At 41.0% G+C, this 72,089-nt stretch overlaps 1 protein-coding gene across 1 annotated transcript; it reads right to left on the reverse strand.

Annotated features, from left to right (window-relative positions):
* Positions 1-213: 213 nt before the first annotated feature.
* LOC100055179 (solute carrier family 28 member 3) lies at positions 214-30,718 on the reverse strand. Its single transcript, XM_014735398.3, has 17 exons — positions 30,415-30,718; positions 24,775-24,941; positions 23,487-23,578; positions 21,919-22,108; positions 20,692-20,836; positions 19,331-19,444; positions 18,634-18,711; positions 16,480-16,560; positions 15,034-15,114; positions 13,097-13,222; positions 11,347-11,477; positions 8,234-8,402; positions 7,636-7,833; positions 3,024-3,105; positions 2,194-2,292; positions 1,847-1,967; positions 214-962 (listed from the first exon to the last, which is right to left on the reverse strand). The coding sequence occupies exons 2-17, from the start codon at positions 24,882-24,884 to the stop codon at positions 836-838; spliced, it is 1,944 nt and encodes a 647-aa protein (XP_014590884.2). The 5' UTR covers positions 24,885-24,941; positions 30,415-30,718; the 3' UTR covers positions 214-835.
* Positions 30,719-72,089: the final 41,371 nt, after the last annotated feature.

Below are 72,089 nucleotides of genomic sequence, written 5' to 3' on the forward strand. Positions count from 1 at the left end.
GTCGAAGTGAAGGCTGTCACTTCCTAACAGAAGGTTTAAGAGCCATCACGTGGTCCCCACCTTTCTTTTCCCTCTCCTGTAAGACCAACATGCCCCACGTAGGTGCGGATCCTTTAGCCTGGGTCCTTGAAATGAAGACAACATGGAGTATGGCCAAAATTGACCCTCAAGAAACAGAAAATATGAGCAAAAAATAAACTTGTAAGCCTCCAAGGTTTTTTAGTTATTTTTTACTGCAGCGTAGTTCAGCCTGAGCTGACTGGTATAACGCTAAGCACACAGTATTTAAAACCTAGCTTTGGAATGGTCTAGGCACTCTCCTGAAGGACTCCTGATTTCTGCGGGACTTCCTCATGGCAGGTGATGAGTGGGTGATATGTGACTGGTCCTGCTCCACCTGAGATACACATTTAGGCTATTTCAGCTCAGCCAGGGTGAATGCAGAGAGACCTCACCTGAGATGTTTTAAAAGTGGGTCATTCTGGATTACTTAGAGACTCACACTGAGTATGGCTGAATCACAGCCCAGTTGTTGTTAGCTGTCATTTATACCTGCATTCTGGTTAAATGTCCTGAAATTCTAAGGTCAGAAGACACTTGCGGGACTGGAGACAACACCTCACTTTGGGACACTATAGTAGTTCTCAGCAGGAAGGGGCTGAGGAGGGGAGGAAGATGCTCTAGATCTGAAGGGTGCACTCCTGTGTTTCTTCTTTCCAGGTAAAGCTGACTCCATGATGGAAGTACCAATCTATGAAGAATAAGGATCTTTTGGCTCCCCAAAGCAGAAAGTTCAGTATCTGTGCTTAGGGTTCTGTTGGAGGAGTGGCTGAACTCAAAATGCATCAGGGATCCAAGTGCAGTTCAGTGTTGATGGCTTCAACAATTCACAGCAGTTCTTCAAAGAAGACAGGCTGTGGTTTCCTCCTGGGATGACCTCCCCGGGACCAGTGACAACAGTGCTGGTAGAAAGTGGAATGAAACTGTTAGCTGAGACTTAGAAGATGGAAACAATAAATGAGCAGAAGACGACACGTTAAAAATAGCATATGACAGGGAGCTGACTTCCCCCCTCACATTCAGGTGAGAGTGCGTTAAGGACAGAGGCACGAAAGAATTAGTTTTGAATCTGAAACCCTGTTTGACCTTAAGGATTCCCCCTATTTCCTCCAGAATAAACAAAGAAAGGATAGAATTAATCCTCATCAAACACCTGCACATTAAGAAGGGCAGATGGGGTGAGGGTATTGATTTTGCAAATAGAAACTGTACAGGGAAGGGGTGGCCAGCATGGGGCACCAGCAGCCCCTCAGCTACCATGGCCCATCAGCATCACCGTGTTGTCAGGACAGCCAGCGTTGCTTGATCCCCTTGAAAATGAGGCAGCACCTAGTAACTAGTACCAGAGTACTACAGTACTAATTAAGGGCATGGGCTCTGTGAGCAGAAAGACCCCAGTTTTCTTGGGTCCTTCTATCTTGACTGTGCTTGCGCTCATTTTGCTTGGGTCAGTGACATAGCCTCCCCAAGCCCTAATTTTATATAACGCTTAAAAAAGCAACAGTGCCTAACTTACACAGTGTCTGCAAGGTGTGAGTGAGCTGATTCACAGCAAGCACCCAACACACAGTGGGGAAACGTGAAACACTTGAGCGACACTAGATGGCTATGGGTCCTAGTCTTAGCTGAGAAACGTCAAAATGAAAGGCAGTTAGAATTGCCACAGAGGTTCTCATATTTAAATAAAGTAAGAGTTATGAAGATTAAAAATAAGTGGAAGGGGTCTTTATGTCTGATTTTTAAATTAATGATGGATATAAACAAGTTGTGATCAAGAATACAATACCTGCTCAGTAGGCTCTGGCAACACGACACCACGTCGGTTGTGTTTTGAGGTAAGCCGGAGGCGAAGGCGTTCTCTAAAATGTGATGGCAGTTGATGTCTACAGGAGTGCTGGAGAGGATGCCTAGAAGTGGAACAGAGCGTCACGAATTTTATTAATTCACGAGGTCACTGATGTCTCCTGTTCTAACTTCTCTACCACGCTCCACACATTTCACTTCACGACATGCTTAACACGGCCCTGCCTCTCAGCTCTCTGCACAGCATATGCTGCACGTGCAGGTTGCAGGCCCCACCCCCCTGAGAGCTGTGGGCACAGGGACACAGGACACAAAGAATGGAAGCAGTACCTGCGATGCAGGCGATCATGAAAGAGGAAATGATTCCTGCAATCAAAGCTCTCACTGCTACTGCTGCGATGTCACGCTTCCTGGTAGGAGCAATGGATGCTGGAAACATGGAAGCAGATATGAGGTTAATGTTGAAGCTTATTGTTTAGAATTTCAAATTCCCAACCTCCGAGAATTGTTTTGGGGCTGGAGTCTCAGATCAGCTGACTTTTCCTTTTTTTATTCAAACTTAGCTGGGAAATTAAAGATTCAAGAGCTTAGTGATGAGTTCCACATCCAGAGAAGTCCCCTGGTGTGGAAGGAAAAGAAGTCTGTCCACACTGAAAGGCCCAGAGGCTTCCATTCCCCATGGAAGAAACAAGTCCTAAGGTTCATCCAAAGGGCGCACACAGCATGCTGAGGGCACAGCAGCACAATGCATAGCAAGGAAGGATCCCAAACATCTGCAACTCATCTGTCACCATCCACGTCTGTGCCCGTAGAAGACATGACTCATGAATCACAGCATTTTCCCACTTACCTTCCATTGGACCTCAGAATCTTTCTCCAGGTGGCCATTATAAGTCTACTGGAATTGGCATGTGAAGTGAAAGCCATGTGTCATCCCTGGCTGGAAAAGCACCTGAGCATTTGGGCAAATTCTACCCGATGTTAGCTTGGGTCTACACAGGGAAACTACATTGCAGAGCAGGGATAACAAATAGACCCCAAAGGATTCACTGCTCTTGCAGGGCCTTCTTTTCCTTACTTGAATAATGTTACAGAGCAACATGGAGATCTGAAGCATGTTTACAACACATCTTTTGTTGAAGAATGTTGTTTTTACTTACTGAATGTGCCGATCACTATTCCTAGGGAAGAGATATTGCCAAAGCCATAGAGAGCATAAGTGGCAATTGTCTCAGAACGAATCTGTAAATAAGCATAAAGACACAGATGCATACATGGTGTGACCAACTTAGTAAATCTGACACCCTAACTGGGCTTCCTATTCTGATGACAGAATCAATACTGGCAAATAAGTGCGCAGTGCACGGTGTCAAACACCTGTTGCTTCCTAGACTCTAGTTTCCATTTCCCCTTGAATTTCAATGGAGACAAAGGGGCTGTGTGGATTCAGAGACTCTCTACAAAGGACTTGGAATTGGTAGTTTGGGCCCCTACAAATGTTACTTTCTGCTCAGTGACACTTTTTTTTTTTGAAGAATCCAGGATTTTTTTTTAAAGTTTGGCTCCTGAGCTAACATCTGTTGCCAATCTTGTGGTTTTCCCCCTTTTTCCCATAGCTCCCCAGTATATAGTTATATGTTCTAGTTGTAGGTCCTTTTGGTTCTGCTCTGTGGGACTCTGCCTCAGCATGGCTTGATGAGCGGCGCTAGGTCCATGTCTAGGATCCCAACCAGTGAAACTCTGGGATCCGAAGTGGAGCACACGAACTCAATCACTCAGCCACGGGGATGGCCCCTCAATAACAACTTTAAATATTCAATGTGACCTGGCCACCTGCTATAATGTGCCAGGCACAGAACCAGTTGCTGAAGATACAAAATTGGTCCCAGAAAACATTCACATTTGACAAAGGACTTATTCAGAATCCAATGATCTTTCTTTCACCATACATTACTTTGGCTTGTTCTAGAATTTCCTATGAGTGGAATCACTTAGCGTTCATGTTGTTGCATGTATTATTTATTTGCCTTTTTATTGCACAATAGTATGCTCTTTTATGGAAATCTACAATTTGTGTATCCATTTACCTGTTGAAGAACATTTGGGTCACTTCCAACTTGGGACTTTTAGGAGTAAAGCTGCTATAAATATTCATCTACAGCCTTTGTGGGCATATCTTTTTATTTCTCCTGGGAAAATTTCCGGTAGAGGGATTGCTGGGTCATGCAGGCAGTGGATGTTAACTTGATAAGAAACTGTGAAGTATGTTTGTATTTTAAAAACAGGTTATGTCACTTTACATTCTCACCAATGATGTACAAGAGTTCCAGTTGCTCCACATCTCTGCTAACACTTAGTATTGTCCACTTTTTCAGCCATTTTAGTGGATGTGTGGTGGGATCTCATTGTTTTAACTCGCATTTCCCTAGTGATAAACACTATTGAACATCTCATGTGCTTATTGGATGTTTGCATGTCCTTTGTAAAATCTCTTTATTCATTTCTTAGGCACTTGTCTTATTATTATTGTTGAGTTACAACAGTTCTTTATACATTCCTGGGACTGGGTTTGTGTGGGATTCGGGGGCTGTTGACTACACTGGCCATGAGGAAGATTTTCTAGGTGTGGTGGAAATGTTCTATATCTGATTGTGGTCATGGTTACACAGGGGACACATTTGTTAAAATTCACATGTACACCAAAAATGGGCCTTTTTTGTACGTAAATTGTATTTCAGTATAAAGGATATACTGGAAAAGGAATCATATCAGTAGAAAGGCAGCTCACAGATTTCACAGGAGTCCTTTCCATCTGGTTGTGGGGTGTGCTTGCCTTTCTTTGCTCCTCAGCTCTGACCAGCCCATAGGAACATTAGGTGCCTCTTCGAAGTGGGAGAACGGACTATCCTCTCACAGGGCCATGAGAGGATGGAAGGTGAATTCGTCCAAGTGTGAGCATGGCCCTCCATCTCTATTCTGAAGGCAAGAGGTGCTGCTCAGCCAGATGGTTCTTTCTCAGGGTGAGGGACTGACTGCAGAGGATTGGAAGAGCCAGGGCACTTCACTGTTCACTGGAGGAACACCCAATCTGGCAAAGGCACCCTGACAATTGAGGCAACAATTATTTTCCCCGAAAATCCTGAAAAATCTATGATTTAGTTCAAAAAACAAACCAGGCCAATGCTACATTCAAAACTGGTGGTGCCTTTATTTCTTTCACTAGCTGGATTTTTTAAAGCTGCCATTCAAGACTCAAATGGTTATGGTAAGTTTTAGTTGAGAAAGCGCCTCTTTTTCCCTGGTTTCTGAGAACTCCTTTGTTGATGTTTTCAATCAGCATGCATATAGCAGAAAGGGAAAAAATATTTCAAGTATTTGAGCAGTCCACTGTTTCTGGAATAGCTCATCCTCGTCCCCTGCTCTGTCTAGTGCTTTTCATTTAGTTCAATTGGCTTCAAAAACAGGCCAGCTTATTAGGAGACCATGGGGAGGGAGAGGGCATGAAGTGCTCGAGTGTCCTCTTTCTCCTTTCTGGGGATCTGCAGAGGAGGGCACACAGATGGGGCCACGTAGGGTTTTATAAAAAGAGGGAAAGGAAGCTGGGATGATTCCACTTTGTCGTTGCCCATAAATATGCAAGACTACATGGTGGAAAGAACTGCACTAGGAAATTAATAGTACATCCTACAGCTCTCCTTGACATGAGCAAAGATGCCATATGTACAGGGACAGTCATTGTAGCACTACTTCCAATAGCAAAAAATCGATAAGAGTGTTCATCAACAGGGGACTGGCTAAAATAGGTTATGGTGTGCTTGCACATAGAATACTGTGTCACAGGCACTGGTGTGGAAAGGCATTTGAGATGTGTTATTAAGAAAAAAGAGCAAGGCTAAGAACAGTGAACATAATACGGCACAGGGAGAGGAGCTAGTGCCAGTGAAATAGGGAGGATGACTCACTTTTCCCTCTATAGCTTTTTGTACCTTTTGAATTCTGTGCCATGAAATGTATTACATATAAACAAGCAAACATGCAAAGTATCATCTTTAAGAAAGAGAAAATGGAGTAATAAAGTGCAACATACACATGCTGACCTCTTACCTTAGATGGAGATCAGCATTGGGCATAATTTAATGGGTAACACAGAGTTTTTGCCTTATGGAGCCAGATCTTACACTTCAGTCACGTGGTACCTTTTCCAGGAGACTACTGGGACACCCCCTCCACTTCTTTGTTGGTAAACAGAAATTGCAGGGACTCATCCCCATTTTGTTGATTAGAAATAAGAAACTGGGAAAAACAAAATGCTTTTCCCATTGTGAGACAACAATAACAGAAGCCATTGAGCTCATATTCCTAAATACCCTCTGTGCACCTGCCCCTGGTTGGGCTCACCTCCAACCTGAATCAGCTCTACTGGCCTGTCTCTATCCTCTTACTAACCTGCTCACAAACCTGCTCAGCACTGCCAGACCTGTGAGCTTGCTTTGCTCATTAACAAAACTACTCTCTCCTGACAACTGGCAGTTGGGAATAAAAAACATTTCGCTTAACTGAGCCTACGGTTTACTTTTGGCAGGGAAGCAAGCTGCTTTGTGGTGGCATCCAGACAACAAGGACATTTGGCCAAGCCCCACTGCGTGGTCAGCTGAAGAATGAGCATATGAGAAACAGGAGACCTACAGAGTCACTATTCACATCAGAAGTGTGAGTCAAATGCCCCTGATTAGAACACACAGATCAATACTCTCCCGGGGTGTGCTGTTATTTTGTGTAACACGTGGGAGTAAATGTGCATGTTTGGTCTCTGGGAGGCTGGAGAGTGGGGGCTGTTCAGAGGTGGGCCATCTCAGTTAGGAGCTTGGGCAGCATGATTTCCCTCCCCTTTCCTTTAAAAGCCCAATATGTGCCTAGGACATTAATTCCAAATGGATTGTTTCCATGGATCATAGTGGTGGCCAGAAATACTCACCGTTTCCCTAAGAGTTTCCATGTGTGCCAATTCTGTTCTTTAGGAAAATAAAAGTTGGAGACTCAGCTGCAAATATGGCCCAAGTAAGAGCCCCACCTGAGCTCCCTTATCCCATCCAAGGCCAAGGGGACATGAGCATCTCCTTGCAGGCTATTGACCTGAAGGCCTGACATAGTTTTAGGGCACTTGTTTCAAAGGTTCAGACAATAGACCCTGAGCTTCTTCTCTTCCCTCCTCTACGTGGAGAGCAGTGATTGTGTCTCACTACTTCGTTAGGATGTCTGGGCACTAGGTTGCATTTAGGCAGTTTCTCAGAGTTCATAGAATTCCTTAAGCTGAAAGGAAGAGAGCTTCCTGATCATTAGACTCTGAGACCCAGGAGGGCAGAGGCCTTATCACTTGTTCAACGCTGTGGCCTCCTTTTCTAGGTACACTGCACACAGAAGGCATTCGATAAATGTTTGTTGATGGACTGATTCCAGTCCCAGCTCATATGACTCTGGGATTGGATCCATAGTGCTCAAGAGTACATGACTGCAGTGGTAAGGATTAGCTGTGGTTCTACACACACACACACACACACACACACACACACACACAAGATTATTAATTCAACATAACTGAGAATTATGTGGTGCTATGTTCATTACGAGCTCCATGAGCTCTGGGATTTGGGTCTGTTTTGTTCTTTGATTTATCCCAAGTGCCTTGCCTGACACACAGAGGCACTAGTAACTATTTGTTGAGTGTATGTATGTGATAAAGACGTGCACCAAAAAATCAAAATATTTACTCACCGACATATATTGCTGCACACCATTCACAAATTTGGGTCCAGCCTCTTTCCGTAAATTCACCAATTTTGAGAGGCGCCCATAAGCCACAAGCTCATTAAAGAAGGTCTTATAACCTATGAGTTTGCCAACCATAAAGCTGTCTTGCCAGTCCACTCCCATCATGAAGGAAAAGGGCATGAAGATGTAGGAGCATATCATCTACAAAAACCAAAAATGGATACTTTATTAGAGTAGCTATTTGCTCCCATTCTCCTGCCTCACCCTCATGACAAGATTGTTCCCACCCCTCTGTGTGTCCTTATAGACACAGAAATCCCCTCATGTGCCCTTGTCCATCTTCATTCATTAGAAGTCAAGGTTCAAATTAGTCATATGAAGTGACTGGATCCTTCGGATGGAGAGAATGACAGTATGTTGGTGGAATGAAGGTAATAGGAGACAGAGAAAGAGCTGTGGGAAGATAGAGGATACATCTAAGTTTTGTGTTGGTGTAAGAGTGCACTAGAGGCAGTTAGGGAAGGTGAGTCACAAACCTATTTTATTTTTAAACAAAGATGGGCAGAAACAAAATGGAGAACAAACGTGATAGAATATATACCTCGAAACTCAGCTGTGGGTAGTCAAACATGCTTCCAAACCAGGACAGGGCTGCATTCGCAAAAGACGACAGGGCCAGGAAAGCAATCAGAATCACAGTGATGTTTGCCACCAGGGAGATGGATGCGGATGCTCCCTGTGATGCTGCTTCTAGGATATTCCTTGAATCACTTTATAAAAAAATAGCAATGGCAGAATTACCACGGAGCTGTCAGCAGATGGACATCACAGGTGTAGATATGGGGAAATCAGAGCTCATTCGGATGGAGAGACAAATTCTCAGGTCCATGCCTTGGTTAAAATCCTCACCTGGATTCCATGAAATCATGATGGGATTTATAATTACTGAGTGTAGGTGATGGGCATATGGGTGTCTGTTTTACTACTCTTTTAATTGGTGGCATTTATAATTAGAAAGTTGGGAAGAGATAAAATACTATATTTTTAAAAATTTTATTTAATTAAAAGTAGCTACCAGAGAATATTTATAACATATTCATGGAATAAGCACTAATACTTTAAGGAAGGCCTGAATATCCATCACCTAAGAAATGGAAGTCACCCTCACCTTAGGTCCCCCTCCTCACACCGTGCCCTTCCTTAATCTCATCCTCTTCAATCTCATAGGTAACTGGCTCCCTAGAAGTTGCTTATCATTCCCTTTCTTTTCAATTTCCCTATATGTCTGCATCCCTAAATAACATGTTGTGTAGGTTCACACATTTGCTAACTTTATAAGTGGAATCACACGTATTCCATATATATATTCTTTGGCAACTTGACTTTTCATTCATGGTTATGACTTTACCTCCATACAAACAAGAGGTGAATCTTGGAAACATGTTGGTTGTTGGATTCTGTTATTTAATAAAGTACTTTTTTTTTCTTTTTCTTGCTGAGGGAGATTCTCCCTAAGATTGGTAACATCTGTACCAATATTACTCTATTTTGGTTGTGGGTCTCCACCACAACATGGCTGCTGATAAGTGGTGTAAGTCTTCACCAGGAACTGAACCCAGGCTGCTAAAGTGGAGCATGCTGAACTCAACCACTAGGCCACAGGGTTGGCCCCAATGAAACACTTTTGAATAACCTAAATCCCTTGGTCTTTTCCACCCTTTTCTCTTTGTTTTACACAGGGCAAAAGAAAATGAACTGAAGAAAGTTTAAGGATACCCATATCACGCCTTCTTTCTCTATCATATGAGACATTTCCAGAAATGGTCATCCAATGATTTTGCAAAAATCTTAAATCAAGGCTAAATGAACACCACACTATATTTAAAATAAAATACCTACATTGAAGTCAAGGAAATGTAATGACTTTCAGGTATTTAGAAAGGTTCTCAGCAAAGCAATCTTGAGAAAGACGAACAAAGCTGGAGGCATCACGTTCCCTGATTTCAAACTGTACTACAAATCTATAGTAATCAAAACAGTGTGATACTGGCACAAAAACAGACACAGAGATCAATAGAACAGAATAGAGAGCCCAGAAATGAATCCCTGCTTACATGGTCAATTAATATACAACAAATAAGACAAGAATATACAAAAGGGAAAAGACAATCTCTTCAACAAATGGTGTTAGGAAACCTAGACAGCTATATGCAGAAGACTGAAATGAGGCCATTTTCTTACACCATACACAAAAATAAATTCAAGATGGATTAAAGACTTGAATGTAAGACGTGAAGCCATAAAACTCCTAGAAGAAAACTTAGGCAGTCAGCTCTTAGACATTGGTCTTAGCAATATTTTTATGGATCATCCGTCTCCTCAGGCAAAGGCAGTAAAAGCAAAAATAAACAAATGGAATTATATCAAACTAAAAAGCTTTTACAATGAAGGAAGCCATCAACAAAATAAAAAGACAACCTACTGAATGGGGGAAGGCATTTGCAAATGATATATCCAATAAGGGGTTAATATCCAAAATATATAAAGAACTCATACAACTCGGCAGATGACAAACAAAAAATCCAATTAAAAGTGTGAAGAGAATGTGAATAGACATTTTTCCATAGGAGACATACAGATGGTCAACAGATGCATGAAAAGACGCTCAACATCACTATTCATCAGGGAAATGCAGATCAAAACTACAAGTTATCATCTCACCGATGAGAATGGCTATTATCGAAAAGACAAGAAATAAGTGTAAGTGAGGATGTGAAGAAAAGAGAACTCCTGTACACTGTTTTTGGCAATATAAACTGGTGCAGCCAGCCAGTATGGAAAATAGTATGGAGATTCCTCAAAATATTAGAGATAGAACAACTATACAATCCAGCAATCCTATTTCTGGATGTTTATTCAAAGAAAATGAAAACAGTAATTCAGAAAGATATATGCACCCTGTGTTCACTGCAGCACTAGTTACAATAGCCAAAATATGGAGGCAACCTAAGTGCCCATCAATAGATGAATGGATAAAGAAGACGAGTGTACATATATTACGGAATATGATTCAGCCATAAAAAAGAATGAAATCATGCCATTTGCAACAACATGGATGGACCTAGAGGGTATCATCCTAAGTGAAATAAGTCAGACAGAGAAATAGAAATACTGTATGATTTTGCTTATATGTGGAACCTGAAAAACAAATGAATAAATATAACAAAACAGAAACAAACTCAGATACAGAGAACAAAGTGCTGGCAATGGAGGGGAGGGAGGTGGGTGAAATTGCCAAAGGGGATTAAAAGGTGCAAACTTCCAGTTATAAAATAAATAAGCCATGGGGATGTAATGTACAGCATAAGGAATATAGTCGATTAGACAGTAATAACTTTGTATGGTGACAGATGGTTACTAGACTTGCTACAGTCATCATTTCATAACGAGTATAAATGTTGAATCACTATGTTGTACACCTGTAACTAATACTGTATGTCACCTATACTTCAGTGAACAAAAAATGGTTTTCAAAGGTTGAACAAGATCTTTTGGAGTGAAGTCTAATAGTCAGTGGGATATTAAATTCACTTTAATACTGTAATTCACTGTGTTCTCTCAATTTTTTGCTGTTCTTTGAATGTGGACCTGTTCCCCCTGCTCCCCCACCGTCAGCTTGTACAGTCATTAATGAGGTGAACGAATCTCACTTACCTCATTCCCATTTTCATGGCATTTTTGAGGCTTATTTTAGGTGTTTCTGTCTCAGGCCAAAAGAGTTTAGCCACAGCCAATGACGCGGGCACTGACATAACTGAAGCAGTTAATAAGTGGGCGGGTGAAATCTGTGATTTTAGGAGAAAGAAGGCCAACCTAGGTTTAGTTTTTCTGTTGTGTTCAGAAAGAATGACTCAAAACACGCACAAGGGAAGAGATGGGCAGGAATTGCGTCTATGCCAGAAAACAATGTTTCTTTGGAAGCTTGGAGGATCTCAGGGAGCCAAGTTGGCATCACCGTGAGAATCAGAGGGAGGAATTTGTGCGAATTGACCACATCTTCAGGGAGAAGCACAAAATCAAAGTCCGATCATTTCAGACGAGAATTAATCCTGTGCTGTAGGAGCTTTCAGAGATCCCTCCACCTCTCTGTGGTCCTTTGGAATGTTCAAACAGTCCCTAGAGCCCATATTTCATTACATCTCGATTTAGATGAGGGTGTCTGGGACTGCAGGCATGGATACAACACTCTCCGTCTTCCTTGTGCTCTGCTGAAAGTTTGTGCCTTTACCTAACACTCATTTACGCAGAGTCCCTGTGATCTGTAAGCATCTCTGCTCTCCTCACCGCAGGTCTACTTAAACTCTTTCCCCTCCCCTCCCCACACCCTTATTGTTTCTGGATTCTCTTCCCTATCTTTTCAGAATTCCAGAATCAGCACCCCCTCCCCGCGCCCATTCCACCCAGCACATTTCTGGAGGCAGCGTTCCCACAGTGGTGGCAGAGTGGATCATCCGGGGATCCAGTCATAGTGCTATTCCTGAGGTCTCCTTGACCCTTTTCCTCTTCCCTGTTCCCTCTTCCTGCTGATCAGCTTCAAGAAACAGATGAAGCCCTGGAGTGAAACTCGCCTATCTTGTAAGAACGCCCAGTCGCCTGGGTCACATGGCTGCTGTTGATTCCATTTCTCCCATGGGGGTTACATCTATGTGTAGCTTGCCGGCTCTGTGCTTAGGACACACGCCCCAGTTATCATAAGGCTCTCCATCCTTACGCTATTGTCCACCAGCTCTCAACGGTCTGTACATTGGAATCTGAGGAGCTTTAAAAAAATACTGATGCCTGGGTCTCACCCCAAGAGATTCCGGTTTAATTACTCTGGGGGATGGGCCTGGGTATTCGGGCTTTTAAAGGCTCCCAGGTGATTCTAATGTGCAGTAAGGTTTGAGAACCACTGCTCTAGGTCAGAGTCAGAAAACTGTTTCTGTAAAGGGCCAGAGAGTAAATATTTTTGGCTTTTTGGGCCACATGTACTCAACTCTGTAGCATGAAAGCTGCCATAGAGAAACAAATAGGAGTAGCTGGTTTCCAGTATAAATTCAGTTACAAGAGAAGAAGAGTGATCTAGAATTGGCCCATGGGTTATTCTTTGCTGACCTCTGGTTTATATTGCCTTTACTAGTGTAATTGTTTTTTATTTTACATATTTATATTTTCAGCCACAGTAGCCTCATAATATCACTGTATGCTGCCATGGTTGGATATGATTCACATTTAGATGGCAGGGATATAAAAGTGAAACCCCAAAGCTCCATTCAAATGCCAAAGGAACTTTGACCAGTCATCCAGCAAAAAGGAATCTTTGGGCCTCCTTATCCAGCAGCAACGGCAAAGAAAAAAAAGAAATGACAATAGCAAAGAAAGAAGAGGTTGTATTTTCCATAAATTGATCCCCAAACATTCTTACCCCAAGAGAAACATATGTGCCAAAGACATTTGCTGCGATGGTAGCAAACCCAGTGGTCATGATTGCATGGAACTCGGACCTGGTGAGGTGTGGTAAATATGGCCGGACCTGCAGTGGAGACTCCGTCTAGAAACAGAGAGTGAACAGATTAAGTGTTCCCTTTTAAGTCTTAGGAGGGTATGCCAATCTACCCAAAATTCCATCCTCTAAAGCAGTATTTCTAAGAGAGGACCTGAGACCAGCTCCATCAGCATCACCTGGGAACTCCTTAGACATGCAAATTCTCAGACTTATTGAATCAGAAACTCTGGGGGTGGGGCCAGCAATCCTGTTTTAACAGCCTTCCAGGTGCTTCTGATGCATGCTGGAGTTTGAAAGCCTACACCCTAGCTGTCTGGGTCATTTGAACTCTAGGTCAGTGTGCGTACAGAATCATGTGTAAAGTTTGCAGAGTGTGCAAGGCCAATTCACACAAGGCCCCCACTTAGCCTGGGACTGGACTCCGCTGGCTGGCACACTTTTCTAAGGTTGGAACACCATTGGCTAAGTAACTCTGCCCAGTGGCCTGGCCTTGAGAACTGGGGATTCCCAGGCCTCTGTGGCTTCCCATCTTCCAGCTTCATCTCGACAGACTTTAAATCTCCTTGCTGACACCACAGGGAAATAGAGATATAAGCATAAAATAAATAACAAGGACAGGTGCCCAGAGGCCTTTTCCTAATGAGAATCAAGACCCCTTCTTCCCCTTGGGTGGAAAGGAATCAGGTAGAGTGCAGTTGTAAAGGCTTGAGGCCCCTCAAGAAGGGCAGGCAGCCTGCAGCCTGGGCTTTCCATAAATAATAGCTCAACTTTTAGCATATTAGGTACCAAAGTGAGCATGTGTGCAATTTTACAATTTTATCATTTCTAATGGTTCTGTAAGAGTGAATGTGTTGAGCGTCAATTTATGGACTGAATAGAAATTCAGTACATGAGCCCTCTTACCCCACAGGTAGGAGGAATCAACTCAAGATGGTGCCCTGATTAGTCCAGAGAGATCTTATGACTGTAATTACAATAATTTGAACTCCTAGGGAAGGAAGCATGGGCCCTGCTCTGAAGACTGTGCCCCAGGTTAGCAACCTAGGCTGGCCGATAAGAAGGCTCAGCTGCCTGGAGCAGTCGTAAGCCTGGGATCCACAGCCATGTGTTTTTCTGGGTGACTATTTTTGCTTCAAATCCAATTTCCTTGGGCAGCCGTGCTAGTGAGCACTCACACTTGGTTTCCTTGGCATGTAACTCCATTCTGCCTGAAGCTCCATGTGCAGAGTGATGAGGACAATTATTCTTATTTCTCACTCCTCTGCCCCTTAGGAATGCCCTGTTTTGAGAGACACCCCTTTTGTGCCATATTTCTTTGCTTAAATGGACTTCAGGAAAAAGAGCATCTAACCATGGGATGGATCAGGGAGTGAAAATACTTTTGCTCATCAGCGTTGTTCCTCAGGCTCAGCAAAGACAGACTGTTGGCCAGTTCAGACAAGTTGAGAATGAACTCAGGTATCTATACAGCTGCACAGTTGTAGGTGGGAGCCTTTCCTGGCCTCTTTCATCGCCCCAGCCTTACACTACAGCATGTGAGGCTACCTGCTATGGGTTTGCAGGCATGAGATAGTGGTGAACTCCATGTGAGTGAATGAGCTGCTCACCTCTGAAGGGTGAGCCAGAAGCCTCAACAATTCTATAAACTTAGAAAAGATTGGTTGAGAATCTATGCATGAGAAGTCCAATGCTTTGACAAAGCGATTCAGACTTTGTCAGTCCTGAGGGTTCCTTTTTTGACACTCTTCCCTCTACACTAAAAGAAATAAAACCATCATATTTTTTTATTTCACTTTCTGGAAAAAGTGTCCATTTCAGCAGGTGTTTGGTTTTGTTTTGTTGGTATTACAACTTACGTATCCAAAGAATACATTGCAAGCAGCAACTACAGATTCAATAGGAGATGATCCCACAGTAACCAGCATGAGCCATCCAACCTAAAAGGGGACAAGGGACAAAGTCAGTGAAGAGCCATTTATATACACAAAACTTCAGAGTAGGGATAAAACCTTTGGAGGAAAATGCTGAGGCCTTCAACAACTGTAGGCAGGCCAGCAATGTGCTAACTGTGAGGATATTTTACCTAGTCCTCAGAGCAGGCCAATCACACCCTCCTATTGGAGGGGTAAGTCTGAGTCATTGCACATACTTTCAACATTATATGAATGAATTTCTCTGAAACGTTGTGGACCAGCCATAAGTTATAATAATTGCTGACAGTCATGGCAGGCTTACTGCATTCCAGGCAGTTTTGAGCCCTTGATCTGAGTAACGCTTTAATCCACACAATAACCCTTTGAGGGAGGTCCTATAATTATGCCCATTTGATAGAAGTGGAAACTGAGGCACAGAACAGTTTAGCTGTTTTGTCAAAAACCACCCAGCTAATAAGTAGTGGGGTGTAGTTTATGTTTGGCTTTTTCTTCTTAACTCTCAATCTAACACGGTTTATCGTCCCACTTTCATGGTGCCCCTTCCAGCTGGAGACTGTGGTTCCCACCCTAGGATGGGGACTTCCTGTGGCATTCTTTCTCCTTAGACATGAACACAGCAATTCTAAATGTTTAAATCAACAATCAGAAAATTGCAGGCCCTGGTTCTCTTGCTGAAATACTGAATTCTGCCGGTATTCTGGTTCTCTCTCTCTCTCCATTTTATTTATTGACAGGGATCCAAGGAGGGCTGGGTTGTGCCCAAACCCTGTGTGCACGGCCTTGCTCTCATGTGCGTTCAAACTAGCTTACACGTTTCATAGATTTCTGGTCTAACATGTGATTGTAGGACTGACAGTTGCTGGGCCAGCAGGAATGAGATTAACTTTTTCGACTTTAAAAAAAAATTTATGGGCTTATAAAACTCCCTCAGGAGTGAAAAGCAGGTTCCCCTTCCTGCTCTGATTCTCTAGTAGCTTCCAGACCAGAGTGCCCCCTTTTGGAACCTCCTGTGGAAAAGCAGTGACTCTGCATAAGGCACAGGGTGGTCGACAAGATGGAGGACAGTGCTGTTCTCCCCGGCAGGTGTGGGACCTGTGGGAGTCAATTCTGTGGCTAAAGAAGCAATTGCTAAGGTGTCATGAAGATATCAGTGGGTTGCAAGTCAAAGCCCTGTCAGAAGTCCCTGAGATAGACTTCCCTCTAGGGACACGTAGGATTTTTGGGTTTGAATCCAGTAACTTGGAGAGTGCGATGAATCTTAGTGTGAAAAGAGAGTCACTTTGTAAAACTCTGAATAAAAAGTATTTAGGACTTTGTCCCTGAAATAATCAGCTCTATGCCTGTCACCCATCCCTTCTGGTCCCGTACCTTTCTAATGATCCACTGCATCAGTCCAAGATAGTAGAGCACGGACATGACGGCACCAAAAAAAACCACCATTGGCAGGACCTGGGGGAGGAGATGAAAGTAATCATGGGCTAACGTTGCCATCAGGAGTATTAGTAGGTTTCAGATAAGTCTCCTTCTTTCTACCTCCTTTTCCTCTGAAACATTGTAAAAATACTGGAAATGCCTCTTGAACTAAACAGTACTTTTATCAGGCAGCTGCCCCATCTACAGTCTCTTATCTAATTTGCTCTAGATAATCTTGAGTATATTTCATAGGAAACTTGACATTTTATTTCCCCTCTGCTATAATGATCTTTTCTTCCTTTAGTGTCTCAGAGAAGGAATGAAGGTTTGGAGGAATTTGTAATAATTAGGCCCAACACACTGAAGGCCACTGATGGGTGTTCTTGTTCTGATATTAAAAAGACATGAGCTTCACCACTTATTAGCAGAGTAACCTGGGTCAAGATTAAGTCCCAGCAACCTCAGATCCTCATTCAAAGTGGCTGCACAGATCAGATAGAGCACGGTAGGTCCTCACACACAGTGCCTCCTATGGAGGAAGCATCCACTTTTTGAGCTTTTAGAATGATAATTATTTTACTTATAGACTTTTGATCACTAAGAAATGGTTAAACTTTGGAAACCAGCTTACATCTGTGTTCACAAAGGTTGTCCTTTCCTAGATCCTATTTTCCTGATGCTCTTTGGGTGCCTTCAGTGCAGCCTGGGTGTCTACAGGGAGCCGTGTCTCCCCTGCAGACACCACACAGAGCTGCGGTCTCAGTCCCTCCCCACCCCTACCCCTCCACACCCCTTCCCCTCTGCTCCCCAGCTAACTGGCCAGGGACAAGCTGCCGGCAGAGGCTCAGAATGACTGAGGACAATTTGTACAGGATCCAATTTAGGAAACTCTATTAATACTATATGTTAAAAGACATTCTGAACCCTCATTCAGAGCTCACGCACTTACGTGATTTTGTTGACTTTAATGGGCAGGCAGAGCCTTCCTGAAAGCATCAGGGAGTTGAAGGGGATCATCTCTTAAATGTGCCCAAAGGAATTCTGTGCTTGTAGAGAGGATGGAGGCTACTGCCCTGAGGGGAGCAGGAGGGAGGCCTGAAGACACTGGTGCAGTCTGGGCAGCAAGTCACACTTTCTTTGTGACTTTATTTTTTCCCATTCTGGATTGAGATCAGATATGAGCATATTTCCATCTTAATTTGTAAACACTTGACCTTTCAGAGATGGCTTAGTTATCTCAGCACCAAAGCATCAAATCAGCAGTTTAAGAAAATATCCAGCCTAACAGTTGGCCTAACTGAAACTGGGGTAATTTGCAGGTAAATTGAGAGTCCCTAAGTGAGAAGACAGTTTAGAAGTGTAGGAAGAATAATATACCACAAAAAGGAAAGCTGAAGAAAAAGCCAAATGCATCTTTCTGACTCATCGACAGGAATCTGTAGGGACTTCCCAGAGGACAATGACTTCCTGGGTCTTATGAGAGCCCCAGGAGGGAATCGATGAGGCCCAGGCATGGGGCCAGGTTGACTTTCCACTGTAAAATAACATCCTTCTTTGGCTGGGAGAAGGCCCAGCCCCCAGGCCTCCCTAGGCAAAGATACTGCTGAAGGAAAATGGGAACGGTTTAGCATGAGGATGGTTCTGGAAGGACAGAGGCTGATGTGGGTGACCAGCTGTCCTGTCTAGCCTGGGACTGAGGATTTCCTGTGGGTGCACCTGTTGCTGATTCTGGACATGGAAGCCATTAGTGGCCGTATGCCTGTTCATGGCCAGGTACCTAATGTTCTTTTCCCTGGAATCTCAGATACTGTTGCCCTGCATGATTTTTCATAAGTATCTCTGACAATGCTACAGGCCCTCCAAAAGTATTCCAATATTTCTGACTACTCTACATGTTTCACTTAATGCTATAGTAACAAAGTAAAACATTTGCAATCCATCAACTTCAGATAAAATTGTCATGAGAAAGGACAGTGGTGTGCTGTGCACCTATGACATGCCCAGCAGCTGTATGCCTGGTTTATGGTAGTTGAGTTCCACCCGAACATCCACAAAGACAGAGAAGTTATTGAAAAGGATGTGACTCTGTAGACAAGGATTTGGCTTTACCTTAAATGCAAAGAAGTGGTCTGTGTAGTTCTCACCAAAGACAAAGGAAGCACCAGCATCTGTGTACTCCAGGAAGGTCTGAGATAAAGAAAGGACAAGAGCAGATCATTATAACCCCTGAAGCCGTGGTTACCGTCCTCAGGACCCACCAGGCCCTGAAGAGGGTGAGGACCCAGCAAATTTGTTGGATAAACTTGGAGAGTTAATTTTCTCACTTTCCTCCCTCCAGTGGGTGGAAGGGAAGTGTATTTTTGAACTATAACTGTGCACAGTTTTCCTGGCATTTCTAACATTCAATCTGACTCTAGGGTGCTGAAGAGTAAGCTGGGTGTGGTAATTGCTCCAGAAGCAATAGATGGCACATGGGTGACACTGCTGACCACTACATGCAAAGAGAGCCTGTCTCTCTGTTTGTGGAACCATCTCAGAAGAGTGACACCCCTTTGGCAGGATGAAGGGGGCAACAGGGATAGGGGAGAGATGTAGTGGATGGTATGGGTGAGGGGCAACAATAATATCAATAAACTGGACAGATTAACATTTTCCGCACAGAATTGTTTGTCTAACTCATGGTATGAAATTAAAATTTGATTCAATACATGAAGACAAATAAATCTATTTCTTACATATCTTGAGGCTTATATTCAAATGTTAAAAGCCACTATAAAAGTAAGATGTTCTATTGAACCCAACTTACCTCAATTTTGTTGCCCAACCACTGAAAAGCCCAACGTCCAGGGCCCGTCCTTAGTATTAAGAGCCCAAGAAGAAACTGTAACCCAATTCCCCAAAAGACAGGCCTCCAGCGAACCTATGCAGAAAGATGGAGAGAGATGTGTCTTATTAGAGGATGAATGCTGACCTCAGCATAAACGCCCAGAGGATCACTGTTTCCTTGGAAGATTCTCACACGTGGCCTGTGACCCACCTTCTCTGGGAGGCCCAAGCAGTCATGAGCAGAGAGTCTCTTGATAGACTCATATGCAGAAGTCTCAGGGCTGTATTCCCTCTTTCTAAACCTGAGTTTGACACCTTCAGTCTCAGGGGAGTATGGAACCATTATGTAATGATAAAAAAACTCAGATCCAAAGAGTAGTCTTAGCAGGGCCATAAGGAGGAAGAATCTAGCCTTGATGGTCATGCTCTAAATATTCAATACATATAATTATTTCCCCTTCTGGAAATGGAGAGGCAGAACATGACTTCTCTGTGTGCCCTAGGTTTGTTGATCTGACAAACTGTAAGTGAATTAAGTGAAAGAAATTCCACCCTGTTGAAGTGCTCTCATTTCAACGTAAAAGGAAGCAATTATCTGTAACACAGACCCAGGGAGAGCAGAGTCATGGACAATCAGCTGCTTTCATTTTTGGTGCAGAGATGAATGGCCTGCAAAGAACTATGGGATTGGAGGCCTAGAACACGGCAGAGATGTTCACAGGGGAAAGAATTTTATCATATTAGGTGACCTTTGTCTCTAATGCTTTTTTTTTGAGGGGTCAACCTTTCAGCCAGTAAAGTCTCCCAGGATTTGCCATTATGAGTCACTTGTGAAGAATTGATGTCTCAGAATTCTTGCCCATGTATTGGGTTACTGACTGACAGAACAAGGATGAGAAGGGAATTCAGTGTGAACACAACTGTTGCAGGAAAAATTTTTGGAGTGAAATAGCCAAGATTGAAGAAGAAATTTGATAAACTGCAGGATCCAATGGTAGAATATTAGATTATTTACTGGTCTGGGGAAATCTGGATCAAAATGGATGAGTTTTCATTGAATGTGTGTTTAATGGGGAGAGGAGGGTACAGAAGTAGAAGTTGGACTTGACACGACAGAACATCTCACTGATTGTGTGACTGGAAAATTACTGAGAATGAACAATGAGAAAGTGACAGTTCTATGAACGTTCAGGAAGAAGGGCCCCCTAGCCACTCAAAATAACACAGTAAGGTAAGAAAAATACTGAATAACAGTTAAATCCTCTCACACTCAATATTTAGAGCAATTCACACCTGAGAAAAAAGAAGGAAAAAACAAAAAAGGATCAATTTCATACTTACTTTGGTTGGGTGCTTGGAAAATAGAAATAGCAGGATAATGTACACTATGAGCCCACCAAAGGACACCAACTGCCGTTGGCCCAGTTTGGCGGTGTCAAAGATCAGCCAGAAAACAACTCCCAGGATCAGAGAGCTCCAAATCACCCTAAGAGAACCAGAAAGGGAGCATCTTTTGTTGTATTTATGGCATTGTTTGTAGCATCCAAGTGCTAACTTGAAAATCTTAATCAGGCTTAAACTAACAAACAAAGAATATTAAGAGTAACACACTCTGGCAACAGAAGTTATACATCCAGAAATTGCAACAGACCCTCTTTTGTTGTGGCTATAATGCAAACATTAGCAATGTGTCCCCCTCATTCCACAGCCCTTGGGCCCTTCAAGGATATATAAAGGGGTCAGAGAGAAGAAAGGATGTTTGGAGAGAAGTTTTGTGATTTTTTGAGAGATCTATGGGGATTCCTCATCTCCATTTTGGACAATGGGTGAGGTGTTAACTTCTTCCCTTTTAGAGAGAATTTGAAATGCATTCTTTGCAGTTAGGGTACCTCACCCGAGCACCAGAGAGCCAACTCGGACTTTAACGTACATTCAACTCCTTGGGGAATCTGGTGGGCATGAGAAGGTTGACACATGGCTTGGATGGCAGAACTAGAAAGGGTGCTGTGTTGGGATTGCACAACACTGGTTTATTAGGCCAAGGATGTGTGAAGTTTCCTGGTAGATCCCAGGTGGGCCATGCTGGGGAGAATGGGTCCTGGGTCCTACCAAGGAGGGCCACGTGGAGGGAGAGGAGGTCTCATAGAGAGAGACTGTGAGAAACGCCCTGAGTGGTCACCTGCGAGCCACGGGCTCCTGTAGGACAGGGTTGGCTTTAGTAATTCACAGACCCTTCCTCCCAAGGAGGCCATCTTTGTGCCTAGAGCAGAGGGTCACCTCCGCAAAGGAGAACCATCCCATCGTTTGGACAACATCTTATCATTTAGTGGCAGTTGAAATTAAGGCAGTTTGTAGGGACATTTGAACACATCTCGAACGAGTCCTCACCTTATCCAGGCCTTGATTTCCTGTTTGTAAAATGAAAGGATTTTAACAGATTATTCCCTAGGTTGCCGCTAGCTTGAATATCCCATAAATGAGGAAGCAATTTCAGAACACAGTTTTGGAAGAGTTTTCGAAAAGACTAAGCTCCCCTTCAACAGCAGTAAGAGAACCAACTGCATTTACCACTTCAGCCAGAACCAATGGCTGTCCAGAAACTCTCTGCCAGGAGACAGGAGCCCGTCAATTTGATGCTCATATTTGGGAATAAAGTGATCCCAGACCACAAAGAAGATGGCAGCCACGGTGATCACGAAGAGAAGAAGGGCTCGGTGAAAGTTGAGCACACACGCAGAAATCACCATAGCCAGCCAACCTGTCAGGAAGCAAACACAGATGGGGGCCATCGGCACCAGCTGGAGACCAGCCACAGCACCAATTGGGTCTGCCAAGGGGAGCTTCAATCAAGGGACCATTGAATGCGGGAGTGCTCGTGTTTTTGGGGGGGCTTCTGTTGTTTTTCCAAGCAAGTCCCTAACGGTCTCACCATGAACACTAGGAGGATGGTGTGCTAGGTCTTTTTCTCTCATAGAACCTTCTGAGTTCTTGAATCCTGATGCTTTATCACTGGGCCTCTCACTCAGTACTACCCACTTTTTCTGGCATTCAGACTCAGCAGGTGAGCTTCCATCAGAGAAAGGCCAGGAGTTGAAGCCACCACTGACTAAAGGTCTTGATTCTCCTGGTTTGCAGCTCAGGTTTGGCCTAAGCTTGAGTAGGAAATCAGGCCCACCAACAATCTCTAAGTGTCCTGGGATCTCTACAGGAAAGGGGAAGGGGTGCGGCAATTACCAAGGGGGCTGCTTTTGAAGAAGAGGTTGTAGGATAAGAACAACAGGGTTTCCTGCTAAAGGTCAGCAAACATGGTCCGAGGTTAAATCTGGCTGCCACATGCTTTGTAGGTGGCAAGTTCAGCTGTATTTGTGTTTGTATTTGTATTCTACAAATAAAGTCTCATGGGAACACAGCCACACTGTATGCTTTTGTCCCATAAGGCAGAGTTATGTGGGTTTCGCCATATGGCGTGCAAAGCCTGAGACACCATCTGGCCTGGGACACGGAGAGTTTATGGCTGGTCCCTGTTCCTGCGGTGTGAGCATCAGCAGACCCACTGACCTCAGGGTGCAGCAATCTTGGGTTAAGGTCTCTGGACTTGGGTGGGAGGTCCCATCTTACAGACAGGAGTGCTCTTTAAAATGGGCTGCAGAGCCCTTTGCTTCGGAGAGAGCGTAACTGGATACCTGCTCATCTGTGAGGAGCTACGGTCCTGCCTTTAGGTAAGAGGAGTGGGCTCCCTGACTCCAGGCTCCTCCTCTCATGTTGTATTTGCATAGAGTATTAATTACTTATATTTCCCGCTGAAGTTAGATTTCTACCTCATGATTATCACCATGTTTTCCACTTACTTGGATGTGATGAACCAACCCTCAAATCGACACCACAGTCACAAAGGCCTCAGGAGTAGGGGACCTAAAAACTTAGCTGCTGGTACAAAAACTGGACAGGGAACCATTCTGCATAGGTGTCCTACGCTGAGACCCTCCCCTCCAGGGGCTTCCTTATTGATTCTCTCCCTCTCTGGATGATTCCGTGAGGTGTGGGGCAGGGGAAAGACTTATTTTCTTTCCACAGAAGGCTCATATTTGGGGGATCTGCAAAAAGAGGCACTCAATTCCATCCTCTTTGTTATTTACCTGCTAATAAGATGCCCCAGAAGATGTACTGAAGGGTGGTTTTGTGTTTTTGATAAAAATCCCAAACTCTACCATGCTTCCTTTCCAGATACCTGTAAGAGGACAAAAGCAAAAAGGCAGGCAGAAGTCAACACCAAAATCATGAAATAAACTGGCAGCTAAGGCTGGATGGGGCTTTGTAAATCAGCATGCAAACAACCAAACTCATGAATTGTGTGTCCTACAATGTAGAAATGGAAGACACTTTTCGTTTTAGACTAAAAGCAGCCATGTCTTGTATCTGCCTTTGCTGAGTGGATATGATTTGCTGAATTGAATGTGCCAGACCTTGAGGGGTTACAGAGATGAGAAAACGTGCTCTTGGAAATGGAGCAGGGGAGATGGAGAGCTATCCAAAAGGTAAAAATAAATCATAGGATGAGGGTGTTTCTCAGTGGCCTAAGAACCTCCACTAGCTGTTAAGCTGCTTTTATAAATGTCGATTTAAGAAAAGTAAAAAGCCAGATAGTGGTGTGGTGGTTAAGTTTGCACACTCCGCTTTGGTGGCCTAGGGTTTGCAGGTTTGGATCCCGGGCACGGACCTAGCACTGCTCATCAAGCCATGCTGTGGCAGAGTCCCACATAGTATTGGCACAGATTTTAGTTCAGTGACAGTCTTCCTTAAGAAAGAAGGGCCAATCTTCCTCATTAAAAATAAAATACAATGAACTCTCATCCCTTCTGGTTCCACAAAGTTTGAGTAAGCTGGTGGTTCCCTCTCCTCTCTCACCATACTTCATAATGGGATGCTGACACACGTCACTGGGTGCTTGAAATGTAAAGTAGGATTTGGTGGATTTGAGAGCTATTAACCAGTAGCTTGTAATATATCTTTCTTAGAAAAATCTAGAATTTTTGGCATGTTTTTGTTTGTCCCAAGTTTAGTTATGGGATGGTGGGTATGTTACCAGACTAAATGTGAGTCCCATTCTGGGTGAGTTAATCAATCTACACCAGAAGTAGTTGTCACACAAAACAGAAATTTTGTTTGCAGCAGGCAGGAAAGAAAATGGAGACCATAGGGAATAATTCACAAAGCTATGGCTCCTTGAGCACAGGGTGGTGGGTCCCTTTATTCGGGGTCGGGAATGAATATTCAAAGGGGAAGTTTTATCATCGCATGTAGAGGTGGGCAGAAGCTGGCACACTCGTGGTCTGAAATCATGCATTTACACGCATCACATGATCTAAAAATGGTTGCTTTGTCCCTCCCAGAGGAGAGTTTGGGATGTTACTGAGGGCAGATTACTTTAGCACAACTCCCCGCCTGTCTGCATAGGCGTCATTCTTGTTGGTCTGGTCAGGTTCAGAGCTATTGGGTCCAGGGTGGTCGTCACTTTGAACTCCTTTCTCCTGCATAGTTGAAACCGCATAAGCTCAAGACCCCGAAGTTGTTGGAGAGGTGAATGTCTGCACCTTTCAAGAAGATGAGAGAATTAGGTCAAACACAAAAGGTTAGAGTTTAGGCAGGACAAGAGAAGCGGGTTACAGTCCAGGGCTGGTGACAGAATCCCTCCTCTACTTTTATCCTGCTCCTCATTCTTGAGGGTATAGGTCAAAGGTCCATCTTCTGTAATTACTTCCTGAATTACAGCATGAATGTTGTCAGAGGGGCCGGTGGAGGAGTAGAATTTTTCCCACTGGTCTAAGGTAGGTTTGTGGGTCACCAGGCATGGCTCTTAATTGTTCATATCCTTGGTTAACAGGGAGGTGGCAGTCACAGCTCTCCGGCATGGAGACCATCATTTTGCCACGGTGTCTAGCTGCTTTGAGAAACAGGCTATTGCTCTCTTTAAGGATCCCAACATTTGGCCTAATCCTCCCAGAGTTATTCCTTGTCTTTCATGAAGGTACAAGTCAGATGGTTTGCTCAGGTCTGGTAAGGCCAGTGCAGGTGCTTCTATTTGGAAGTTTCTAAGCTTATTGAAAGCTTGGTCACATAGCTAATCCCTTTCAAAGGGGTCTATTTCTGGCCCTTGTAATTTGTCATAGAGAGGTTTAACAATCAACCCCAATTAGGGATCCTCGTGTGGCAGAAGCCATTCATCCCAGGAATACTCCTAGCTGCCTGGATGTTCTTGGTTGAGAAGTTGATATATTACCATTTTCCTCTCTTGAGGAAGGCTGTGCTGCCCTTTTGAAATATAAACCCCAAATACTTTAAAGTCTCTTTAGATATCAGTGTTTTTCCCTTAGACACTTGATATCCCTTAATGGCTAAGAAGTTTAACAAGGTCATTGTGTTTTCATCAGACATTTTCTTAGAAGGACTGGCTGCTAGGATGTCATGCACATACTGTAACACAATGCTTAGTTTTAATTTTAATTCCCTTAAACCTCTGTCCAGGATTTCCCCCAAAATTGTAAGGGAGTTTTTAAATCCATGGGGTAAGACAGCCCAGCAATGTTGTTGTTTCTGGCGGGAGTTTGGGTCCTCCCATTCAAAGGCAAAAATCTCTTGGGACTCGAGGTTCAAAGGGACGTAAAAGAAAGCATCTCTTAAATCTAGCGCTGTATGAAGCATGCTGTTCCAGGAAGATTAGCCAGCAGGTGTAAGGATTAGGTCCTACAGGATGTGGGTCTTGGGCTGTTTTCATTCACAGCCCTAAGGTCTTGAACAAATCTGTACTTCCCTTTTCCAGCTTTTTAATGGGCAAAATGGGAGTGTTACATGGGGATCAACATGGCCTGATTATTCCTTGTTTTAAAAGTTTGTCAATTACAGGAAAGATTTTTCTTATGGCTTCTGACTTTAGAGGGTATTGTTTTCCCAGAGGCCAGTGATCTATCTGCTTTAAGTCCACCTTTACAGGTATGACACTGGCTGCCTGTCTCATTTGTCCTTGTGTCAATACCTCCAAGTTGACTCAGCTTAGAATGTTTGGGGAATTTATTCCTTTTCAGGTACTGGTTTGTCTTGTAACAAGGCCATGAGCTCGACCTCCCAATTTTGGGGAAATTATATTTCTATTTTGTCTTGTTCCAAGTTTATTGAGGCCCCTAGTTTTGATAATATGTTCCTCCTGAGGAGAGGAACAGGGAATTCTGGCCAATATAGAAAACAATGTCTTAATGTTTTTGATCCTATTTCACAGATCAGGGGCTCTGGAAAACTTTTGGTCTCTCCTCTACTGATACTCCTTTTATATCACATGTTCTTCTTTGAAAAGTTTCCTTTCTGGGTATTTAACACCAGGAATGTGGCACCAGTATGGAGCAAAAATTCAGCATGCTCTCCTCCCACTGCTAAGGTTCCCTGGGGTTCTTCTGGGGAGATGAGGACAGGTTGCCTGGAGCCAACTGAGGAACCCCATGGCCCCATCACATCTTATCTGTAGTCATGGGAAGTTACCATGGCTTGGTCTTGTCGGATCCCTTCCCTCTCTGGGGTTGGTTTGGACAATCTCAATGCTCTTCTCATCTGTAGTTGCACACTGAGTAGGCCCCAACTTCATTGGTGGCCTTCTGGTCCAATGGTGGGGGCCAGGGTCACTCACCCATGGAATATTCTTCTCCTTTAGGTGACCTCGAGCAGACTGGAGGGCCACCAACAGCAGAGTATCTTGCCTCTACATCTCTTGGTCATCTTTCATTTCTTCTGTCATATCTCTGGTGTTGGGCACCCTGAAGGCTACCTCCACTAACTGCACAGAACTGGTATCAGGCCCTACCATCAACTTTTAGAGTTTCCTACAGATATCTGGAGCACTTTGAGATGTGAACAGGTATCAAGAACCACTTATATCAGTGACATTTACCCACATAATATAACCTAAGAAGGTTTATTATTATTTGGTAATATTTTAGTTATTTAATACACCCAATAAGCCTAAATAGCCTAAAATCTCCCACTTTATAGAAAGAACATATTCTTTGAGAAGTCTCAGGGTCCCATTGAAGCCCCCAAAAGACTTTACTTAGGATTTGAACCTTGGGGAAATGTGTGAAAAAAATATCAAAGGGCTTTAAAATACTTGGTCAAATAGGAAATAATGTTTAGTTACCCATTTAATCAAGGTGAAAACAGAAAATGTCAGAGGCAAACAGAGAGTGAAACAGTCTAAAAAGAAGACCCTAATAGAGAGACTTCAGTCACCTTGACTGTAGGAAATTATTTCAACGAAACATAGATTTTCTGTCTTGTAAGTAGACTCACTCAAAAATAAAGAAAAAAAAAAAACCTTCTGTAATCTCTTTGTCAAGAGTAGACCAAAACTTTAAGAAGATTATCCTTTTAAGAGAGACAAAGCCAAATTTGTAATTTTGTTAACCTACTTTTGATATAGAAACTCATTTATTTAATTGAATTTATTTTAATCTTAGTAAACCTGACTATGTATAAAACTCTTCTCGGGGATTTTACTTTCACAAACTTTCTGTCACCTGCTTCTTATATTTAGAATTTGTCCCACGTCTTCCCTCCCTTTTTATTTCTAGTACTGTAGGACAAATTTATCTTTTTTAACCAAACAATTAAACATATTTATACTCTTTATGTATCTTTTACTGAAAACATACATTTTACTTTTCTTGAGTACAGATATGTTTCTGTTATTAACTTTTAGTAGCTTCAATCACATATATTAATTAGAATTTTTAGCCCTTACAGACTTCGATTTTGTTTGCAAAAACTAAGAAGTAAGTAATTACATACTGTCTTTTACATTAGTATTCTGTGGCTTAGTATATTTATAAATACTTTTTATAACTTTTAGAAACGTTATTTTATAGTATAATCTTTTAATAAAATATAGGACATGTTTATTAATAGACCTGAACATCTTTTAGTTGTTTTTTAATAAGAAGGCAAAAGTAGATTAACCTTTATCTGATATTTTGACTTACTTAGAAATTATCTAGATATATAATGAATTTTTTATCATTTAATTTAACCAAGTAAAACTTCAAAGTTTTAACTTACCAAAGAGATTTTGGAAGTTATTCTAAATAGATATGTTATAAAATATAATTATCATTAAAAGCTTATCCATAAACTCTTACCTCACTTACATTTAAGCCATTTGTTTTTAACGATCATGTCCAGATTACTCACAAAGTCTTTATGTGACAACAGAGCAGCTAGCCATCATTTTAAGTTATTGAAGTACATATATTAGAACATATGATTACTGTTAAAAGTTCTCCTCCACACTTTTACCTTTTTACATCTATTTAGTTTACCTGTTTCCAATGAATATTTAGATTGCCTATAAAAACTTTATGAATTATCAGACAAAATTAGCTATTATTTTAAGTTATTAGTTTTGTTGACAAATTCTGTAACAGAGACAACACAAGTTTGACTCATGAAGGCTGTGTGTTTACATTACATCCTATGTTGATAACACTGAGGACATGTCTATTTTAATTAAACCAACAAACTTAAACGAGTTTTTATTTACCAAAGATCATTTTAGATCATGTCAACTTGAAAGACATCTGGGCTAGTTTCTATCACATTTAGAAATAATTTATATGGTGCTTATTTTAAGTCAATTAAATAGAGCTCTCTTTAGAAATGACACCATCCAGACACACACATAGAGACATATAGAAATTGGAAACAGAGATTTTTAAAAATTTCAGCCATGTCTCAGGCACAAAATTTAAAAGAATGCTGGATTCAAATTGTGACCTGTTCAGATGGCTAAAGAATTTTGTTAAAGATTTTTTTTTTCTTTTTGCTCTAAGGATCTTTTTTTTTTTTAAAAGATTTTATTTTTCCTTTTTCTCTCCAAAGCCCCCAAGTACATAGTTGTATATTCTTTGTTGTGGGTCCTTCTAGTTGTGGCATGTGGGACGCTGCCTCAGCATGGTTTGATGAACAGTGCCATGTCCGCGCCCAGGATTCGAACCAACGAAACACTGGGCTGCCTGCAGCGGAGCGTGGGAACTTAACCACTCAGCCACAGGGCGAGCCCCTCTAAGGATCATTTTTAATAGCTGGTTTTAAAGTCATTTTTTCTTTTAGCAGCGTCTGTGTATTAATCAAAGAATGCATGCCACTGTGAGAGGTTTGGAATCCTCTCTTTCAAAGTGGACTTTTTCTGGAACAAATTTCCCCAAAATGGCCATTACGATTTTAAAATATTTTAAAGGTCTACCTATTTTCACTTGCTTAGTTTCAGATCTGGAATTTTGGAGAAGGTGAAGTGGGGGAGCCCAGCAAGAGAGGAGGGAGGAGGAGCAGATTGGGCATTCTTTCCCTAGCATGTTTGTTTATTTAGTTATTTTTTCTTAAAGAGGCAGCAGGGGATTTTTTGTCTTGTTTAGAAACCTCAAAAATTAAAATAGGCAGAGCCAGCCCAGTGGCATTGTGGTTATGTTTATGTGCTCAACTTCAGCGGCCCAGGGTTGAAGGGTACGGATCCTGGGCATAGCCCTACACACTGTTCATCAAGCCTTGCTGTGGTGATGTCCCACATATACAATAGAGGAAGATTGGCAGAGATGTTAGCTCAATGACAATCTTCCTCACACATACACAAAAAAATAAAAATAAGCTTCCCCTTGGTTGTTTAATTTTTCATGACTGGCTTCGTCTCCAATTCTGAATGTAAATACACCAGTTTCAGTCAACTGAACTTGCCCCATTTTGGCCATTTTAAGGTGAGGTCTCTCTTAGCATGGTTAATTAACATTGGCTGAAGGGTGGATTTATATGTGCTCACAATCCCCACAGTATAATTTAAAATATAATTAGGCAAAAGAGGTGTAATCATTTTACATAAAGCCCATCATTTTTAGCTGGTCCTGCTGGAAAAGGTTAGCTCAAAGACAAAAACAACAAAAAACCCTGACAGATCCAATATCCAGTAAAACAAAAACTGGACCAAGTGCTGGGAGGGCAAGTACCTTGGCCCCATCGTGCACAAGTTCCATGACTCACCACAGTTGTCTTCTCAAGTCCTGAGCCTCATTTCTTCCATGAGCAAAAGCAAAGTCACCCTCTCGAAGGAGGACGGTTGAGGAGACTAAGGACCCCAGGAAGGTCCGATCTGGGAGAGGAGAGGCCGATTGAACGTCTCCAGAAGGAAGTGAGAGGGAAGGAAAAATGAGAGCCTTGAGTTTCCCCAAGGACGGCTGGTAAGGGAACTGAAGACAGAGAGATCCGAGAGGCCTGGAAGCCCGTCTATTGAGAAAACAGAGAGGGATAGAGGATCCTCTGCTGGGCGTGCCCACCCACTTTGTTCCAGATGGCTCAGCAGTTAAGACTCAGACTGCAGGGACCTAACCCCGCCTTGTACCACAGTTACAAGATAAGACTCAGACTCTGTGAGTCCAGATACCAGCTCCTTCTGTCACTGACACAACACAAAACACCAAAGGGCCCTCAAATGGGCTTCAAACCCCAGCAGTGACAAACTCAAATGGGCTTCAATCCCTCACTGCCCAAAGACTAGTCAGCAGGGATTGCTCCCATTGGCCAGAGCCAAGCTTCGGTTCTTCCGGGGTGGCCGGGTCACGCAATCCTTTCAATCACATGGAGATTGTCACTCCCTTGAGCCAGGCCACCTCTCGACAGAGACCTGAATCCCGAAGCCAGGCTCCAACATGTGAATCTTGGGACTCAAAACCAAGGCTGGGGCAGCCTTAAACCCAAGGGTCAGGCAACTGACTTTGTGAGACAACTTAAAGAAATCATACTTATAGTTGTGCCATGGGTTCGACACGGCTGACCTCCATCGAGTGATTCTCGGAGAAAAATTCTCAGAGTGGCTGCTGGGTCTCCTGATGGGGACGTGATGCTAGGCCAGCAGCAGTGACACCAAGAGGAAAGTCTCTCCTCATGATGCTCCCCCCTCAACCTCCAGTAGCAAGAACCGGTTCTCCATACGTTGGAAACCTGATGTTTGGAAGAATAGAGCCTGAGAGGGACAGAGGTCCCCTCTGGGTCACCAATTTGTACAGGTAGCGTGGGAGCAATGTTTGCATCTGATCACTTCGTCTGGGGAGGAAGGTGTCCACCCATAAGTGAGTGTGGAGAGGCCACAGGGCCATACCCACAATGATTGTCTCTATTTCTCCTGGGATGCTCCCGGTCCCCTCCAAACCTTCTCTGAGACCTGGCTTCCCTGCAGGTGCCTCTTTGCTCAATGACACATCTAACAGAATCCTCTGCTTCTCCTGCTTGAGGCTGGATGGAAGGAATTTACTCTCACACTTAACCATTGCCACTTCCAGGCCACTGGACAGCATTTCTAAAACAAGCAATTCTCGTCCCGTACAGGATTCCCAATCTCCAGGACCGCACAGGACCCTGGCCATAGTTGGGACCATCCCTCTCCTTGGTTAACGCCTCTGGTCCCCTCCTTCCCACAGTCATGCCCACATGTCCAGGTCTCAGCTCCTTCAGGTTTCAGGGCACAGCTCAGTCCTTAGTTTCTACGAAGCCTTCTTGCATCTGCTCAGGCAGAGGCATCTTCTGCACTTTCTTCCTACTGTCTTCTCTGTGTTTAGTTATGAAGGCTTGACTGACTATAACTTCCTGGAAAATGGATGTGTGTGAGCCCTACAGCACCAGCACTGGGGACACCAAGGATGTTTGACAGGCATTTGTAGAATTACTGGATAAATGCAATGGGAGTGTACATTGCTTTTCTGGAACAGTATTTCACAGCTGTGGGTTGGGACCCCTTAGTGGGTTGTGAACTCACCCAGGGCATGATAACCATCATCAAAAGGAAGAAGAGGACATCTCAGAGTGTACCACACAGAGTGACGGAAGGTATACTTCATGAAACTTTTGTCTTTATCGTGTGTGCATCTGTACTGAGAATTCGAAACACTGTTCCAGAAGATATTGAAGGAATATAAATGTGTAAAGACTAAGTTTTTCATAGTCTAATTTAGGGAAGGCTGATGATGCATTATCCTCAGTCATGGACATAGTGTTGAAAAGTAGCAGTGGTGAAGGGCAGCATTTAATAAGGCGCATTCACCTGCTTTAGGGTGGATGTATCCGATTTCTTAATTGCAGGGAATGTGTGTAGTCCCTTACAGCAAGCTGACACTGCATAAAATAAAGGAGCCAGAAATAGACGCTTGGCCATTTGGTTTTCTAGGCTGAACACCTCCCAATCCCCTGGGGGTTGTTTCCATCCCATTGACATTGGTGAAACCTGAGTGCCTCTGGCCGCTCAAGAGAATCTCTCAGCCCCCAGTGTCAGAGACTCAGAAAGTAAAGTGAAGGATGAAACTAAGCTCAGGTTTCTGATGCGGTAAATATTCTTGATGGTGTATATGTGATAAGAGAGTTCAATCCTAATTCTGACCAACTGCAGAGATATCTTCCAATACATAAAAACAAAGCTCCTCAGAGATTTAGGAATTAAATCAAATTTAAATAGGAAGTTAGAATATTGACAAATACCTTGGTGTTACGATAGAGTACCAGACAATCTTGGACTAGGAATCAGAAGCTGAGGTTGTAAGTTAGCCTTGTTTCACTCTAGCTGACTAACCTTGGGTAAATCACTTCTCTGAGTTTCATTATCCTCATCCAAAAAATAATGACAATAATTTGCCTCTCCCACCTAATGGGTGATAAGGACCTGGAATACCTTCACGGTAATACAAGAGAAGAGCAAGTTTGTTGGGATTTAAAATGGGTTGGGCTTTGAGAATTCAGTTGCTTGTTGATTGACATTGGGAAGATGAATTAACTACTTTGTATGGACTGCAGTAATTAGTTGGTAATTTATAACATTAATTAGAAGATCATCTTGGATATTGGGTTCCAGGTGGGAGATCAGAATCAGCCACCCCAAAATGCGTCTCTTTGACTTTATTATTTTTAAGGAGAAAAGACTCTGAAAGAAACTTTGACCTCTCCTTAACCCTCTAAAAGAAAGTTAAGATAAAAGACCTGTCCCCAGGACAGTCCATCACCATAGATAACTCTGGGTAATTTTAGACTGGGAGGGTCCTTGTTAAGCCTATTCTTATCAAAGTTCTCTTTACCAAACATTTGCTTTTCCATCTCCATGTGAATTGCCTTCCATCTCTTTGAAGTCCCAAATCACTACCCCCAACACCCTCCTTTGTCTTTAGCTAAAGATGTTATTTGAGGCGGCAGCTTCAGCTATTCTGGCTGAGTTACCCAGTTTTCCTAGGTTTCTCCCATGTATTCATGTTAAAAGCTTTGTTTGATTTTCTCTTATTATTCTATCTCATGTCAATTTAATTCATAGATCAGCCAGAAAGACCTAGAGGGTACAGGAATTCTCTTCCTCCCCTACACAGGACATCAACAGTTTGAATTGACCATGTTGATTATCCTAGAGCTCCATTAATTTTCCCAAAATGGCATTGGGTGGGTAGTAGGGACGGGGGACTGGTGGTGGTGAGGGAGAGGTGGTGACCATCTCTGATAAATTGTAACAAAGACTAAAAGTTAGATGAGGATAAAACAGCCACTCTGTTTAGGAGGTAGGTGTGGTTATTTGTCTGTACCCTTTTGATGAGTCTCTTGGTCATCCTTTTCATCTTCTTTGTTTCCTGGAGAATCCTGCTCAATGGTGACCTGTTTTTCCTCCTGGAAATAAAACAGTGGAGCAGAGATGGAATATTGAGATCCTGGACACAATGGACCTTGATCTCTTTTAATCAGAATTTTGGCAAAGAACTTTTTTTTTCCCTGCTTTTTCTACCCAAATCCCCCTAGTACATAGTCGTATATTTTTTTCAGCTGTGAGTCCTTCCAGTTGTGGCAAGCAAGGAACTTTTAAAAGGTCCTTTTAAATCATTATGCAAGAAGATGGCACCTATAATCTACTACACAGACATTTTTTCCCCTCATCACAAAAGAACCAGATCACACGTCTCTTCCTTTACCTCCAAAGGAGCTGTTGGTATTATCTGCTTTTCTTTAGGAACAGGCTCATATCTCTGTTTTTCGCTCCTGCCTCTACTGTAATCATTCAACTGTCACTCTGTTTTCAGGCCAGTGTGAAATGAAGCTAACACCAGAGCTGCGTACATCTCTCTTTATAGTCTGCCAGCCCCAGTTTCCAAAGGACTGAGATGAAGGCAAACAATATTTGCCACCCCAAAATGTGTCTTGTCAACATGAGAATTATTTTAGGCTGACTGTTTTTAAGAAACAAAAGACTCAGAAAGTTTTTCTTGTTACCTCCCCCTTAACTGCCTAAAAGACTTGAGGAAAAAAACCTGTCTCAGGAAGCGCGCTATTGCCTTAGCATACCATGAACTGGGTGATACACAGGGAGGAACCTAGAAAAGCCTGTTTGTTGGGCTCCCTCTGTGTTCTTCTGTTTCTGTGTGGCCAAAAGAACATTTGTTTCCAAATATTTGCTTCTTTTCACCTACCTGTGAATTGCATTTCTTCCCTTTGAAGTCTCTGAATCCCCCCACCCCCAACATCTTCTTTTTTCTTTAGCTGAGGATTTACCTGAGGATAGTTACTCAGTTTTCCTGGGTTTCTCCCATGTATGCATGTTATTAAACTTTGTTTGATTTTCTCCTGTTAATCTGTCTTGTATCAATTCAATTCTTAGACCAGCCAGAAGAACCTAGAAGGGTAGAGGAAAATTTCTTCCTCCTCTGCAGAGACCAAGCCTGGTGTTATTTTCCTGGTAGCCTAAGGCTTGGTCTATAGATGTGAACACTAGCTCAGCATCTTCAAGAGCTGACAAACTCCCCTCTGGAACTAGAGTCCTTCTATCAATCGGGCTAAAGGGAAATTTTTCCCTTACTCCACTAGCCCTTGCTCTCATTGACTGAGTGAAGTGGATACCTGGGCCATCTTTCATGGAAAATCTTTCTAGGTACTGTTTGAGCTCCTAAATATCCTGACCCATCCTACTCTTGGGATGGCATAGAGGATTTCCCACCTCCCTCCATTCTGCAATAATGTCTCCAATAGGTCCAGCTATTGTAAGCAATGGTGAGGGGAGATGGGGAGGAAGTATGTGGATGTGGAGCAGTTTCGAACATGCTCTAGGAGGTCTAATGCCAAATCTCAGCTTTAGTTTTCTGTCATATACCATGATGCCTTTGATTCTCTTTACCTCAACAAAAATCATAGAAATAAGTCATTAGCATGTTTCTGAACCAAAGGGATCCTCAAAGATCACCTAGTCCTTCGAAGCCAAACTCCACTATACTTCTGACTTAGACGGCCCTCATTTTCTCAGTGGGCCTTGGGAACTAGGAAGGCGAGGGCACAACTGCAAGAGAGACCAGCTGAGTCCAAGCTGCAGCTGCTAAGATCGGGCTGAAGACAAGCCTTATTCATTTCCCCCAAACACTTAGCTTGGCCAACAAAGTTTGGTAAATTTTTTATTTAAATGATCATAATTATTATTTGCTTACAGTGAAATTGCCAAGTTATCTACTATCTGGAATTTCTGACATTACTGTTTTTTCTTGCCTCTTTTCCCCAACCTTCTCATCTTTAAAACAACATCACCACCTTCTTGACCCCACAGTCGTGGACAGCAGCCCCCTCCATCCCTTCACAGCCAGACCACCTGCTTTACTTTTTGTGACCTGCTCCCTCATATCCTGCTCCCTCAGCTCCCTGTGGTCAGGCTTCCACCAAGACGGCTTCTGCCAAGGTCACCCAAGGACCACTGTTGCCCAATCCAGCAGCTACTCCACAGTCTTCATGCTTCTATTTATGATAGTAAAGTATCTAATTTTGGGTGTTGCTTTTTTTTGTGAAACTATATTTTTAAAAAGACTTTATATTCTAGAGCAGTTTTAGGTTCACAACAAAATATAGTGGAAAGTAGAGATTTCCCATATATCTGCTGGTCCCACACATGCATAGCACCCCGCCCCCATTATCCACATCTCCCACTAGAGTGGTGCATCTGTTACAATTGATGAGCCTCCATTGACACATCATTATCTCTCAAAGTCCATAGTTTACATTAGGGTTCATTCCTGGTGTTGTACATTCTATGGGTTTGGACAAATGTATAATGACATGTATCCACAATTATAGTATCACATAGAGTAGTTTCACTGCCCTGAAAAACATCTGTGCTCTGTCTATTCACCCCGCCCTCCCCTCTTGGTAACCACTGGTCTCTTTACCATCTCCACAGTTTTGCCTTTTCCAGAATGTCATATGGTTGGAATCATTGATGTGTAGCCATGTCAGATGGCTTCTTTTACTTAGCAATAACGTTTAATGTTCACCCCTGTCAACAATACAGAGCGCCTCAGCCTGCTCTGTAAACTTAGGTGTCTCTGAGGAACCCTAGGGCATGGTGGACACAGTTTTAGAGCCATATCTTAGAACCTTCCTCGTCTGCCTCATGTACCTTAAAATTGAGATGCTTTTGTTTAAGACAGTGCCTTCGACCTTAGGATGGAGCTTGGGATTCGTAATAGTGAGGTGTCGGAGGAAACCTGGGTACCCTCCACATCAGAGAACTCTGAGGACAGGTGTGTTAACACAAAATCTTTGTTTGGGCTTGTGTGTTTTCTTCATGACTCTGCCTTACACACTCTAATGACCATTTAATTCATTCCTCCAAGTGCCAGCCGAGCACCGTGATTTCTGTCCCCATAGCACTCAGGTGCTTGTTGCAGCGTGGTTCCCATGGTAGCAGATTCATTCAGCGCCCTCCTCCCCTATCTGTTTGGCCTCTCGTGCTCTCTGTTCTGCACAGCTCTGCTCCTCAGCGAGTTGTTGTTTCCTGATGTGTTCTGGTTTTCATGAAAGTCTTCATTCTAAGAAAAAAGTACAGATTGCAAGCCAGGCTGTGGAGGCATCCCACATACAAAATAGAGGATTGGCAACAGAGCTTAGCTCAGATCCAATCTTCCTCACCAGGAAAAAAAAAAAAAGAACCAATGAATCTTGGCTCATAAAGACACAAAGATGATTTTTGTTTTGTTTTGTTCTGAGAGGAAAGATTTGTGTGGTCCAACTTGAGGAAGAGAAAAAGGAGGACAACTGTCTCGTCCAGACCACAGGACTTTCTAATTAGCAGAGCTGAGACTACGGGGCAGGTTTCCAGTCTCCTTTCCATCACATGACACAGGCTTTTAACTTATAAAATAAAACAGAATACAGTAAACCCTAGGCTGATAATTTTATTCTTAGATATTGGCTTTATGGGATGTTAAAATGTGTTTTCTTTGGTTTAAAGCAGTCTCTGGTAGTAATGAGCACAGGACAAATGCCTCCTCTTGTGAGGCTGGTTTTACTTTAAGGAACTGAGTGAGGTGTGCTCTGGGAGTGGTGTGCTGACCCCCTGCTGCTTTTTGCAGATGTGACAAACACCTGGCTTGTTGCTCTTTTCCCTTTTTTTGGAGGGGCTGCAATTCTTCTCCCATCTCATGCCAGCTTGCCTTTTTTTTTTTTTAAAGATTTTATTTTTTTCCTTTTTCTCCACAAAGCCCCCCAGTACATAGTTGTATATTCTTCGCCGTGGGTCCTTCTAGTTGTAGCATGTGGGACGCTGCCCCAGCATGGCCTGATGAGCAGTGCCACGTCCGCGCCCAGGACTCGAACCAATGAAACACTGGGCCGCCTGCAGCGGAGCACGCGAACCCAACCACTCAGCCACGGGGCCAGCCCCATGCCAGCTTGCCTTTTGATAAGGTATGTTTTATATGGCAACAGATACATACATGGTGTCAGGAGGGTCCATATATCTTTTCAGGAAATCTCCCCTGCTAGTCCTGTCAGGTGAGATCTTGTCTTTGAAAAAAGAACAAATATATGACTAGATTTTAACTTTAAATCTCTGGCTGTCCCCGAGGATCTAGACAAAATTACAGTTCCAACTTGTGTTGCATTTTCCATTTATTGAACACAAGTGTGTATAGCATGAATGAAATCTAACTTCCAGCGCACACGTGGGGGATCAGAATTGTGTCTCCCACTCCAAAATGTGTCTCTTTGGCTTGATTATTTTTAAGGAAAAAAGACTCTGAAAGCAACTTGACCTTCCCCCTAACTGCCTAAAAGAGTTTAAAACAGAAGCCCTGTCCCAGGACAGGCCATCACCATGGAGAACTCTGGGTGTAACAGACTGGGAGGGTCCTTGCTAAGCCCATTCTTACCAACGTTCTCTCTCTCTGGGTCACCTTGTCTATAGATGGCCCAGCAAACATCTGTTTATCAAGTATTTGCTTTTCCATCTCTATGTAAATTGCCTTCCTCTCCTAGAAGTCTCAAACTACTACCCCCATCATCTTCCTCTGTCTTTAGCTGAACATGGTATTTAATGTGGTGGCTTCAGCCATTTTGGTGAGTTACTCCATTTGCCTGGGTTTCTCCCATATATACTTGTTATTAAACTTTGTTCTATTTTCTCCTGTTATTCTGTCTCATGTCAATTTAATTCTTAGATGAGCCAGAAGGACCTAGAGGGTAGAGGAATAGTTCTACCTCTCCAACACACACAGAAGTCTTGTTGCCAAACCGCCCTTTTATGTTACAGTTGTTTACATCTTACTTTAGCACAGTTCCTTGCACATGGCAGACACTAACAATTACTTGGAATTAATGAACCATAGTGATTTTAATTTTGCACTAACTGGTACAGGAACGTAATACCTTTGGGTACTTGGTATAAAGATATGGCAAGGAGTGACAGTATATACAGTATGAAAGGATGACAAAATGTTGCTAATTGCTGAAGCTGGCTGATGGATACTTAGGGACTCATTTTACTAGTCTTACTTTCATGGATGCTGCAAATTTCCTCACTAAAAAGTTAAAAATAAAACGCAGCGTGACCTGCTAGAAAAACAGGACACAAGTAACTGAGGGGAGTCAACACAAATAATCCATACCCAACCTGTAAATCAACATTGGGGTGAGTTTATTATGAGCCAGAGTGAGGATGATAACCAGGGAAGGCCTTAAAAGGTATTCCGGAGAAGCATGGGTTTCAGTACATTCTTATATCATTTTAGAACAAAGAACATACATTGAACACACCCAGGATACATTTCCATCAAAATTTCAAAGAGCTGTTCAGTTGAAAATTAGCGGGTCAACACGACCCTGATGTCAGGAAAGGGACTAATCCAGGCATTACCATTAGGGGGTTACCCATAGGGCATAGGAAAGCAACTATACTTTCTTAAGAGAGTGTATTCTTTACTTTAGTGGTTAAGCAGATGTAGAATGGATGTTTGATAGACCAAAAGTCAGGCTTGTTCAAGCCAAATCAGTGTTGAACTCATATAGTTACCCCATACACCTCAGTATGTGACAATCTCTTGTCATTGCCCCCTTATGATCTATCTTTTGATAGAAAGCATTGCTGATCAAAATATTGTCCCTTGGTGCCAGGGTGGTTGCTGCCTGCCCTGGGTCCATCATGTCTCTCAGGGCAAAGCTTTTATTTCAGTCATTTGCCCAGTTATCCATGTCGGGGGGAAATAGTCAGATATAGTGGACAAGCATATTGGTATATATTAACAGGGGAAGTATTTCATAGGCTATGTCACTTGTCAATCATTTTTAGATTATTGCACAAACACTGCACATGTGCTTTTACATGACTTCATATAGTTACATTGTTTATAATAATTATAGAACAAGTAATCCAATACTTGAAATGGTTAGCTTAAAAATGAATTATTAGGCAAAGCCTTAATAAAAGGGGATTTGTTCAGGGTTGTAGGATCGATCAACCATCTCAAGTTGCTGAACAATCATTACTCTGGTTTGCATGCCAGTCATACAAAAACGAGAAAACAGTAATTAGTTTGAATATTATAACTAATACAAGAATTCCAAGGAGTAATAGAAATAGAAAATGATTCCAGATCACAAATGGAAGCCAATATTTAAAGGGAGCCAACTAAACAAGTCAAGACCAGGTACAGGATCACTTAAGGCATTCACCTGCTGTTTTTTCATCTCTGCCTTAGCAGAGATGATACATTGGAGGACTCATCAGGTATAAAAACACAACATTCAGTTTGAGTGATATATATATACTACCTTGGAATGCTGTAAGACTATATAAGGCCATTCTATTTTGAAGGACAGCCTTTCTCACTAAAGACATTTCAGTATCTAACAAGGCTATTCTTGCTTGACTACTTTTAAGGGCTTCTGTATGGGATATGAGATCCTCTAGCCCCAAAGGAACAACTATAGCTAGTTGCTCTGTTTTCATACCAGTGGAACACTGAATGAGCCCATCTGGCCTTAAAGAGATGGAGATTGGCATTAGGATTCAGCTCAATTTGAATCTTTGCCTGCATGCAAGGGAAACTCAAGGTGCAGTGTTTTAGCCCTCCAGGCAGTAGCCAAGGCCAGAGATTTGTTCCACATAACCATTGAGTTCCATTAGCTACTAGTCAATAAATGTCTGACCTTCAAGACCAGTCTGTTCCGAATCAGTCACTTTCTTTAAGTATGATAGTGCTCTGAAACCTTAAGTCAAAAAATTATAAAATGGGCATAGAGTTTAAGCATAACAAAGGTTTGAATGAGGAGATACAAGGTTGGGAATACAGGCCTGGTCTGGAGTCTTGGGACAGCTGTCTACAACAGATGCTGTCTTCTTCTCCTCCTGTTTTGGAGAAATTTGTCTTGGTCAGTTGAAGTCGGGTGTGAGGAATAGGAGCTGAAACTGACTCAAGTGGAGAGGCCTTTTTTTGTGAAACAGGAAATGTGAATCCATGAGTCTATGCCTTTTGATTTTGCAGCACATGAATTGGTTAAATGTACCTGGTATGGTCATTTCCAACAGGGCTGCAAAGAGTCTTTGATTTGATGACTCTTCTGATAAATTCTCCAGGTTATAGTCAATGATCTTTAAGGTCTGGAAGCTCTCTGTGAAAAGAATCAGCTACCAACTTTTCATTTCTTTTAAACACCTCAGTGAGACCCTGATACCAATGTAATCTCTCCCTCAAGCAAAGTTGGTCCATATATTTCCTCATCTAATTGCATAGGCCATTCAGTTATTATCTAGAAAGGAGACAGCGAGGTTTACCAATGGGTGTAGATCTAAGATTGAAGAGCTTCAGGTCAAGAGAGAGTAAACACTTCTGACAACTTTGCCAATTAAGTTTTGCTTATGCTCTTAGTTCTTTCCACCAATCCTGAGGATCAGGGATAGTAGGTGCAGTGGAAATGCCTTATTGGCCAAATGTTACAAATAGATTTAATTATTTGTCTGGTGAAATGAGTTCCCCGGTCACCATGTAACTCCGTAGGAATTCCTCAAACAAGAGTTATCCTTTTTAATAATAATTTACCTAAAGCTATCACTCTTCTAAAAGAAAGGCCTCAACCCAACATGAGAACATACAGATCACTACAAGGTGTATTTATCCTTGAGATGGTGTACTTCAAAGGGTCCCTTACAAAGGGTAAAGCACCTTGTGATTCATGAAATAGGTTCCCTAGATTATATTTTGGGCGTATAGCACAATGAGTATAGGCCTTGTGAGCTGCTGTGGGAGAAAGGTTCCAAAAGTATTGTTTTCCCCCTTTTATTGCCACCTTTAATTCTTTTCTTCCATGACGATTTCTTCAGCCTCTAGAGGGAAACCTTTTACCAGGTTAGCAGAATTAATAGAAAGTAGTGGGAATTCTGGACACAGGACAGCATATCCAGCTTGGTAACACTCTTGCTTATCATTTAAGTAAGACCTGTCTGTAAACCAATTAAATAATAGAATGCAGTCGTGGTCTTTTCCTTTTGTGATGTTGGAAGCAAGGTAGCAGGGTTAAATAGTGAATAATCTTTACCTACACAATATAACCTAAGAAGGTTTTTCATTATTTACTTGATAATGCTTCCCATGCAACTTAGCATACCAAACAAGCCTAATTAGTATCCCCTCCTTAACAGGAAGAGAGAACAAATTTCTTTGAGTAGTCTCAGGGGCCCTCTGAAAATCCTCAGAGAAAGTCTCTTTCTTCTTCCAGTCAATGAAAGCCTTTATTCAGGATTTGAATATTTTTGTGAGGGGGGCTTGTCAAAAATATTGAAAGGTTTTAAAACACTTGGTCATGCAAGATCAAGTGTCTGCTGATCTTGTCGCTGTGAAATACTCAAGGGCAAACAGAGCATATCCCCTTTAAGAGAGAAAGCAAAATTTTAATTCTTGTACCAGATTGCTTTTTATATTAAAACTCATTTACGTAATTAGATTCATTCCAATCTTAGCCAAACTGACCATGTACAAAACTCTTCAGGGTTTTACTTCCATAAATCTCCTACCACTTCCTTTTTTCATTCAGAATTTGTCCCATGCCTTTCTTTTCCCTCCTCGTTCTTTGGGACAAATTTATCTTTCTTTCTTTTTTGTTTTTTTGTTGAGTTCATAATAGTTTACATCATTGTGAAATTTCAGGTGTACGTTATTTCTTGTCCATCACCACAAAAGTGCTCCCCTTCACCCCCTGTGCCCACCCCCAGCCCCCTTCCCCTGGTAACCACTGAGCTGTTTTCTTTGTACGTGTGTTTGTTTATATTCCACATATGAGTGAAATCATCTGGTGTTTGTCTTTCTCAGTCTGGCTTATTTCGCTTGTCATAACTCCCTCCAGGTCCATCCATGTTGTTGCAAATGGGATGATTTTGTATTTTTTTATGGACGAGTAGCATTTCATTGTATATATATACCACATCTTCTTTATCCAACCATTGGTCGATGGGCACTTGGATTGCTTCCATGTCTTGGCTATTGTGAATAGTGCTGCAATGAACACAGGAGTACACATGTTATTTTGGATTGTTGATTTCAAGTTGTTTTGGTAGATACCCAGTAGTGGGATAGCTGAGTCATATGATTTTTCTATTTTTAGTTTTTTTGATAAATCTCCATACTGTTTTCCAAAGTGGCTGCACCAGTTTGCATTCCCACCAGCAGGCTATGAGAGATCCCTTTTCTTCACACCCTTTCCAACATTTTTTTTTATTTTTAGTCTTAGTGATTATAGCCATTTTAACAGGTGTAAAGTGGAATCTTAGTGTAGTTTTTATTTGTATTTCCCTAATGATTAGTGATGTTGAACATCTTTCCATGTGTATGTTGGCCGTCTGTACATCTTCTTTGGAAAAAGATCTGTTTGTATCCTCTGCCCATTTTTTGATGGGGCCATTTGTTTTTTTGCTGTTCAGTTGTGTGTGTTCCTTATATATTATGGAAAATACCCCCTTGTTGGATATATGATTTTTAAATATTTTCTCCCAATTGGTGGGTTGTCTTTTTGTTTTGATGCTAGTTTCTTTTGCCTTGCAGAAGCTCTTTAGTCTGATGAAGTCCCATTTGGTTATTTTTTCTTTTGTTCCCCTTGTCTGTGAAGATATGTATTCGAAATGATCCTTTTAAGTTCAATGTCAAAGAGTGTACTACCTATATTATCTTCCAGGAGTTATATGGTTTCAGGGCTTATCTTCAAGTCTTGGATCCATTTTGAGTTTATTTTTGTGTATGGCATGAGATAATGGTTTACATTCATTCTTTTGCATGTACCTGTCCACTTTTCCCAACACCATTTATTGAAGAGACTATCTTTTCTACACTGTATGTTCTTGGCACCTTTGTCGAAGATTAGCTGTCCATAGATGTGCAGTTTTATTTCTGGGCTTTCAGTTCTGTTCCATTGATCTGTGTGCCTGTTTTTGTCCAGTACCATGCCGTTTTGGTCACTATGCCTTTGTAGCACATTTTGAAGCTGAAATTGTGATACCTCCAGCTTTGTTCTTTTTTCTCAGTATTGCTTTAGAAATTCGTGTTCTTTGGCTACCCATATGAATTTTAGGAATCTTTGTTCTACTTCTGCGAAGAATGTCATTGGGATTCTGATTGGGATTGCACTGAATCTATAGATTGCTTCAGGTGTTTATTCTTCCAATCCAGAGCATGGAATCTCTTTCCATCTCTTTACGTCATCATCTGTTTCTTTCAATAACGTCTTATAGTTTTCATTGTATAAGTCCTTCATTTCCTTGGTTAAATTTACTCCCAGATACATTTTTTCTTTCTGATGCAATTGTAAATGGAATTGTATTCTTGAGTTCTCTTTCTGTAAGTTCATTATTAGAGTATAGAAATGCAACTGAATTTTGCAAGTTGATTTTGTACCGTGCAACTTTCCTGTAGTTGTTAATTATTTCTATTTGTTTTCTGATGTATTCTTTAGGGTTTTCTATATGTAAGATCACGTCATCTTCAAACAGTGAGAGTTTCACTTTTTCCATTCCTATTTGGATTCCTTTTGTTCCTTTCTCTTGCCTAATTGCTCGGGCCAAAACCTCCAGTACTATGTTGAATAAGAGTGGTGATAGTGGGCATCCTTGTCTTGTTCCTGTTCTCAGAGGGATGGTGTTCAGTTTTTCCCCATTGAGTATGATGTTGCCTGTGGGTTTGTCGTATTTGGCCTTTATTTTGTTGAGGTGATTTCCTTCTGTCCCCATTTTGTTCAGAGTTTTTTTGGTTTTATAATAAAAGGCAGTTGGATCTTCTCAAATGCTTTCTGTGCCTCTATTGAGATGATCATGTGGTTTTTATTCCTCATTTTGTTAATGTAGTGCATCACATTGATTGATTTGTGGATGTTGAACCATCACAGTGTCCCTGGTATGAATCCGCCTTGATCATGATGTATGACATTTTGATGTATTGCTGTATTTGTGTTGCCAATATTTTGTTGAGGATTTTTGCATTTATGTTCATCAAGTATATTGGCCTGTAGTTTTCCTTTTTTGTGTTGTCCTTGTCAGGCTTTGGTATCAGAGTTATGTTGGCCTTGTAGAATGTGTTAGGAAGTGTTCCATCTTCTGTAAGGTTTTGGAGTAGCTTGAGAATGATAGGTATTATATCCTCTCTGAAAATTTGGTAGAATTCTCCAGCGAAGCTGTCTGGTCCTGAGCTTTTATTTTTTGGGATGCTTTTGATTACTGTATCAATCACTTTACTTGTCATTAATCTATTCAGATTATATATTTCTTCTTGATTCAGCTTTTGGAGGTTGTAGGAGTCTAAGAATTTATCAATTTCCTCTAGATTGTCTATTTTGTTGCCATATAGCTTTTTGTAGTATTCTCTTATAATCCATTATATTTGTGTGGAATCTGTTGTTATTTCTCCTGTTTCATTTCTGATTGTATTTATCTGAGCTTTCTCTTTTTTCTTCGTAAGTTTGGCTAGACATTTGTCAATCTTCTTTATCTCCTCAAAGAACCTGCTCTTTGTTTCATTGATCCTTTCTACTAGATTTTTGGTTCAATAACATTTATTTCTGCTCTGATTTTTATTATTTCTCTCCTACTGCTGGCTTTCGGTTTTGTTTATTCTTCTTTTTCTAATTCATTTAAGTGTGCCTTGAGATTGCTTATTTGGAAGTTTTCCTGTTTGTTAAGGTGAGCCTGTATTGCGATGAATTTCCCTCCTAATACAGCTTTTACTGCATTCTGTATGAGTTGGTATGGTATGTTTTCATTTTCATTTTTCTCCAGATGTTTTCTAATTTTTCCTTTAATTTCTTCAATGATCCATTGCTTGTTCAATAGCATATGGTTTAGTCACCACATCTTTGTCCCTTTCTCAGATTTTTTCTTGTAATTAACTTCTAGCTTCATAGCCTTGTGATTAGAAAAGATTGTTATTATTTCAATCTTCTTAAATTTATTGAGACTTGCTTTATTTCACAACATATGGCCTATCCTTGAGAATGTTCTGTCCGCACTTGAGAAGAATGTGTGTTCTGCTGTTGTGGGATAGAGTGCTCTAGATATGTCTATTAAGTCCAACTGGTCTAGATTTTCATTTAATTCCACTGTTTCCTTGTCTATTTTCTGTCTGGATTATCTATCCACTGATGTGAGTGGAGTGTTGAGGTTCCCTACTATTATTGTGTTATTGTTAATATCTTCTTTTAGGTTTGTTAATAGTTGCTTTATTTACTTTGGTGCTCCTGTGTTGGGTCCATAGATATTTATAAGTGTTATGTCTTTTTGGTAGAGTGTCCCTTTAATCATTATATGCTGCCCCTTTTTGTCTCTCTTTACCTGTCTTATCTCGAAGACTACTTTGTCTGGTATAAGCATTGTGACATTTGCTTTCTTTTGTTTGCCATTAGCTTGGCGTATTGTGTTCCAGCCCTTCATTCTGAGCTTGTGTTTGTTGTTGGATCTGAGATGTGTTTCCTGCAGGCAGCATATTGTTAGGTCTTGTTGTTTAATCCATCTCCCCACTTTGTGTCTTTTTATTGGAGAATTCAATCCATTTACGTTTAGGGTGATTATCGATGTATGAGGGCCTAAGGCTGCCGTTTTATCACTTATTTTCTGGTTCTCCTGCATTTCCTTTGTTTCTCGTCCTGTGTATTTTGGTTTACCAAATGAGTGATGTAGTTTTTTATGTTGTGTTTCTTTGTTTTCTCCTTATTTATGATTTGTGTCTCTGTTCTGTTTTTTTTTTAGTGGTTACCATGAGGTTTGTATTCAATATCTCATAGATAAAGTAGTTCATTTTCTGATAGCCTCTTATTTCCTTAGACTAAACCAATTCAGTCCCCTCCTCTTCCCCTCCTAAGTTGTTTTTCTCACATCCTATTCCATCTTGTGTTGTGAGTTTGTGATGAAAATGACAAGATTATCTTTGGTTTTGATGTTTTCCTTCCCTTTATATTTAGTGCTATTCTTCTGATGTAAAGCTACAATTTTCTGATTTTGTCTACCTATTTATCTCCTTACTCCATGCTTTTTAACATCTTTCTCCCTTTTTTTTTTCAGGTATGAGGGTCTTCCTGAGGATTTCTTCTATGGGGGGGGGCATCTTGTGGCTATGAACTCCCTTAGCTTTTGTTTATTTGGGAGAATGTTTATTTCTCCATCATATTTGAAGGACATTTTCTCTGGATAGCATATTCTTGGCTGAAATTTTTTGGCCATCAAAGATTGTGATTTGTCATTCCAGTCTCCCGTAGCCTGTAGGGTTTCTGCAGAAAAATCCACGGAATGCCTGATAGGGGCTCCTTTGTAGGTTATTTCCTTCTGCCTTGCTGCCCTTAGTATGTTTTCTTTGTCATTCAGATTTCCAGTTTCACTACTATGTGCCTTGCAGTAGGTCCTTTTATATTCACATATTTAGGAGATCTGATAGCCTCTCCCACATGGATTTCCATCTCCTTCCCCAGGTTTGGGAACTCTGTGCTATTATTTCTTTGAACAAGCTTTCTGCTCCATTCTCCTCTTCTCCCTCTGGAATACCTATAATTCTAAGGTTGCATTTCCTAATTGAGTAGGATATTTCTCAGAGACTTTCTTCATTACTTTTTAGTCTTAGTTCTCTCTCCTCCTCTATCTAGAGCATTTCAATATGCCTATTCTCATTCATCCTGATTTGCTCCTCTATGATGTCCACTTGAGTGTTAAGGGAACACATATTTTGTTTTATCTCATCCATTTTATCTTTCATCTCCAATATTCTTATTGGTTCTTTTTTATACTTTCAATCTCTTTTGTGACATAGCTCCTGAACTCACTGAGTTGTTTCTCTATATTCTCTATTAACTCATTGAGTATTTTGATGATAGCTATTTTGAATTTTCTGTCATTTAGGTTACATACGTCTGTATCCTCAGGACCAATTTCTGGGTACTTGTCATTTTCTTTCTGGTTTGGAGATTTAATACAATTTTTGATACTGCGAGAGGGCTTGGCTCTGTTTTTTGCACATCATGGCATTATTTGGTTGCAGTTTCTCTTCTCACCTTCAGACCTCCTGTAGGTGTTACCCCTTGTCTGAAACTAACTAGAGGCCAATGGGAAACTCCACTTACAAGTGATGGAATTGAGCTTGGGGATGCGGTTCCAAGTAGTCACACTTCCAGGACCCAGTAGGACAGAGAATGGTGGAAAATATATCTGGGGCAGGGTAAGGGGTAAGGGGAGACAGACAGTAACCAGGACAGTTGGTCTCTCCAAGTTTCTTCCTATTCTTAAGCTTTTGGATATCTCTAGTCCTGGTAGAAAAAAGAAAGGTCATCCCTAAATGAGTTTTTAACTGGGAGAGAATGTTAACATTTAACTCATAGGTTTGCTTCAAAACAATAAGGGAAGGAAGTAAATCAGTGAGGCTATAGATGAAGTAAGATTGGCCATGTGTTGATAATTGTTGATGCTCAGTGATGAATACCTAGGGGGCTACTGTCCTGTCTGGTATAAATGTTTATTTTCTATATATTTAAATTCTTCCATAATAAAAGTAAAAAAATAACAACTTAACCCTGAATTTGTTTTACAGGAAATCAAAATTTAAAAGCGCTCTCTTCATCTTCTTGTTTTCCTTTTACATTTGCATAAACCCACGGGTTTAGCTCCTTAAAGAGGACTGAACTTGGAGGAAGCAAGTGCACTTTGCCCAGGCTATTTAACATGTGGAGCTCCCCAGCGCTCTGGTCCTCCTTGCCAAAGCTAATTCCCTGACCCAGTCCTGAAGGAGTTTGAGTCAGTGAACTACTTAAAAGCATTTAAAGGTTACCTCTGTTCTGACCCATCCTCAAATGTTTGATGTGATTTGTTTCAAGGAATTCAGGAAAAAAAGGCTATTTGCCAGATTTCACTCTGTTGCAACATTGAAATACCAGGAAAATACATCAAGTGGTCTTGTGATGGCTTTGGGGGCAGGGCAGCCACCCATCAGCACAGAGGACCAGCTAACACTAATTTGCCATCTCTTCTGTTCTAGTTCACATCATACACACACACAAGCACACACACACCCTACAGCTTCTGGAATATTCTGTGCCAATGTTGAGAACATCAACCTTATCAGCACTTTTGCACTTGGTTCTGGCACCTTCTTCCTTGTCATGACCCACTGGACCTGGAGTGGTTCATTGCTTATGAAAAGGCCAAAAGCTTGGGTGAATGGAGAGAGAAGTGCTTCCCCTGTAGAGATTAGCTTGTCTGAGTGTCTCAGAATCCACAAGTTGGATGACTGCTGGCCCAGAGGTGGCTTTAGTTGACGTTAAAGAAAAACTTCCATCAGCCCAAGGAGCCCAGAGCAAGGCATCTATTCTCCTCCTCCACTGGGGAACATTTGTTGGTGTTGGTGGAAATCCGGGCCACCTGAAATGGTACTTTTCTTCAACTTCCTTAGCTATTTTTCTTGAGGGGGATCAGAGGGCAAGGGACGACGTAATTCACTGCCTCCACTTAAGCACCACTCTTTTCCCTATCTTTCGATATTTAGAACGAATTGTGTTCTTACAAAAACACAGTATGTCCCCTGTGCTTTCCTTAGGGTAGAGGTGGAGAGAGGTGGTTTAAAGCTCAATTATGAGCTTGTACTTTCTTAAAATGAGGCACTCAAGTGAGAAGGGCAGCGCCTTCCCAACAGAAACACGGCAGTATCACACCAGCTGCTTCTCCCTCGCCCACCCCAGGTTTCTGGATGGTTTTAAATGTTCCCATCATTGAGAGTTCCAGATAGCCTCTCTCAAGAGAAATAATCTTCCCCAAAACCAGTCTGCCATCTCTTTCTGTAAAGGACAAAAGGATGATGTACTTTCCATCCCCCTTTCAACGGAACTTGGCAAGAAAATGAACCTCACATCTAAACATGCCCTTTATCTTTCAGCAGAACATCCAGTAGCTTCCCTGTTTACCTCAGAAAGCTCTTAACAGTTTTACTTAAAGGGAAGTTTTTGTTTTTTTAATTAACCACATCCCACTTATTCCTTGAAAAATCTTCTAGCTCAGGAGCCAGAGCCAGGGTGGGGCCAGGATGTTCCCACTTGGCATTAGCGCCATCAAGGTAAGAGTCAGGGCTGGACACACAGTCTGCTCATTATCTGCCAAGGGGCAGGATCTGTCTTGAAGGACAGCCAGATGGGCATGTCTGTCAGGGCAGGGACTCCACACTCTGCAGGGGCCAAAACGATTGTTCCCTCCAGTGGTGCTGGGTGTGGTGGCCAGAACCTGAGGGCCTGAGATTCCAAGAACTGGATGACCTTCTGTCTTATGTTGTTGGCTTTAACCCCATTCTGTTTCCAGCAGATGTAAATGACACAACTTTCAGGAGGAAAGGAGATGGAAGACTGCAAGCAGCACACTCTTCAGGATGCCTTGCTCCCACCCCATTTCCTCCAGACCCAGGACTGAGATGCCTCTCCCCAGTTTAGGGCTGGCTCTAGCTATGGAAATAGTAAGGTTAGGACAGGCCAGTGGTACCCTGGGACCGAGCTGCTCAAAGCCCACACCTGGCCTTCCGCGTGATGTCTGGCCTGAGTGGAGAGAGGTGGGAGAGAGAGAAGGAAGCCCTGCCTTTGTCAGCAGGCCTCAGCTTGATCCTGGAACAATGAAACCAAGTCTGTGTAGCAAAACACAAGCACCACGTGTTTATACTTAAGGCCATTCCAGAAAGTCACCTTACAAACTCAAAAGGTCCACCTTTCCCCTAGAATTTTTGATGATGCCCACTGCATTTTGAAATGTCTCACCCACTGAAGCTTATTTGGTTTGACTCAGAGCTTCACTTCTGGGGACGAGGGGTTGAGATTAGACAGCTGTTCATTAGAGAGTGTGTACAAGCTTGACGTTTCTGCCTGTTGTCAGGACACAGGTTCACATTATTGTGGACACAGACTCGCTGTCCCTGAGGAGATGAGAGAGGAGCTAAGAGCTGTCTTTCCAGAGAAGGAGAAAGAAAGGGCAGGTAAACGTGATGCAGACACGAAGTAGACAGTAAAGCTAAGACTGGTTGAGGTAAAAGTGAAAAGCTAGGAAATTAAGGCAGACACATTCGGTTTTTAAGAGAAATATCATGATAGCGGCTGTGTCAGCCTCTCCTCAGCCCTGAGCTATGCCGTTTAGAAGTTGTCAGAGCCCTGTGGGAACAAAATGATCATTTCAAATGACAAATATGACCTTTTCTGTCCCAGTTTTAACAACTTTAAATGTTTCTGCTGTCATTGGATTATATTCCATGATCTCAAATATCATCTGTGGTTTGACCCTTGACTCCTCTCCAGCATCCCTTTATATGCCTTTCCCCTACTTTGACATATTTTATTTGAACTAAACAATATTTTTAAAATTTGAGCCAAATTTAAAAGTTGGGAAATTTCAAATATAAACTTGGGTTTTCATTTCTCTTGAAAACTTGGAACATCTACAGCTGGGTCTACATTCCTCAAATGATTGACTGGATACCAGAGGTGGCTGCTCTCCATTTCTCCACAGTCCCCACCACTCCCAGATGTCTCACTGATCCAGAGGCTGTCAGTTACCACCATCATCATACTTACATGGTTCTTCTGGTGGAGGAGAATTATTTATCTTTATTCTTCTTGTATAAAACCCAGAAAAATGAAGAACAAATTGAAAGTATCAGGCATTTGCAGAAATATGGGAAATACATTTCTTTGTATAAATTAAAATTATTTCTTGGTATTTCTTATGTAAACAATGTATATGTATTCAAACCAGCCACTTTGACTCTTTAAGTCTCTCCTTGTTTGTGAAAAGGGGGGCATAGACAAGACAGCACCTAAAATCCCTTTCACATTTAAAACAACTCAATCTTCATGCATGGGGCAAAATTAAGGAGTGGGTTGAATGCCAAATAAATGTCTAAAATGTTCTAGGCATCCTACAGCTACTTGGACAATCCACACATAAATGCTTTGAGATGTCTTCTGTACTTTCTGTTTGCAAGTATGTGTCTAATCCATTATCTGCAAAAAATTCATTGTGCTGCTCCCATGTACAAGTTCTATAAACAGTTGTCATGGAAAATGCAATAAATGATAACATGATACGTCTTCAAGGAGTTTACAGTCTGACAGAGGGTGTGTCCTCGTGTTATAAAACAAGAAAATCTTAAAGACCAAATGGATGGTAGGAATCCCACTGCAGGTCAGAGAAGAAACATCGCTTTCATCTGTAGTGAGCAGAGGAGGCTGCCCGGAGAGGGTGTCACTGACTAGTTACCCTGAGGAACTCAAGGGTAGATTTGGATATTTTAACTGTCTTTCCAAAGTGTTCTTTTTCCTTTTGTTACGTTAAGGAGATGCAATCCCCAGACCAAGCCTCACCACAAGAGCTACATCTATGATCCTTGCCTTGTTTTAATGCTAAGGTCTCTCCAGGAGGAGCTTAGGCCTTCTTACTATTACCTGCAGTGTATGTGGAAGCATGTTTTCCAACTGAGCCTGTGCAAGAGAATACCCTCCTCTCCTTTTTGAATGTTCATTCCCCATCTGCAATAAATGTCCCTGGTTCCCTCTGTTTTGGGAAACCATGACTCTGGAAATGATTCCCTTTGCTCTTCTATTTGCCACAAATATACTTTGCTTTATGAGACAACTTCTTCTGATGTAGAATCTGATTTAAGTCGCCAGAAGTGAACCCACTTTGGTTTGGGTTACAGCTGTTGCTAAGAAGCTCTAATTAGCAGGATTCGCTCCCCATAAGAGCATGATGTCCCTAGGTCATGTATTAGCACAGCAATCATACATGAGACAGTGCTAAAGAAGATGGATGATTGAACTGATGCAGTTCTATATCAACAGACTTTAATCAAAGCCTGGAAATCCTCTAGCTAAGGAATCCCATCTACACACATAGGCCTCTCCCATCAGTGGAAATTTCCCCTCCTGCTTACTTGTAATTTTGTTAAGATTCATGTCTGAATCCATTTGGACATTCACATCTCCAAATGTATTGGTGAAGATTCACTCTAAATTCTCTTCCAGATTAATCCTCTACCAAACTGGATCCAAAACTAAATTTTACCAATTGCACAACAGCTACAGTAAGCAAAATACTGAAGTAAACTTCATCAAGCTTAATTCACAGTCCCTCAGCTTTCTTTTTTCTTTTTTTTTTTGGTGAGGAAGATTTGCCCTGAGCTAACATCCATTGCCAATCTTCCTCTATTTTTGCTTGAAGAAGATTATCCCTGAACTAATATCTGTGCCAGTCATCCTCTAGTTTGCATGTGGGATGCCTCTACAGCATGGCTGATGAATGGAGTAGGTCTGTGACTGGTAACCAAACCCATGAACCATGGGCTGCCGAAGCAGAGCATGTGGAACTTTAACCACTCAGCCATGGGGCTGGCCCACTCAGCCTTTCTTTCATCCTTTCCAGCAATCCTTTTCCCCTCCTGCCTTCCTCCCTCATCCTTCCTTACTTCCTGCAGACGTCCAATGCCTTCACATCGGTCCACCTTCTCTCCTAACAAAACCAGCTGCCAAGAAATGCTCTGGAAACAATTAATTACTCTTCAGTATAAATAAGCCAATCTGAACCTCTTTTGGAGTTCCTTACATTTTAACTCTTGTCTCATATTATCACATGGAAGGGTTGGCACCTAACAAAATATCAGCCCTTCTACTGCCTGAACCAGCTTCTCCTGCAGATCATGACAATAATTTAAATTCTGAGACTCTGAGCAAGTAGCCAATAACTTGTGCATGGTATTTAAACTGATGGGATACCCAAAGTATCAGCCCAAACTAAGTGAGCTGCCATACTACACAGGCTATTAGAAATATGACCAAATCTTGGTGTAACCCTGGACCAAATCTGTAGGGAAAACTGGCCATGTTCAAGGCATCTAAGGAACCTCCTTTTGTACAATCCATGTATTTTAAGTACCAAGACCCTTCCAATCTCTGTCCTTCAAATCCGAATTACAATACCCAAAGGGGTCCAAATAATAAAGCCATATCTGAACAATGAAAATGGGGCTGGCTCCCTTTTTTATACTTTTTGCATTTGAAAAACCAATTTATTGGGGCTGGCCAAGTGATGCAGCAGTTAAATTCACACATTCCACTTTGGTGACCTAGGGTTCACTGGTTCAGATCCCAGGTGTGGACATGGCACCACTTGGCAAAGCCATGCTGTGGCAGGTGTCCTACATATCAAGTAGAGGAAAATGAGCACAGATGTTAGCTCAGGGCCAGTCTTCCTCAGCAAAAGGAGGAGGATTGGTAGCAAATGTTAGCTCAAGGCTAAAAGCTTGCTCTTGAAGGGCCTATGCACAAATTCATCCATTTTGAAAAGCAACTAAAATCACCGGAAAGAAAGGTGCACAGTCTGTTGATGAAAACAGACTCATCTGATAGACTCTGGGTGCATCTCAGTGAGAGGTGAGACCTCCTCAAGGACTGAGACATTGTCAGCAGGTGTTATTGTGACATAGTACAGGCATGCTGATAGACACAATTAGAGTTCTTCCTGTGGCCAGTTAGCCTTGGGTCTGCACAACCTACCAGAGCACTAACTTAATCCAGCTTATCCAGAGCAGGCAGCCTGACCTAAAGACTGGCCCCACCCAACAGCAAGCTCTCAGGCAACTTGTGGACCCAAGTAGGTGGGTGCTGTAATGTCAGCAGCCAGGTGAGTGGGTCCGGCTCTGCAGGGAAGGGAGTGGGTGAGGAGTGGGTAGAATGTGCGGAGAGTTGGTGGAGTGTGTGGGGTCTCTGCAGTGGGGCAAGTGGGTCTGCTTCAGTGAGCCGGGGTGCACTCACAGGGCAGGACTGTGTTGACAGGGTGTGTGGCCCTGTGGGTGTTAGGGCTTGTCAGCTGCAGCAGACTTGTGCTTCTCAAGCAGCCACAGAGTGGAGCAGCACCCCCTTCCAAAGCCAGAAACAATTGGGTGCTCCAATCCATGGGGCCAGCCCCACTCAGCTGAAATCCTGAGAGGGTTGACAACAGCCTTGCAGGCTGAGGTCTAGAGCAATTGTAAGCCTCTGAGCCTGGTAACCAGCCATGTGGGGACCTACTCACAACAGAAAAATTGCAACAAGAATGTGCTATTAGAACTTGCAGCCAGCTGTGCTGGGGCTCCCCATGGCTGATAAAGAGACTGAAGGGTCCCTAGGAGCCACATACATCTGAGCATTACAACCATCTACTCAGGGGGACAGCCTAGACTCCCTGGGCACCTGCAGCAAGTGCAACCCTTCCATAACAAGAGGAAACACATAGCCCACACAGGGGTCACTGCTGGAACATTTGAAACTGGTGAGAATGAAGAACACTGCTGGGCCTCATAAGGCATCTCTTACATAAGGACACCTCTGCAAGAACAGAAAACATAGCTGATCTACCTAATCCATAGATATAAGTTCAGAGAAAGAGGTAAAATGAAGAGGCAAAGGAATATGTTCCAAGTAAGGGAACAGGACAAAATCCCAGAAAAAGAACTAAATGAAACAGAAATAAACAATCTACTTGACAAAGAATTCAAACAAAAAGTCATAAGGATGCTCACTGATCTTGGGAGAAGAATGGATAACTCAGTGAGAACTTCAACAAATAATTGGGAAATACAAAAATGAACTAATCAGAAATGAAGAATACAATACTGGAAATGAAAAACTAACTAAAGGGACTCAATAGCAGAATAGATGTTACAGAACACATCAGTGAGCCGGATGAATGACTAGAGGAAATCGCTCAAGCTGAACAGACAAAAGATAAAAGAACAAGGATGGCCTATGGAACCTCTTGGACAACATCAAGCACACTAACATTCGTATTATAGGTGTCCCAAAAGGAGAAGAGAGAGACAAAGGGGCAGAGAATTTATTTGACAGAATAATAGCTGAAAAGTTTCCTAACCTAAGGTAGGGAACAGAACTCCAGGTACAGGAAGCACAGAGAGCACCAAACAAGATAAACCCAAGGAGGCCCAAACCAAGACACATTATAATTAAAATGGCAAGAAATAAAGATCAAGAGAGCATCCTAAAAGCTGCAAGAGAAAGGCAAGAAGTGGCATACAAAGGAAACCCCATAAAGCTATCAGGTGACTTCTCAGCAGATATCTTACAGGCTATAAGGGAGTGGCACAATATATTTAAAGTGATGAAAGGAAAAAAAAACTACAGCCAAGGATACTCTACCTGGCAGGTTAACATTCAGAATGGAAGGAGAGATAAAGAGTTTTCCAGGCAAGCAAAAACCAAAGAAGTTTATCACCAAGAAACAAGACTTAAAAGAAATGCTAAAAGGACTTATTTAAGTGGAAAAGAGTAGATCACAAATAGGAATAAGAAAATTATACACCAAAAAAGCACTAAAATCACTGGTAAAGGCCAATATACACATCAAAAGGTAAAGGTAAATGTAGCACATCAGCCACCTATGAAGATAATATGAAGGTCAAAAAAAAGTACTAAAATTATCTATTTCCTTAATAAGTGGGAAATGGATACACACACATAAAAACTAGGTTAGATTTCATATCAAAACATAAAATGTAGAATGTCTTGTAGTGTTGTTCATTGTATAGGTCTTTCGCTTCCTTGGTTAAATTTACCCCAAGGTATTTTATTCTCTTTGTTGCGATTGTGAAGGAGATTGTGTTCTTGAGTTCTTTTTCTGTTAGTTCATTGTTAGAATATAGAAATGCTACTGATTTATGTATGTTGATTTTATACCCTGCTACTTTGCTGTAGTTGTTGATTATTTCTAAGAGTTTTCCAATGGATTCTTTGGGGTTTTCTATATATAAAATCATGTTGTCTGCAAAGAGCAAGAGTTTCACTTCTTCATTGTCTATTTCGATTCCCTTTATTTCTTTTTCCTGCCTAATTGCTCCAGCCAAAAATAGGAGTGGTGAGAGTGGACACCCTTGTCTTGTTCTTGTTCTCAGAGGGGTGGCTTTCAGATTTTGCCCATTGAGTATGATTTTGGCTGTGGGTTTGTCATACACGGCCTTTATTGTGTTGAGGTACTTTACTTCTATACCCATTTTATTGAGAGTTTTTATCATAAATGTATGTTGGATCTTGTCGAATGCTTTCTCTGCATCTATTGAGATGATCATGTGGTTTTTATTTCTCCTTTTGTTAACGTGGTGTATCACACTGATTGACTTGTAGATGTTGAACCATTCCTGTGTCCCTGGTATAAAACCCAGTTGATCATGGTGTGATCTTTTTAATGTATTGCTGCATTTGGTTTGCCAGAATTTTGTTGAGGATTTTTGCATCTATGTTCATCAGTGATATTGGCCTGTAGTTTTCCTTCTTTGTGTTGTCCTTGTCTGATTTGGGGATCAGGGTGATGTTGGCTTCATAGAATGTGTTAGGAAGTGCTCCATCTTCCTCAATTTTCTGGAATAGTGTGAGAAGGATAGGTATTAAATCTTCTTTGAATGTTTGGTAGAATTCTCCACAGAAGCTGTCTGGTCCTGGACTTTTATTTTTGGGGAGGTTTTTGACTACTGTTTCACTTCATTAGACTAAAGAGGTTCTTCAAAGCAAGAGAAAATAGGATTGAAACAAAAAAACAACCCACCAACTGGGAAAAAAATATTAGTAAGTCATATATCAGACAAAGGATTAGTCTCCATACTATATAAAGAACCCACACAACTCAACAACAAAAAATCAAACAACCCAATCAAAAAATGTGCTGGGGATGTGAACAGACATTTCTCCAAAGAAGATATATAGACGGCCAAAAGGCACATGAAAAGATGCTCATCATCACTGATCATCAGGGAAGTACAAATCAAAACTATACTAAGATATCACCTTACATCCATTACAATGGCAAAAATAACCAAAACAAAAAGTAACAAATGTCTGAGAGGTTGTGGAGAAAAAGGAACCATCATACACTGCTGGTGGGAATGCAAACTGGTGCAGCCACTATGGAAAACAGTATGGAGATTTCTCAAAAAATTAAAAATAGAAATACCATATGACCCAGCCATCCCACTACTGGGTATCTATCCAAAGAACTTGAAATCAGCAATTCCAAAAGTCCTATGCACCCCTATGTTCATTGCAGCATTATTCACAATAGCCAAGACATGGAAGCAATCTAAGTGCCCATCAACTGATGATTGGATAAAGAAGATATGGTGTATATATATAAAATGGAATACTACTCAGCCATAAGAAAGGATAAAATCATCCCATTCACAACAACATGGATGGACCTTGAGGGTATTATGTTAAGTGAAATAAGCCAGCTAGAGAAAGACAATCTCTGTATGACTCCACTCATATGTGGAAGTTAAACATGTAGACAAAGGGAACAGATTAGTGGTTAACAGGGGAAAGGGGAGAGTGGGGGGGGGTGGGCACAAAGGGTGAAGTGGTACACCTACAACAAGACTGACAAACAATAATGTACAACTGAGATTTCACAAGGTTATGAACTATCATAATCTCAATAAAAAGTTTAAAAAAACATAAAATGTGGAAGGATGGGAGTCAAAGAGTAGAGCTTTTAGCAAGAGGCCGAACTAAAGAGACAATCAACTTAATATAGATTGATATATACATAGGTTATTACATGTGAATCTCCTGGTAATCACAAACCAGAATCCTATAATAAATACACAAAAAAATTAAGAGAAATGAACCGAAACATAATATTAAAAAAAGTCATCAAACCAAAAGTGAAGAGAGCAAGAGAATAAGAAAGGAACAGAGAAGGACTACAAAAAAACCCAGAAAAAAATAACAAAATGGCAATAAGTACATATTTAACAACAGCTACTTTAAATGTCAAAGGACTAAATTCTCCAATCAAAAGACATAGGGTGGGGCTGGCCCAGTGGTGCAACAGTTAAGTGCACACATTCCACTTCAGCAGCCTAGGTTTTGCAAGTTTGGATTCAGGGGGTGGACATATTCACCGCTTGTCAAGCCTTGCTGTGGCAGCCATCCCACATGAAATAGAAGAAGATGGGCATGGATTTTAGCACAAGGCCAGTCTTCCTCAGCAAAAAGAGGAGAATTGGCAGCAGATGATAGCTCAGAGTTAATCTTCCTCAAAAAAAAAAAAAAAGACATAGGGTGGCCGATTGATTAAAAAAAAAGCGAGATACATATATATGCTGCATACAAGAGACATACTTCAGACCTAAATATACCCGCAAATTGAAAGTAAAAGGATAGAAAAAGAAACGCCATGCAAATGACAAAGAAAAGAAAGCTGGGCCAGCAATATTTATATCAGACAAAATAGACCTTAAAATAAAAACTGTAACAAGAGACAAAGGGCACTACGTAAAGACAAAGGGAACAATCCAACAAGAGGATATAATGCTTATAAATATCTATGTGCCCCGCATAGGAGCATCTAAATATATAAAGCAATTACTAACAGATGTAAATACTTGGAGGCTTGAACACTCCGGTTACACCAATGGAGAGATCATCCAAGCAGAAGATGAATAAGGAAACAATGGCCTTAAACAACACATTAGACCAGATGGACTTAGTAGATATATAGAATATTCCATCTGAAAAACCAAAGAATACACATTCTTTTCAAATGCACATGGAACATTCTGCAGGATTGATGACACATTAGGCCACAGAAGAAGTGTCAAAAAATTTAAGAAGAGTGAAATAATACTAAGCATATTTTCTGACCACAACATTATGAAATTAGAAATTAAGGAAGAAAATCAGAAAATCCACAAATACATGGAGATTAAACAAAATGCTACTGAACAACAGTTGGGTGAAAGAAGAAATCAAAGGAGAAATAAAAAAAATAAAACCTGGAGACAAATGAAAATGAAAATATGACATGCCAAAAATCTGTGGGATATAGCAAAAGTGGTTCTATGAGGGAAGCTTATAGCAATACAGCCCTAACTCGACAACCACGAAAAATCTTAAAGAAACAACCTAATAGTGCACTTTAAGTAACTGGAACAAGAAGAACAAACAAATCCCATAATCAGTAGAAGGAAGGAAATAATAAAAATAAGAGAGGAAATAAATGAAATCGAAACTAAAAAAACAAGAGAATAACTCAATAAAACCAAGCGCTGGTTCTTTGAAAAGATAAACAAAATTGACACAGAAAAAAGAGAGAAGGCTCAAATCAATAAAATCAGAAAGGGAAGAGGAGCAGACTCCTCAGAAATACAAAAGATTAGAAAAGAATACTACGAAAAACTATACACCAACAAATTGGACAATCTAGAAGAAATGGGTAAATTCTTAGAATTATACGACCTTCCAAAACTGAATCAAGAAGAAACAGAATTTGAATAGACCAATCACCAGTAAGGATTTTGAAACAGTAATCAAAAACTTCCCAAAAAATAAAATTCCAGGACCAGACAGCTTCCCTGGTGAATTCTATCAAACACTTAAAGAAAACTTAATACCTATCCTTCTCAAACTCTTCCAAAAACTTGAAGAAGAGGGGAAGTTTCCTAACTCATTCTACAAAGTCAACACTACCCTTATACCAAAACCAGACAAGGACAACACATAAAAAGAAAATTACAAGTCAGTATCACTGATGAACATTGATGCAAAAATCCTCAACAAAGTACTAGCAAGTCTAATACAACAATACATTAAAAAGATCATAGACCATGATAAGTGAGATTTATTCCGGGAATGTAGGGATGGTTTAACATCTGCAAATACATCCACGTCATACACCACATTAACAAAATGAAGAATAAAAATCACATGATCATCTCAATAGAGGCAGAGAAAGCATTTGACAAGATACAGCATCCATTTATGATAAAAGCTCTGAATAAAATGCCTATAGAAGGAAAATACCTCAACATAATAAAGCCCATATATGACAAATGCACAGCTAATATTCACAATGGAGAAAACCTCTAAGAATAAGAACCAGATAAGGACGCCCACTTTCGCCACTCTTATTTAACATAGTATTGGCAGTTTTAGCCAGTGCAATCAGACAGGAAAAGAAATAGGAGGGATCCAAATTATAAAGGAAGAAGTGAAACTGCTACTATTTGCAGATGACATGATTTTATATGCAGAAAACCCTAAACAACCCACCACAAAACTTTTAGAAATAATAAATGAATACAGTAAAGTTGCAGGATACAAAATCAACATGCAAAAATCAGTTGCATTTCTATACAATAACAACCAAGTGGCAGAAAGACAAATTAATAATATTACCCCATTTACAACTGCAACAAGAGGAATAAAATACCTAGGAACAAGTTTAACCAAAGATGTGAAAGATCTGTACATTGAAAACTATAAAACATTGTTGAATGAAATTGAAGAAGACACAAAGCAATGGAAAGATATTCTGCGTGATCTCACACATAAGTAGAAGATAAAAATAATGACAAAGAAACCCATAGAAACAGAGATTGGATTGGTGGTTACCAGAGGAAAGTGGGGAGGAAGGCGGGTGAAAGGGTGTGTGGCATACGTGTGTGGTGACGGATTGTAATTAGTCTTCAGGTGGTGAACATGTTGTAATCTACATTGAAATATAATTATGGACACCTGAAATTTATGTAATGTCATAAACCAATGTCACCACAATAAAAATTTTAAAAGAATACTGACTGAGGATGACCTTATCCACTGTCCACACCTCATTGCTGATAATTGTGCACAGGGCTCCCTATAGTGGAGGAATGAGGACATTACAGGGTTTTATACCAAGTGTGTGGCAGTAAAATAAGTTGCCAGAATGTGAGAGACACGAAATTATAAATACACATGTATGTGTAAATATAAACATTATTTTACACGAATATGAGAAAATTAATGAAAACATATTTTGTAACTACAACATTTTAGTATAAAAATGGTAAAATCAAAATCAAATTAACCCATGGCCTGGACATATATTAAAGACTTTCAAGGTGCTCAACGTCTGATGAATACGACTTCGTTATTATTCTCTGAATAACCACTCTCAGCCGTTAAGTAAGCATCTTTTTTGTCCAGATTCACTGAGATATAATTAGCATATAACAATGTGCAGGTTTAACGTGCAGAACATGACGATATGATAGACGTATGTACTGCAAAATGATTACACAATGAGGTCAGTCCACATCCATCCCCTCCAGAGTTAACTTTCTGTATGTGTGGTGAGGACTTTTAAGATCCACCTTCTTAGCAACTTCAAGTATCCAAGACAGTGTTGTCAACTGTAGTCACCATGCTGTATGTACATCCCCAAAACTTGTGCATCTCACGCCTGGACGCTTGTACCCTCTGACCACCCCACCCCCAGCCCAATCCTGGCAACCACCATAGAGAGACTTCAACTTTATTGTGAGGTAAGATTTTAATGAGAAGTATAAATGAATCAGAAAAAATAATATTAACCATTAACACATGAAAAAGAAATTCATTTGCAGAGTTTTTTTGGGGGGGCAGTAAAGAAGGTGATGTGCTGATCATTTTCTGCATAATATTCTGATAATCTACTCTGATTCTATGTGAGTTTGTTTGTTCTGACTCCATATGTGAGATCACACAGTATTTTTCTTTCTTTGTCTGACATTTCACTTAGCATAATGCCCTCAAGTCTCCGTCACGTTGTCACAAATGGAAGGGTTTCCCTTTTTTTAATACCTGAATAATATTCCATTGCATTATATATACACATTTTCCTTGTCCATACATCCATTGATGGACATATGTTATTTCCATGACTTGGCTATTGTAAATAATGTTGCAATGAACATGGGGGCTCAGATATGCGTAGCGATCACATTTCTTTCAGATATATTCCCAGAAGTGGGACTGCTGGATCAAAGGTACTTCTGCTTTTAATTTTTTGAGGAGCCTCCATATCCTCTCCCATAGTGGCTGTGCCAGTTTACATTCCCACCAACAGTGCACAAGGGTTTCCTTTCCTCCACATCCTCACCAGCACTTGTTATCTCTTGCCTTTTTGATAAGAGCCATTCTGAGAGGTGTGAGGTGAGATCTCATTCTGGTTTTGACTTGGATTATCCTGATGATTAGTGAGTACTGAAGTTGGCAACAGACTTGTTGCTTATCTCTCTGCTGCTTTCTCTCTTAGGTTAAGTGGACTTCTCAGGTTAAAAAGGCCTTCAAGGAAAAACTCCCTCATGTCAAGAGTCATGCAGACCACTTTTGTGACAATCCCCTGACTAGCATTGCTTTGCACAAGCTAACTGAGCTCTTATCAGATCCCCCCAGGTACAGTACATCAGTTAGTCAGTCTACGGGAAAAGCAGGGCAGATGCTTCTCCCCAAACTAGAACAAAAACTACCACTCAGCGTGGCAGGATGGACAATCACGTCTCTCTATCTCCATCTCTACTGAGCTCTATCTCTATCATCTAGATCTATAGCTAAATCTGTATCTGTATGTACCTACCTTAGAATCTAGTTTTCTGTGCAACAAGGCTCAAAGGCTTATTAACTTGAGTGCCATCATAGAAATAAACAATACTTCCCAGTGTCACTCCAGGTATGCAACAGAGGAAAGAGAGAGGAAAATAAAGCAAAGCCTCAGAAATGGGGTATAATAGCAACAAATGAGGAAATCAAGAGAGAGGAGAAATGAAGCAGAAGAAATAGCCATTTACTGAGCCTCTGTGTGTGCACTTTACACACATCATCTCATTTAGTCTTCACACCAGTCCTGTAAAGGAAGAATCATTTCCTCTCATTGTAGAGACATGGAAAGCAGGATTCTGAGAGTTACTGCATCCACGTTTAGTCTACCTGTAAGCGGCACAGCTGGGGTCTGTAGGCAGGTGTGACTAGAGTGCCAACTCTGCCACACTGATTCTCGTCAAGAAAAGGGAGGAAATGAAAGGCAAGAAAGGAAGGAAGTGAGGAAGGAGGTAATAGAAGGGAATGTAAAGATGCCAATAATAACAACTGAGTAATTGCAGGGTCATTCATATCGCACATTCTGAACTACAACTTCTTTTCTAATTTCCTCAAGTGAGTCATGATGATTACCAAGCAATTTATAAAATTTTTTCAAAATCTTGATGTGTATTGATTAAGTGATATCACTGAGGGTGTTATGTGTGTCTTTGAAAGCTTCCTGCGGAGTTGGTGACTTCCTGGAGAAGCATGCCCATTTAATGCCCTTGAAGAGGAAGATAAATAGAGAGGGGAAGCAGTGCTAATGTTTCCCAGCTTGATGGTCACTAACCTGGGATGGCCTGCTTATTACCTGACCAACCAGAAGGTTCAATGAGGCCTCAGTTATGTTGGAGTTTAAGGATGATTTTGGACAAATAAAGATGAGCCAAATTTAGGTTATATTCCACAGTGGCTACTCTGAAGGACACAGAGATCCAAACATTGAAGAATTATGAAATCTAGTTCCAAAAAAGAAAGAAAAAGAAAATATGTTTCTCCATGAAAGGCACAATGAATTTTCAGGCATCATCTTGGAGTGAAGAGAAGTGGTCATCTGAGAATCTTGTGAAATAAGTGATCACCTCTGACATGAAAACTCTCCCATGCACACATACACACAAGCACATAAACACTCACTCCCACATTTTTAAACTATGAAAGAAGTAACATTTGTTAGTTCAGATATCCCCTTAGTATTTAAAGCTATCTTGTCATTAGAAGTTTGCAACAAAAGTCTAGATAATCAATTGTCAATGAAGGAGTAAGAGAAAAAAATAAGTGAATGAAGTCCATAGTGTAGGCAATGGGTGGGTGCCAACATTTAGCTAACGTAAAATTGTAGAGATTCCATTTTGGGCAGGAGGGGAGACCGATTACCCATGAGATCCTTTACAACACTGTAGTACTATGAGCCTGTTCAACGGAGACTGACTGCTTGTGTCTTTCCCTACATCGACATTTTGGGACAATACAAGCCTTGTCTTTCTCCTAGTAATGCCAGCAATGGATCTGCAACCCTGTGCACTTCACATCCAAAAGGTTTGTGGGGAGCATGACAGGAGGTGGAAGCCCGAGCCGGTTCATTGTGTCATTTATAGGAGCATCTTTATATAAGCAGTCTCCAGGACTTGATCTAGTCCCATCACATGTTCCTATCACAATGGCCACACTCTGGAGAAACGCAGGGACCCAAACACTGGCCTATTATAAAAACCAGCTTTCAAGGGACCAAAATGAAAAAGAAATACTTCTAATCTAAAAGTATGATGAAGTTAGCGATTGACTTGGCCACAAAATTTGTTAGGGTCTCTCGGTAGCTGACATTTCTAGGGGTTCCATTGTTCTTTTAAAGTGCATTAGCTGAAACAAGAGAACTGAAGATGGAGAGTTTAAGTGGGGATCAACAGTCTACCTGTTATTTCCTTCTTCATTTCTGGTACTGAATTTAGAGGACAACAAATCAATTGCTTCATTATCCTTAGAAAAAAACCCTCAGAAATAACAACTTTCTTGAATTAGATATTTTATTAACACGTTACATTAACATTAAGAATTAAGAATGTCATACTCCTTCTACAATAAGAAGTTAAGGTTGTTATATTTGAACAACCTTCTGGTAACCAGAGACCAAAACTCTAATAGATACACAAACTAAAGAGAAAGGAATCCAAACATAACATTAAAGAAAGTCATCAAATCACAATGGAAAAGACAAGAGAAGAAAGGAACAGAGAAGATCTACAAAAACTTCCAGAAAACAATTAACAAAATAACAATATAACAAATCTTATCACTTAAATAATTACTTAAAATGTAAATGGACTAAAAGTTGCATTCAAAAGACATAGGGTTGCTGAATGGATAAAAGAACAATGCTGCCTACAGGAGACACACTTCAGATCTAAAGACCTTGACAGACTGAAAGTGAAGGGATGGAATAAGATATTTGATGCAAAAGGAAAGAAAAAGAAAGCTAAGGTAGCAATACCTACTTCAGTTAATAGAGACTTTAAAAGAAAAACTGTAACAAGAGACAAAGAAGGGCATTACACAATGATAAAGAAAACGACAAACAAGAGGATACAAAACTTTAAATATCTATGCACCCAACATAGGAGCCACTAAATACGTAAAGCAAATATGAACAGACATATAGAGAGAAATTGACAGCAACACAAAAATAGTAGAAGACTTTAACACCCCACTTGCAACAATGGATAGATCATCCAGACAGAATACCAACAAGGAAAGTTTGGCCTTAAATGACACACTAGGCCAGATAGATTTAACAGATATATACAGAACATTCCATCCAAGAACCACAGAATACACATTCTTCTTGAATGTACATGGAATGTTCTCCAGGATAGATCACATGTTAGGCTGCAAAACAAGTCTCAATAAATTTAAGAAGAATGAAATCATCAGGTATCTTTTCCAACCATAATGGCATGAAACTAGAAATCAAATACAAGAAGCAAACTGGAAAAAATACAAAACAGGTGGCAGCTAAACAACATGCTATTAAACAATCAATGAGTTAATGAGGAAATCAAAAAATACTTTGAGACAAATGAAAGCAGAAGCACAATGTTCCAAAATCTATGGCTGCACCAAAAGCAGTTCTAAGAGGGAAGTTTATAGTGATACAGGCCTGTCTCAACAAGCAAGAAACATCTCAAAAAAACAATCTAACTTTATACCTAAGGGAATGAGTAAAAGAACAATCAAAGCTCAAAGTTAGTCAAAGGAAGGAAATAATAAAGACAAAAGTGGAAATAAAGGAAATAGAGAATTAAAAGAAATAGAAAAGATCAATGAAACTAACTGTTGATTCTTTGAAAACATAAACAATACTGATAAACTATTGGCCAGACTCATCTGGAAAAAAGGGAGAGGGCTCCAATTAATCATATCAGAAATGAAAGAGGAGAAATAACAACCAACACCACAGAAACAGAGAGGACCATAAGAGATTACTACAAACAATTATATGCCAATGAATTGGATAACCTAGAAGAAATGCATAAATTCCTAGAAACATACAGTTTTCCAAGACTGAACCATGAAGACATAGAAAACCTGAACTGACCTATTACTAGTAATGAAATTGAAACAGTAACCAAAGAACTCCTAACAAATAAAAGTCCAGGACCAGGTGGCTTCAAAGGTGAATTCTACCAAGCATTTAAAGAAGAGTTAATACCTACCCTTCTCAACCTATTCTAAGATATTGAAAAGGGTCACTCCCAAACTCATTCTATGAGGCTAGCATTATTCTGATACCAAAACCAGACAAAGACATTCTAAAAGAGGAAAATTACAGACCCATATCCCTGATGAACACAGATGCAAAGATCCTCAAAGCAATATCAGCAAATCAAATTCAACAATACAATAAATGGATTTTATACCATGATCAAGTGAGATTTATTCCAGGGATGCAAGCATGGTTCAATATGCACAAATCAATCACAATTAACAAAGCAAAGGATAAAACACATATGATCATCATGATAGATACAGAAAAAGCATTTGACAAACTTCAACATCTATTTATGATAAAAACTCTCAACAAAGTAGATATAGAGGGAATATACTCCAACATAATAAAGGCCATATATGACACACCCACAGCTAACATCATACTCAGTGGTGAAAAGCTGAAAACATTTCCTCTAAGAACAGGAAAAAAACAAGGAGGCTCACTCTTGTCACTCTTCTGCAAAACACTGTTGGAAGTCCTAGCTACAGTAATCAGGAAAGAACAAGAAGTAAAAGGCATCCGAATTGGAAAGGAAGGAGTAAAACTGTCACTCTTTGCAGATGACATCATGCTACATATAGAATATCCTAAAGACTCCACCCCAAAATTATTAGAACTAATAAGTGAATTCAGTAATGTCCAAGACATAATATAAATATACAGAAATCAGTTGCATTTCTTTACACTAACAAGGAACTATCAGAAAGAAAAATTAAGAAAACAATCCCACTTATGATTCCATCAAAAAGAATAAGATTCCTTGGAATAAAATTAACCAAAGAATTGAAAGATCTGTATACTGGAATCTATAAGACATTGGTGACACAAATAAATGGAAAGATATACTGTGCTCACGGATTGCAAGAAGTAATATTGTTAAAACGTCCATACTACTCAAAGAAATCTACAGTTTCAATTCAATCCCTATTAATATACCAGTGGCATTTTTCACAGAAATAGAACAAAGAATCCTAAAATTTGTAGGGAACCACAATAGACTCCAAAAGCCAAAGCAATCTTAAGAAAGGAGAACAAAGCTGGAGGGATCACGCTCCCTGACTTCAAACTATACCACAAAGCTGTAGTAATCAAAACAGTATGGTGCTGGCACAAAAATGGACACATAGATCAATGGAACAGAATAGAGAGCTCAGAAATGAACCCATACCTATATGGCCAATTAATCTGATACAAACTGGCAAAATATACAGTGAGGAAAAGACAGTATCTTCAACAAATAGCATAGGGAACACAGGGCAGATACATGTAATAGAATGAAACTGGACAACGTTCTTACACAAAGAAAAAATAAACTCAAAATGAATTAAAGACTTAAATGTAGACATGAAACTATAAAACTCCTGGAATAAAACATAGGCAGTAAACTCAGGCATCAGTCTTAGCAATATATTTTTGGATATATCTCCTCAGGCAAGGGCAACAAAAGCAAAAATAAACAAATGAGACTACATCAAACTAAAAGGCTTTTGCAAAGTGAAGGAAACGTTCAACAAAATGGAAAGGTAACCTACTGAATGGGAGAAGATATTTGCAAGTGATACATCCTATAAGAGGTTAATATTCAACATATATAAAAAACTTACACAACTCAATATCAAAAAGCAAACAATCCAATTAAAAAATGGGCAGAGGACCTGGATAGACATTTTTCCAAAAAAGACACACAGGTAGACCATAGACACATGAAAAAATGCTCAGCATCACAAATCATCAGGGAATTGCACATCAAGACCACAATTCGATATCTCACATCTATCAGAATGGCTGTTCTTAAAAAGATAAGAAGTAACAATTGCTGGCCAGGATGTGGAGGAAAGGGAACCCTTGCGCACCATTGGTGGGAATGTAAATTGGTGCAGCCACTATGCAAAATAGTACGGAGGTTCCTCAAAAAATTAAAAATAGAACTGCCACACGATCCAGCAATTCCACTTCTGGGTATTTATCCAAAGATAATGAAAACACTAATTAGAAAAGGTATACGCACCCTTATGTTCATTGCAGCATTATTTACAATAGCCAAACATGGAAGCAACCTAAGTGTCCATCAGCAGATAAATAAAGAAGATGTGGTTTGTATATACAGTGGACTATTATTCAGCCTTAAAATAGCAGGAAATCCTGCCATTTGTGACAACAAGGATGGATCTAGGTAGTATTATGCTAAGTGAACTCAGTCAGACAGAGAAAGAAAAATACTATATGATTTCACTTATATGTGGAATCTAAAAAAGAAAACAATAAAACAAAACAGGAACAGACTGATAGATACAGAGAACAAATTGCTGGTTGCAGGTAGGGGGTGGGGAGTGAGGGGAAGGGCAAAATAGGTGAAAAGAATTAAGATGTACAAAATTCCAGTCATGCAGTAAATAACTCACCAGGACGTAATGTACAGCATAGAGAATATAGTCAACAGTATTATAATAACTTTACATGACAGATGGTTACCAGCTTTATCAGGGTGATCACTTCATAATGTATATAAATGTTGAATCACTATGTTGTACACCTGAAACTAACACAATATTGTATGTCAACTATTCATCAATAAAAAAAGAATGTTGTACTCCCATTACAGTGATCATTATGTTGGAGTATGCAATGTTAATATGTAGTGATATGGGGTGCAAAAACAACAGAATTTAAAATGAACTGTTGTGAGCATCAGTTCTCTGTATGGATGCTGTGCTGTCATATCAAACACGTGATGCTCGTCTGCTCTGTCTTCTTCCCTGGGTTTCTGGGTGCATACACCTGTTGGCTCAGGCAGCGTCTCCCCTGTCCCCAGGGCACATGGCCCTCAGTGAGGAGTGGAGGCTGTGAGAACCATACAGGGGACTGTGTCTCTCGCTCTGGAGCCGAGCTTTGCAAAGAGTGCTGCTGTCAGCCAGAGCAGCCTCTCTCCCTCCAGGAAGGCAGGTGCTACACCAAGTGCCCTAAGCTTCCCCATTCCTCTCTCTCCCTGCAGGTGTGCATTCTCCTGCAGTATATGGGGCAATTCTTTCCTATCCTTGCTGGTTAGAGCGCCTACATAATTGTTCCTTCTTGATGGTCTGGCATCACTGTTGGCCACAGCAGCCAAAACTTACATAAGGCCAGAAGCACACTTCTCCCTTGTGACTATTATATGCATATATTTTTACTTTTGTGAAAATATTTTTTTCCACTTTGTATTTATGATAAGTAGTTGACAGTTTTTTGTTTTCTGCGTTTTTTTTCCCCATCACAAAAGTGAGGCTGTGATAGGCTGGGGAACACATGAACTTCCTCTAAATGTTGAAAGTAGGTGAGGAATGAATCATAGATGATTAATGAACACCTGATTATTTACGGATTCCTCAAGGCTTTCTCAGTCCTGTGGTTTATCTTTCCTTTACTCTTCCTATCAATGCTCCCACTTAGAGGATTTACATAAAGTGATGTATGAGGAGCAAATGGAAAAGTATATCAGGGAACTTCCAGTGACAAGGGACAGAAACGCCAAATAGAATGACAGAGAAAAGATGGGGGCTTATTATCTCACATCACAAGAAGTTTGGAAATCCAGATTTGGTTACTCCAGTGGCCAACACCTCATTGAAAACCCACAGTCTTTCCATTCTGCTCTCGTCCCTTCCTTGGCCTGTCCTCCTCTGAGCACTGTTGCCTGCTCCATATCCAAACATCACAACCCCAAGCTGCAACAACCAGAGACAGAAAAGAGCCCATTTCCCCTGATTATCTCTTTTTCAGAGGAAAGAAAACTCCCTCAGATTTCCCTTCACAGCTCATTAGCCAGAATGCCTCATTACACCTTCCTAAACTGATCTCTGGCAAGGAGAATGGAAATACAAGGATTGGGACAGGCTGAACAAGATTCACCCCTGAACACCCAAACAAAATCAGGACACTTATGGCCAGGAAGAGTGGAGAGAGGGGTAGAAATGAGTTTCGGGAAACAACCAACACATCCATTTTAAGGAGTTAGAAATTTAATTTGCCTGATGATTAAAGGAACTTGATGATTAGAAAACAATACCCATTTCCTATCACCTATTTTCATCCGTCACCGAGATGGATCCTGGAGGGTACAAACATAAGTCATGGTCCTTACCTTCAAGAAGCTTCCACTCTAGTGTAGAAGCTAAGCATATTCAATTTAATTCTACAGATACATACGTAGCGCCTACTAGGTGTAAAAATTGATGTTAGAAACAAAGTTAAGACCAACTAAAGGAAGTCTGTGCTTGAAAAAGGCTTGTAATCCTGTAGGAAGGTTTACATCAATCAATGTCATACCTCTCAGAGCCTTAACAGACAAAGGGCCAAGAGATTCCAAGGGAAAAGAAACCATTTAAAAACAGGGACTTGAGTGCTTGTGATATCCGGGCACTGCACTAAGGGCTTCAAATGTATGATCCCAGTAGTCCTCACAAGAATCCTCTTATCCACGTACTATGATTTCCTCCATATGAAGGATGGGGACAGGGGTGCCATGCTCAGTATCACACAGCTAATCCATGGTATGGTCGGAATGTCAACCCAAATCTCTCCAGCACGGAAGTCCATGTGCTTAACCACTGCACAAGGCCACCTTCTCATGCAACTGGGTTTTCTTTTTTTATAACAACTTTATTGAAATATAATTCACATACTACACAATTCACCTATAAAAGTGTATAATTCAATGGCTTTTACTATATTCACAGAGTAGTGCAACCATCAT

The sequence above is a fragment of the Equus caballus genome, chromosome 23 (genome assembly GCF_041296265.1).
Source record: "Equus caballus isolate H_3958 breed thoroughbred chromosome 23, TB-T2T, whole genome shotgun sequence".
Classification (NCBI taxonomy): Eukaryota; Metazoa; Chordata; class Mammalia; order Perissodactyla; family Equidae; genus Equus; species Equus caballus.

Excerpts from the sequence above, each read along its gene's own strand:
- LOC100055179 (XM_014735398.3), bottom strand. The coding sequence starts at position 24,884 with ATGCAGGAGAAAGGAGTTCAAAGTGACGACCACCCTGGACCCAATAGC. Across the intron at positions 1,968-2,193 it reads CATGATCGCCTGCATCGCAG|GCATCCTCTCCAGCACTCCT; the intron begins GTACTGCTTCCA and ends TTCCACTTCTAG. Across the intron at positions 963-1,846 it reads TGCCAGAGCCTACTGAGCAG|CACTGTTGTCACTGGTCCCG; the intron begins GTATTGTATTCT and ends ACTTTCTACCAG.